At 38.6% G+C, this 72,089-nt stretch overlaps 1 protein-coding gene across 1 annotated transcript; it reads right to left on the reverse strand.

Annotated features, from left to right (window-relative positions):
* Window positions 1–4,919: 4,919 nt before the first annotated feature.
* Vmn2r120 (vomeronasal 2, receptor 120) lies at window positions 4,920–41,451 on the reverse strand. The gene is made up of 7 exons (NM_001104591.1): window positions 41,328–41,451; window positions 32,782–32,855; window positions 21,805–22,116; window positions 20,608–21,414; window positions 18,488–18,715; window positions 18,062–18,185; window positions 4,920–5,821 (listed from the first exon to the last, which is right to left on the reverse strand). The coding sequence occupies exons 1-7, from the start codon at window positions 41,449–41,451 to the stop codon at window positions 4,920–4,922; spliced, it is 2,571 nt and encodes an 856-aa protein (NP_001098061.1).
* Window positions 41,452–72,089: the final 30,638 nt, after the last annotated feature.

A 72,089-nucleotide genomic window follows, 5' to 3' on the forward strand; every position in this document is an offset into this window, starting at 1 on the left:
GTAGTGATAATGTCCATCTTACCAAAAGCAATCTACAGATTCAATGCAATTCCCAGAAAATATCACCACAATTCTTTATAGACATGGAAAGAACATTTTTTAACACCACATGGAAAACCTTCTGGGGAATCATCATCCCTGACCTCAATATGTATTACAACTCAATAGTGATTAAAAACACCATGGCATTTGTACAGAGACAGACAGGTAAATCAATATAATAGAATCAAAGACCAGAAGCAAACCCACACACCTATGGACACTTGATCTTTAACAAACAAAAAACATACAATGGAAAAAAGAAAGCATCTTCAACAAGTGGTGCTGTTCCACTGGCGGTGTGTATGTAGAAGAATGAAAATAGATCCATATTTATCATCTTGCACAAAGCTCAAGTCCAAATGTGTCAAGGACCTCAACACAAAACCAGGTACACTGAATCTAATAGAAGAGAAAGAGGGAAAGAGCCTTGAACGCATTGGCACAGGGGAAATTTCCTGAACAGAACACTAATGGGTCAAACTCTAAGTTCACCAATGGATAAATGGGAACTCATGAAACTAAAAAGCTTCTATAAGGCAAAGAACAAAGTCAATAGGACAAACAACCAATTTACAGATTGGGAAAAAATCCTCACTAACCCTACATCTGACAGAAGGCTAATATCCAAAATATATAAAGAACTGAAGAAGTTAATCTCCAAAAATCCAAATAACCCAATTAAAAAAATGAGGTCCAGAGCTAAACAGAGAATCTACAACAGAAGAATCTTAAATGGCCAAGAAGCCTTTAAAGAAATGTTCAAAGTCCTTAGTCATCAGAGAAATGCAAATCAAAATGACCTTGAGATTCCACCTCACACCAATCCGAATGGCTAAGACAAAAAGCTGAAGTGACAGCACATGCTGGCTAGGATATGGAGAAAGAGTAACACTCATCCATTGCTGGTGGGATTGCAAACCATTACAGACACTCTGAAATCAATCTGGTGATTTCTTAGAAAATTGGAAACAGTTCTACCTGAAGTCCCAGCTATCGTACTCCTGGGCATATACCCAAAGGATGCTCTACCATACCACAAGGACACGTCCACCATCATGTTCATAGCAGCCTTATTTGTAATAGACAGAAGCTGGAAACAACCCAGATATCCTTCAACTGAAGAATGGATTCAGAAAATGTGATTCATTTACACAATGGAATACTATTTAGGTACTAAAAATGAGGACATTATGAATTTTGCAGGCAAATGCATGGAACTGGAAGATATTATTCTCAGCTAGTTAACTCAGACACAAAAGGATATGCATGGTATGTACTCACCCATAATTGGATATTAACTAAAAATACAGAATACCTAGGTTATAATCCACAGATAGTAAGAAGTGTAACATGCAGAAAAGCCCAAGTGAGGATTACTCACTCCCATGTAGAAGGGGAAAATAAATAATCAGGGAAGCAGAGAAACAGGGGTACCTGGGTGAGAGAGGGATGGGGGAGGTGAAAAGAGGAACAGGATCTGGTATGGAGGGGGTCAGGACAGAAGCTCAAGAGGTCCAAGAGAACAAATGGAGATAAGCAACATTGGATAGTGGGAGGTGGGAGAACCCTCTAGAAAGAGGCAGACACTTAGGATGTGAGGACTCAATGGGGGTGACCTTAGCCAATATGCCCATCTTTGTGTTGAGGGAACTTATAAAGTCCACCTCCAGTAGATTAGCAGAGTCTCAGGCAGAGGGACAGGTCTACTAATTCACAGTTAAAATTTCTGACCCATAATTATTCCTGCTTAAAAGCACTGCAGGGACAAAAATGGAGAAGAGATTGTAGGAAAGGTGGTCCAATGATTGGCCTAACTGGGAATTCATCTCATGTGAGGGCACTGATACCTGACACTATTACTAATGCTATCACATGCTTCTAGAAGTGAGCCTGGCATGGCTTTCCTCTAAGAGACCCTACTACCAGCAGCTGATTGAGACAGAAACAGATACTTATACTAACCTTTGGACTGAAGTCAGGGACCCCTATGGTTGATTTAGAGGAAGGATTGAAGAAACTGAAGTGGAGGGTGACCTCATAGGAGGACTAAGAGTTTCAACTAATGCAGATCCCACAGAGCTCCAAGAAATTGACCCACCAACCATGAGCATACACTGACTGGTCTGAGGTCCCTGGCACAAGTATAGCAGAGGTCTGCCTTGTCAGGCTTCAGTGAGAGAAGATGCACTTAATCCTCAAGAGCCTTGAGGCCCCAGTGAAGGGGAAAGTGGGGGGTGGGGTAGGGTAATATCATGTACTTTTACATATCTTGAGTGGTTGAGTTCACACATATACATGTAAGGTTTATTTTGAATTATCAACGGAGAAGATGAATTTGGAGTAATTTTAAGAAAGGAAGTGTTTTACTTTAGAGTGAAGACAAATTTTGGAACTAGATAACATAAATATTTTGAAATTTGGTAATATTGAATAATATTCAGTTCTGTCAATAACTCTATCAGGAACTTAGTGTGTTTCAAAGAGCAAAAAATAGCAAAAGAAATAAATTGATTAAAACGAGTAACTAGTCTTTGAATCAATGCTTTGTATACATGCAAATATAGCACTCTAAAACTAGTTAACAATAATTTATTATTCAGCAATGTTACTGAATGGTGCATTTTGTTCCAGTTGCCAATTAATCTACTCAAGTTGACCCAGTAGTGGCCATGCGTATTCCTCACTGCCTGTCCCAATGTTCTGAGTTCCTGAATGAAACACACACATGTAGACTTTTATTTTAACATGCCTTAAACAGCTCACAGGCTGGGCCAATCCCAAATCTCCACATAGTTAACACCCTCTCTATAATTCCTGAGTTATTATGTATTAAAATCTATATTCCATTTTTACTGTTCTAGACCCAGTTGGGGGAAGGAGCTAAGGTTGCTCTTCCCTGGATCTTACATGATTGCTATGCTCTCTCTTCTGCACCTCTCAAGCCTGTTCCTTACCCCTTTTCTGGCATGGTAACTTCTTTTTCCTTGTGTCTCCAGGTCTCTTGTCTGGGAATCCTAAAGTCCTGCCTTGCCGCAGACCCTCTGGGCCCCTGTGCCTGCGTAGGAAAGAGTCTCTAGAGTAGATGGGCAAGATTAGGATATAGTGACAGACAGACAAACACACAAGAGAGGTGTTAAATCTGAATGTAATTTTCCAGTCGAGCCTCAGACTTTTATAATACAGAATAAATTGCAAATCATAACAGAATAAGGCACATTGAATTTTTCCAGGTGCAAAAGGAGTGATTTCAAAAGGAACCAGATAAATGTTTAACACTAGAGATTAGCACAGATGCAAGGGGAGTGACTACAACGGGAATTTGTAGGGACCAGATAAATGTTTACATTAGAGATTAGCACTTTCTGTCAGGCAAGAGTTTTACACTTAGAGTTAATAGCCCCAGGGTAGTTAACTCTTGACACGCCTCAAGAATAATGTAGTGTCACTGACCCCAAAATTCTCTAGGCCTCGTTAATTCTTATCTATATCTGAAGACTATCCATTTTCAGTATAGTATACTAATTTGCTCTTGGCATGGAATGTAGTCTGTAATACGAATTTCTATCTCAGTGAGAATTTTAGACTCTTTCTGCAAACAACTGAATTAATGGCTAGTGCTTAATTAGTTACTGAATGGGTTAAGCTCCTCGCTGCTATCTGAAATCTAAGAACACTGGGAAAAGGCTTTAGCTATGTTAGAATACAATCTTAAAAGGCATTTACTATAAGGTAATACTTAATAGAGTGTATGTGAATCTATACACTAGACTAATGTGGATTTGGAAAATTAATTTTATGGGTTAGAGGAATAGCCAAAGATCCGGGAGTAAGTTTCCTTGAAACTCTTTCTTCATGAGAAAGCTTTCAGACTTTCATCTGTCAAGCTGACTCCACCGGAGTCCCTGGCACTGCCTCTGTCTTCCTGCCTAGCCATTGGCAGCTATATTTTCCAATCAAAAATCCACCTGGGCCAGGAATCTTTAGAAACTTATATGCGAGTTTGGGGACTCGATTGACACAATACAAATGTTAGATCAAATCCACAACACATTTTGTATTTGTAAAACAAAAATGTGATTGATTAATGAATGGAGAAATTTTAAAGAAAAGGTGTATTTATCCATTGGAGCAAGAGAAACGTAATAGTGGCCACATTCTCAAAGAATGATTTTTACCTTCCTTAGTAGCTATGAGCTATCAATAGCTCCTTAATAATGTGTGGGCCTGTAGGTTATCTTTCTGACCAGTATGAGAATTTTGGCTGCTTGATCATGTGAAGGTATTTTGTAGGTAACTACATTTAGCAGCAAATCATGGGTTCAATAGCCATTTAGGTCCAAAACCACTTACACATATGCAGCACTGATAAAACTTAGTGATTTGTTGGAAACGTATTATAGGAGGGGCTAATTTGTGAAGATGAATGAAAAAAATAGAGGAGAAAAATCAGGATATATGTGATTATAGGTCATGATGTAAATGTATGAAATAGCTAAATAATCTTAAAACTCAATAATATATTAAAATGTAATGCTATAAAACAAGTGTCAAGGGGGCTATCAATAATAACTGCACTTCACATACTACAAAACATTTGAATCCCAGAGTTAGGCAGTAAATGAGCAGAGTGCTCACTCTTCATGTTTTTGTTCTAAAATATCTATAATATTGTTACAGCATTGTATTTATATTCTTAACTAAAAATCTGTTTATGCTTGTAATAATAGGCTAGATGTTTGTACAAAAGCTGAATATTGTGGATAAGATGTAAAATGATTTTAGTTACTGTTTGTTCTCATAACATGATTTTTCTGTGATGGCTCAAAATCCTGAGATTGAAATGCAGACATGTAAGGCAATCTTGCATACTGAATATTTCACTTGCACACTCTTGTGCCTCTCAGTCCTTTAAAAGAACCATTCTTAGGTCTTATAAGAATTATGTAGCATTTGGGGACAAATATGCATCCTAGCAACCCTGCACTGGAGGCCAAGATGGAGAAGACCTCCACAGCCACCATGACCTTTCCCTTGGTGCTATGGTAGACAGGGAGGAAGGTGACCCAGACACTACAGAACACCAGCATGCTAAATGTCAGGAACTTGGCTTCATTGAATATGTCAGGCAGGTTCCTGGCCCAAAATGCCACAGTTAACGTTCCCATAGCTAAAAAGCCTAGGTATCCCAGCACACAGTAAAAGGCAGTAGCGGATCCCTTGTTGCACATGATGGTGATGTGGCCACGTTCATTGTGTGCATTTATGTCAACAAAGGGAGCAGATGCTCCCAACCAGATTGCACAAAGAACCATTTGGATAAGGGTACATATGGGAATGATCAAGTTAGGTGAAACCAGAATCCATCTCATCCTTCTTCCTGGTACAGTGCTTCTGAAAGCCAGAACCACAGTAACAGTTTTGGCCAAGACAGTAGATACAGCTATAGTGAACACAACTCCAAATGACATCTGCTGTAGAATGCAAGTTGCCATGTTGGGAAGCCCAATGAAGGGCAATGAGCAGAGGAAACATAAGATGAGGGAGATGAGCAGGATGTAGCTGAGAGTGCGGTTATTGGCTTTCACAATCGGAGTTTCATGATGCTTTACAAAGACACCAAGAACAAGAGCTGTGAGTGCAGAGAAGCACAGAGCCATGCAAGCCAGAGCCATCCCCAAGGGATCTTCATAGGCCAGAAAAGTCACAGCTTTAGGGATGCAGTGAGTTTGTTCTGTGTTGGCATACTGATCATCTGGACACTTTATACACTGAATACTGTCTGGTGAAAAATGAAATATTATATCAGTCATAGTCCAACAAATGTTATCACATTCCCATAACCCCTGGTGGCATTGGATAAAGTAGTTTGGTTTTTTTGACAGTGGACAGTAGAGTAAACTGTCAGCAATGTTTCAACCCTACATTTCTTCTTTCAATTCAAGTGCACATACCAATGTTCTTTCATCATATGGCATATTCATAATAAAACTCTCCTCAACACACAGCAAATACAAAAGTTATTCTCTTGCAGCATTTTCAATATATTTGAATGTGTATGTCACAAGAACAAAAGAGTTTTTCTAGAGGGCGAGTCATGAGGATCTAAGAGCTGTCTCATTCAGTGTTGGTAAAGACTTTCCCTTTGGTATCTTGATGTAGTTTATTCCAAAGACTATATTCTAAAGATTTGTTCTTATAGTGACAGATACATGCAATTCTAATGTTACATGAGGCAAACATCTGTGTACAGGAGACAGAGACCATTACAGAAGTGTACAACCAATAAAATGATACCCAGTCCTTAGGGTATAACTATATAAACACTTCCATATTGCAAGAGACAGAAGATCAAACAATTTGCTGGGAGACTCTCTCCTAGTAATATACGAAGTGACACTCATGAAATGTCATCAACATAAATCCCTGACCATAAGGTGATCAGACGAAAACAGTGAATAGATCACTTTTGATTACCTTAATATTTCAGCATTAAAATGTTTCAGCCAAGAACTTGTCTTTGTCCTTTCTTTAAAAATATTTCTTATTTTTCTATATGATATCTATCTTGCCAATTTAGAGGTCTTTAAGCATCTCACTGATATTTTTTAGGTATTTGAAATTAATGGAATTCCATATACTTCAAATTGAATTTTATTTCTAAAGTCAGTGGGATTATTCATTTAAAACATGATTTTTTTAAAAGGAAACTGTGAATTCAGGCATGAATGCATGTAATGATTTCATTAATATAAACAACTCTAATCATTTTCTAATAAAGAATTCTTTTTTGTCTGTCTGTCAGACAATCTTTAGGTATAGAATATACTAGGAAGTTGTATTGTGAAGAAAGCCTGGATAACACTTTAATAGTGTTTAGGTGAATTATAATAACCACTCATTAGAAGTAACCTGCCCCAGAAACCTAGTACTACATTCCAAACAGAGATCTCACTAATCTCCTTTTAAGTTAACTGTTTAATAAATAAAAATACCAAGACAACTTTATTATTTAATTTTGGCAGACCTTAAAAGAAGAAACAAAACCTATCTTTTTGAAGATATATTTTTTAATTAGTTATTTTCCTCATTTACATTTTCAATGCTATCCCAAAGGTCCCCCATACCCACCCCCCCCCAATCCCCTACCCACCCACTCCCCCTTTTTGGCCCTGGTGTTCCCCTGTATTGGGGCATATAAAGTTTGCAAGTCCAATGGGCCTCTCTTTGCAGTGATTGCCGACTAGGCCATCTTTTGATACATATGCAGCTAGAGACAAGAGCTCTGGGGTACTGGTTAGTTCATATTGTTGTTCCACCTATAGGGTTGCAGTTCCCTTTAGCTCCTTGGTTAATTTCTCCAGCTCCTCCATTGGGGGCCATGTGACCCATCCAATAGGTGACTGTGATCATCCACTTTGAAGATATCTTTTCATAAAAAAGAAAGAATAGTTTGAAGATCTCTTAATGAAACCAATTTTAGCCTTGTACCAAAACCAAGTAATTGAATAAGAAGGAAAGAAAGTAATGGATCAGTATCCTGATGAATATTGATAAAGATTCAATATATGGAAATTAAAACTGCAGAATACATAACTTAGATGGACTCAAAGGCAGGAGACACATGATTCTCTCAATTAATGGAGAAACACTTTGATATTTCCACTAAACTAGGAATGGTGGCATTATTTCACAATAGTAGTGAAACTGCATGTGAACAATATACAGATAACATTGTGTTTTAAAAAACAAGTAGAAAACATTTCTACTAAGATCAGAAACAAGACAAGTATTTACTTTCTTTACAATTCATAGACTTTGTACTTGCAATATTGAGATAAAGCAAGAGGCAAGAGGAATAAAGTAAAATTTATACAAAGAAGTCAAAGTATCATTATTTTCATGAATGACCCTAATATTCCATCAGAAAACTCACAGATAAGATTAAAACTTATGCCATTTGTGGTGATGTACACCAGTAGGATTTGCTGAAGGAGGCAAAGGCAGGAGGATCACTAGTTCGAAGCCATCCTTGGCTACACATTTGCACAGGAACTGCAGAGCAGTGGAGGACAGGATCCTTCCAGTTTCCATATGCACCCCAGAGATTAGCCTATGCCACAGCTCTCTATACCCAAATCCTGCCTGGAGAGGGCTGGTCTCCCAGGAGTGATGACACACCAAAGATCACAGGATCACAGTCTCACAGAAAGAACAAGCTCCAGTCAGAGACAGCCAGATGAGCTAACACCAGAGATAATCAGATGGTGATATGCAAGCACAAAAAACTAAGCAACAGAAATCAAGGCTACCTGGCATCATCAGAACCCAGTTCTCCCACCACAGAAAGCCAGCAAATTGGAAAACAAGATTCTGATTTAAAATCACATCTCATGATGATGATAGAGGACTTTAAGAAGGATGATGCCCTAGTGTAGGGGAATGCCAGAGAGGGGAAGGTGAGAGTGGGTGGGTAGGGGAGCACCTTAATAGAGGCAGGGAGAGGGGGAATGTGATAGGGGGTTTCCTTAGGAAAGTCCTGGAAACATTTGAAATGTAAATAAAGAAAATATTCAATAAAAAAGAAATACAGGAGAACACAGGTAAACCGGTAGAAGCCCTTAACGGGTAAATACATAAATCCCTTAAAGAAATACAGTATCCTTCTAGTCTGAGCCTGTGCCCTGGGCAAACCTTTGGTGCTGACTCTACACCCAGTCCCACAACACCCAGAGGAAGCTCACCTTCCAGGTGCTCTAACATGCCTAGGATCACAGGTGAGGAGGTCACAACATCTGACCCAACATCTGGAGTAACTGGGTCCCCCAGGATCCAGGGATGCAGGAACCTCCACCCACCAAGTGGCATGGGTTCCTTCCAGTCTGAACCTGCACCTGCATCAGACCTGGGGTGTTGGCTCTGTACCTACTCTTAAAACATCCAGATGGAGCCTGACTCCCAGGCACTCTGAAATGCCTAGGATCACAGGATCACAGAGGAAGCTCTACTCCCAGGAGATTGGACACACCCAGGAGCACCTGAGCTCTGTCACACTCAAGATCACAGCTGAGGCCACAACATCTTTTCCAACACCGAGCCTAAATGGGACCCCCATAGGAACCAGGGAAACACAAACACCCACCTAGTCAGAGGCCTCCAGCTTGCACCTCTGCCCGGAGCTAACCTAGGACTCTGACTCTCCTTCCACTCATGGAACATGCAGAGAAAGCTTGACTCCCAGGAGCTCTGACACAACAGGATCTCAGGAGCTTGGTCACACTAGGATTTCATAATATCAGAGGCAGCTTGACTCCCAGGAGCTCTGACACACTCAGGATCCCAGGATCCCAGGATCCCAAGATCCCAGAATCACAGGGTCACAGAGACAGCTGGACTCTGAGGAGTTCTGACAAAACCAGGATCACAGGAGGGACAGGCTACAGTCAGAGAAATCAAGGGCAGGTAGCATTAGAGATAACCAGATGGCAAGAGACAAGCACAAGAACATAAGCAACAGAAACCAAGGCTACTTGGCATCATCAGAACCCAGTTCTCCCACTACAGCAAGTCCCAGATACCCCAAACACACTGGGAAATCAAGATTCAGATTTAAAATCACATCTTATAATGATGATTGGGGACATTAAGAAGACATAAATAACTCCCTTAAAGAAATACAGGAGAACACAGGTAAATAGTTAGAAGCCCTTAAAGAGGAAACAGAAAAAAAAAAAAAACTGTTAAAGAATGACAGAAAAAAAAAACAACCAAACAGGTGAAAGAATTGAACAAAACTATCTAGGATCTAAAACTGAAAATAGAAACAATAAGGAAATCACAAAGGGAGACCACCCTGGAGTTAGAAAACCTAGGAAAGAGATCAGGAGTCATAGATGCAAGCATCACCAACAGAATACAACAGATAGAAAAGAGAAGAATCTCAGGTGCAGAAGATATCATAGAAGACATTGACACAATAGACAAAGAAAATGCAAAATACAAAAAGATCCTAAACCCAAACATCCAGGAAATTCAGGACACAATGAAAATACCAAACCTGAGGATAATAGATATAGAAGAGAGCAAAGATGCCCAAGTTAAAAGGCTAGTAAATATCTTCAACAAAATTATAGAAGAAAACTTCCCTAACCTAAAGAAAGAGATGCCCATGAACATACAAGAAGCCTACAGAACTCCAAATAGCCTGGACCAAAAAAAAATTTCTCCCATCACATAAAAATCAAAACACCAAATTCACAAAACACAGAAAGAATATTAAAAGTAGTAAGAGGAAAAGGCCAAGTAAAATATAAAGTCAAGCCTATCAGAACTACACCAGACTTCTGGTGCAGATGTCATACAGACTCTAAGAGACTACAAATGCCAGCCCAGGCTTCTATATCCAGCAAAATTCTCAATTACCACAGATGGAGAAACCAAGATATTCCAAGACAAAACCAAATTTACACAATATCTTTCCACAAATCCAGTCCTACTAAGGATAATAGATGTAAAACTCTAACACAAGGAGGGAAACTACACCCTAGAAAAAGCAAGAAAGTATTCTTCGTTCAGCAAACCCAAAAGAAGATAGCCACACAATCAATTTTATCTCTAAGAACAAAAATAACAGGAAGCAACAATAACTGGCCCTTAATATTTATTAATATCAATGGGCTCAATTCCCCAATAAAATTATCTAGATTAACAGACTGGATAAATAAATAGGACCCAGCATTTTGCTAAGTACTGGAAATGCACCTCAGTGACAAAATGAGGCACTACCTCAGAATAAAAGACTGGAAAAGAATTGGTCCTGAGAAACAAGCTGGAGCAACCATTCTAATATACCATAAAATTGACTTCAATGAAAAGATGAGGAAGGATGCTTCAGATTCATCAAAGAAAAATCTACCAAGATGACCTCTCAATTCTGAATATCTATGTTCCAAATGCAAGGGCACCGACATTCACAAAAGAAATTTTACTGTATCTCAAGGCACACATTGCACCTCACACAATAATAGTGGAAAACTTCAACACCAAACTCTTAGCAATGGACAGATCATGGAAACAGAAATTAAACAGAGACACAGTGGAACTAACTATGAACGAGATGGATTTAACAGATATATATAGAACATTTCATCCTAAAGCAAAAGAATATACCTTCTTCTCAGCACCTTGTTGTACCTTCTCCCAAATTGACCATATAGTCAGTCACAAAACAGGCCTCAACTGATATAAGATGTTTGAAATGATCCCATGCATTCTATCAGACCACTACAGACTAAAGCTGCTTTTAAGTACCAACAAAAAAATTGGAAAAAACACATACACATGGAAGCTGAACAACTCTCTACTCAATGATAGCTTGGTCAGGGAAGAAATAAAGAAAGAAATTAGACTTTTTAGAATTTAATGAAAATAAAGGCACAAGATACCCAAACTTATGGGACACAATAAAAGCAGTGCTAAGAGGAAAATTCATAGCTCTGAGTGCCTCCAAACAGAAACTAGAGAGAGCACACACTAGCAGCTTGACAGCACACCTGAAAGCTCTAGAACAAAAAGAAGCAAATATGCCCAAGAAGAGTAGATGGCAGGAAATAATTAAACTCAGGGCCGACATCAACCAAATAGAATCAAAGAGAACAATACAAAGAATCAACAAATATAATGGTGATTCTAGAAAAATACATTAATAATTCATAAATCATGAAAAATATTGTTTAGAAAAATAAAACTATGACAAAACTTTGTTAGGGCTGCATATGTATTATCTATATGATTGACCAAAGTGCTCACAGTGATAATATTGTTACAGGTGGCTTTGTTCTTTCTCCTTTCATACAATTGGCAAGCAGAAATTCATTCTAGTAATGGATACATGTAACTTCATGGAACTAAAAATGCTTCTTTACAGAAAATGAATACAGTGGAGCGAAAAGAAAGCAGCAGAGATTAAAATCACTAGCAAAACATGATGGCGGATTAATATATTTTAAACTATGGATTTCATTATTTAATTAATATGGTGACATTTAATTATTCACTTACTCTTGAATTCTTTTCATAGTGACCATTTACTTGTGAATTTAGGAACTCACTCTTTCTTTCTTTCTTTCTTTCTTTCTTTCTTTCTTTCTTTCTTTCTTTCTTTCTTTCTTTCTTTTGTTCTTTCTTTCTTTCTTTCTTTCTTTCTTTCTTTCTTTCTTTCTTTCTTTCTTTCTTTCTTTCTTTCTTCCTTCCTTCCTTCCTTCCTTCCTTCCTTCCTTCCTTCCTTTCCTTTCTCTCTCTCTCTCTCTCTCTCTCTCTCTCTCTCTCTCTCTCTCTCTTTCTTTCTTTCTTTCTTTCTTTCTTTTTCTTTGAAAACTAAGTGGTCTTGGTAGAAATTCACCCAACACATTAGTGTCAGCATTTTGGTCAATTGTGTAGATAAGCCATGTCTTCCCTGTCATTGTTTTTGTTATGGTTTCCTTAGCAATACTCTTACTGACTTATGAATTATTCCTGTATCATTCTATAATCACACTTAAATTTCTTTATTCTTCATCCTCACCTTCTATTTTCTTTTTTAAACGTTTTATATCAATTTTTTATTGTATATTTTATTTATTTACATTTTAAATGTTATCCTCCTTCCCAGCTTCTCCTCCAAAACCTCCCTATCTCATCCCCTCTCCCCCTGCTCCTTCACCCACCCACCCACTCCCACCTCACTGCTCTGGCATTCCCCTACACTGGGACATCGAGCCTTCACAGGACCAAGGCCCTCTCCTTCCATTGATGCCAGACAAGGCTATCCTCTGCTACATATGTGGCTAGAGCCATGGGTCCTTCCACAGGTACTATCTGGTTGGTGATTTAGTCCCTGGGAGCTCTGGGCAGTCTGGTTAGTTGATATTTTTGTTCTTCCTGTGGTGTTGTAAACCCCTTTCAGCTCCTTCAGTCCTTTCTCTAGCTCCTCCATTGGGGTCCCTGTGCTCAGTCCAATGGTTGGCTGCAAACATCCACCTCTGTATTTGTCAGGCTCTAGCAGAGCCTCTCAGGAGACAGCTATATCAGACTCTTGTTCTATTTTCTTATGTTTTGTGAAATATATAATTTTCTGTTTCCCAGTTACTTTCTTGACAGAAGCCATCTAGGAAAGGCTATGGCAAGCAACTGAGTTTTTGGAAGATGGCCTACCATTTTGCATGGCTGCGATGGTCACACTCTGAGAGGCCTGAACTCCAGAGACTTTGTCCCAGGATTGCTTCTCATTTATAATAAGCCTTTCTTGCTACTATTAAATGGCTTAATGATTTTTAAATTATTTACCTACTCTGTTTTGCAGACTTCTGTTTTGCCGAATATATATGAAGATGTGCTTTCATGTAGTCATGCTGATTAGATGAATTGAGCATCTCATAATTCTTGATAATGATTTAATAAAACTCCTAATTTGATACAAGTAATCTGAAGCCCCTATAGAATAAAAGCTACAAATAGATCTCTGTAAACTGCCATGCCTCATAGACTATTTGCACTAGGAAAAGAAAACAGGCTTAGCACAAATTAGTAATAAAAACACACCAATTCAAAGTGAGGTCCAAGGATCAGGCCACAGTTGTGCACTATGAGAAAGCAAGGCCCTGTGAAACTATTGTTTTGATCTTATAATGAGACTATAGAATGAAGCACTGCTTTGAACTTATAATTTACATTCTGCTGTAACTTTCTTTCTTTTTTTCTTTCGTTCGTTCGTTTGTTCTTCCCTCCCTCCCTCCTTCCTTCCTTCCTTCCTTCCTTCCTTCCTTCCTTCCTTCCTTCCCTCCTTCCTTTCTGTCTTTTCCTTTCTCTCTGGGTCAAGAGGAGCTGATGAACTCTGAGTCTTTCACCTGGCCAGCAAGAGGTCCTGAATCAAAGAATAAAGTTTCCAAGCAAGTAATATTCTTTTCTTAATCTTCTTCTGCTTTTAGCAGGAGTCAATTGAGAGAAGCCATCAGCTTTTAGCTCCGGCAAGAGAGAGTTAAATTTCCAGAAGCCATAAACTTCTGACTTCCAGAACCATAAGAAAGCATTAATTGCCAGAGGTCATAAACCTTTGGTCTTAGACCCACATTGCTTCTTACCTCAGTACCTGAATGTTGGGGGTGGGGCCCAGACACTTTCTCACTCATTTATTCTTCTATACTGAGATATAAAGAACATCACAGAATAGAATTTTACTTTTTACTTGCATTAACATAGAATATGTATACAATATATAATTCAGAATTCTAAATTTGAATAAAAATATAATCCCAACAACTCTATATGGTATAATAACTGGAATCTCCAATTTGATACTACAGTTCTATTATTTTTCTACTGTCCATGCATTTTTAAGAAGTATGTTTCTAATATTGAACCACATAGACTTCAAGTTGATAGGAGGTGTATCAGTTATATATGCCCAGAAGAGTCCCACAGGAAATACTATATACATAATAGGCAACTAGAACACTTATTCAAGAGGCCAAAGTATGTTTTAGAAATGATACATATGAGTTGATTTTATTCTTTGTATACTGCAAAGTTATCTCACAATTAAGAAAAAGTCAGAAAATCACTACAAATCAAATTGTGATAAGACAACCATAAAAATCATAAATATGATGCCTACATGAAAATTACAACACTTGGGCCTTTTGTCTTCTTCCTTAGTGACATCCTAACATCAACATCAGAATCATTGTGTCAAAGCTTTCTTGGAGAGATTTTAAGGTGATACTATTAATAAATGAGAAGTTAATTCACATTTTAGCCATTTAAACACGTTAAATTTATAGTGCATTCATGACAGGAGCCTAGCATGGCTGTCCTCTGAGAGACCCTACCAGCAGCTGTCTGAGACAGATGCAGATACTTATAGACAACCACTGGACTGAGGTCAGGGAACCCTATGAAAGAGTTAGGGGAAGGATTAAAGGAGCTAAAGGGGATGACAACTCCTTAGGAAGATCAACAGTGTCAACTAACCTGGACCCCGGGGATCTCCCAGTGACTATGTCACCAACCAAAGAGCATACACAGGCTGGTCTGAGGTGCTCTTTCCCACACATACATAGCAGAGCATTGACTGCTTTGCCTGGCCCAGTGGGAAAGGATGGACTTAATCCTATAGAGACTTGATGCCCTAGAGAAGTGGGATACCCAGGGAAGGGCATCCTCTCAGAGGTGAAGGGGATTGAGGATGTGGTAAAGAGCTCTGGGAGGAGGGATCTGGATGAGGGGCAACATTTGGGATATGTGATGGTTTGAATATGTTTGGCCTAGGGAGTGGCACTATTAGGAGGTGTGGCCTTGTTGGAGTAGGTGTGGCCTTGTTGAAGGAAGTGTGTCACTGTGGGTGTGGGCTTTAATACCCTCATCTGAGCTGCCTAGAAGCCAGTCTTTCCTGTTTGCCTTCAGAGCAAGTTGTTGATTTCTCAGCTACTCCTTGGCCATGTCTGACTAGGTGCTGTCATGCTCCCACCTTGATGACAATGGACTGAACCTCTGAACCTGTAAGCCAGCCCGAATTAAATATCATCCTTATAAGAATTGCCTTGGTCATGGTATCTGTTCACAGCAGTAAAATCTCAACTAACATATGATGTAAATAAATAAATAAATAAATAAATAAATAAATAAATAAACTATTCTAGTAATATAAGTTGTATTCATATGAGACAGAACTAAGTAAGTTTCTATAGGTCCAATATACCATCATCTTAAAACATGGACACCATCATTTATTTCTGTCTGTCTCCAGGACTGTACACTGCCTTTTGCAGCTCAGCAGCCCTGACCACTTCATGTTACTCTACATCTGGTACTTGCTACACAGATGTGAACTAAGAAGAAACAGAAAATAAAAAATCTCCATTGAGGATGTTCTGTACCAAAGGCTATTGTGAACAGAAATGTATATTTACTGAGTCAAAAAAACCAAACCTCCATCATGGTTTGTAGGCACCAGCTTAGTATCTAGTATAATGCTGGGTACTTGGATGGAGGGCTATGAAAAATTCATGCCTGCAATGTGTTGTTGTGCCATTTCAAGAAGGAGTAAATCTGATGGATTGATGGACAGTTTCACGGCCTCACTGCACTGCACTGTGAAGACATGATCCTGCTTCTGGATCAGAGTCAACTTTAATGTGCAGCTATTTTAACAGTTGTGATTTTAAGCCCCAACTCCCTGTAGACACAGGACAGCAATGCACTAACATGGCCTCTGCTTCCATGTTTGTAACTGTGAAAAGCACACAGTCACTGAACAGTCTATGGTAGCCATGACGTTGTGTTATGACCATGCACATGGCCTAGTGCTTCCAAGTTCAATTGCCTCATACTGAACTGTGTTATATCCAAGAATATCCACTCCACAGGAATCCTAGGAATCTTGGGAATCCCCTTTGTTTCTCATAATTTTCATCTGCTTCAGACCTTGAATTGAGTTTCCATTGTAGAGACTGATATTACTACACAGTATCTATTTATTGAAATAAAATTTGTCTTAGTGTTTGCTTATACCTTCTTTCTCTTTTTCATTAAATAACATCAGGATGTCACTTATTTCTTGTCCTAGGAAAGTATTGAGAGTTATTGGCTTCTAGAGGAGATAAAGTCAGTCTTCTGCAGGGAAGTGGCTCTCTTGTTCCAGTCGTTGGCCCTATCTGTAGTCATATGAAGATTTGCAGCACCAAGTAGATTCACTTGGCTTTACAAAAGAACACATGCCATTGGAAGGGAGTAGTGGAAAATGGGAGAGGTTTTGGTTTGAAGGGAACGGGGGTGAATATAATCAAAAGATATTATATATATGTAAGAAATTTCTCAAAAGTAGTTAGACAGCAGGTACCAGAATCATGAGGCAGTTTGAAATCTTAATGGATTTCCTGGATTATTGCTGTGGTTATACATTTAATAACTATTTTGATTTTTTATAACTGTAGGTGACTATCTAATACACATGCTGTTCCAATTTATCCTGATTCAGGGCTACTGATATCAACCATTGACCCAAGAAGAAACAACTGGTCAAAAAGTGAGGGGAACTTAGCCTCTTATATTTTGCATCCTAATTTATTCAGCAGGCAATGCTTAGATCTGTATTGACACCTTACTCCCTGCGTTTTTCTCTACCCACCCTTTAACCTAAAACACAGACATGAACACACAGACATACACATACACATGTGCACACACACATAAACACACACACACACACACATACACACACACACACACAGAAAGAGAGAGAGAGAGAGAGAACATAGACCTGCTTCTTATATTAAAACATAGACCTGTTTATTTTAGACTATTTTAAAGAAACTAGGCTGTCCAGTAGGTATCTAGCCACACTTCTCTACAGCCACAGGTTGAATTCCTTTGTGGATATAATAGACATGTGCTAAGGAAGCTACCACCCCCATTTTTGCCTCTTGTAGGTAGGTGCATCTGTTTCCTTGTCTAAAGTAGACAAGGCCTTGTGTTATGACAATCCTAATTTGGCCTTCAAATTATAAGTTAAAATTTCTTATTGGCAAGACCATGTCTTGCCTTGCCTATCATTTCAAGAAACTTATAAAGGTAATTAATTCCTGTTGTTCTATTGTCTCTTTGCTTGAGACTTGAGACCAATAGTGTTGGGTTACTTCTTATGTACAATTCTGTCAAAATAAATTGTTTATGTGAAGGAAATCTTAGCACTTGTATGTATCAATCCTACTCTCTGTTCTTTACCTAATCTAATCAATATATATTGAGGAAGGTGAAAATGAGGATCTCTTTGGAATTTCCAAAATATTTTCAAGGGAAACCTAAGTCATTAATGCTTTAGAAGCACAGAGATCATGCTCTTTCAAGTGAGATATCTCATTGGCTATGAAATATGAAAGACTGTTACACTAAGAAACAAAGAATATTGTCTTCCAAATCCTTTCCATTCTATGGCACAGAGGTCATACTGCAAGACAGTGATTGGTATCTCTGAAACGCCTGTGGGTACCTGTCTCATTGGAGATTTCATTCTCTAAGCAGGGGTGGCAATCAAAACAGCATGAAGCCTTGCCCTCCTGAGGGGATTTCATTAATCCAGGAGCACAGCTTGTACTGCACACAGACAGGGGAGTCTGTAGACATATGCAGAGAAGAGATAAAATTATCACAAAGCATATTTTAGAACATCACTGAAGTGTACTTAAGTATTAGGCAAAAAATACATTCCCTTTGTAGAACATGTATGTAAACTAAGCAGATGACTCATACACCCTATATTATTTGTGAGTGGTTACATTTCTTCCTTATCTACTAAACATCATTTAGAAAATTCTGAAAGCTGGAAAGAGACTACTTAAATACCCATATGCTATTTTTCCATTTTATTATATGATAGGAAAACACCACAAAAACCATTATGATAAAATTAACCCACCTGTTTGTCTTTGGTGCCCCACTCGATCATGCCATCTGACAGAGAGAACTGTTTGTTACGTGGAAGAAAAGAAGAAAATGTCCCTACTTTCACCTTAAGACCAAGACCTTGTGGGAAGTTCCAGAAGTTAAAAATGTCATACTTTGTTTCCAGTTTTCCTGTATGGCTCAGATCTACTTTGTCTCCACTAGGATTATTAAACTGGATGTTCTTCAGGAAAGGGTGTAGCTGAAAGAGAGTCAGGATCTAATATTGGCATATGCCCCATATTTAAGACAAAATGAAATTAAGAAGATGTCCTGACTTTCCTAAATATCTCCCTTAAAAACAAAATCTTATTGAATTTGTACAGTAGAATTACACAAATGAAGGAACTGCAGAATTAATATCCCAACCTCTAATGTCAACCAGTCCCACAAAAAAGAAAATAGCAGTAGCAAGGGTTCCACGATTAGTTAGCAACTCAGAAGCTATCAAATGCTGTTTCATCTCAACTTGTTCTTAGAGTACAAAAAGGAAAAGCTGACTTTTGTTTACTTGAACTACACAAATTTATTAAACAATTTCATTTTTAAAAGTATTTACTTTTATCAGTAAGGGTGTTTGCATGTCTGTGCCCTATATTCATGCAGTGTCCATGGGGGAGATAGAATGACTTCAGATCCCCTGGGACTTAAGTTACAGATAGTTGTGAGCCTCCTTGTGGGTGTATGAATTTGAACTCGGGTACCCTGTGAGGGTAGCTATTTCTCTTAAACTCATAACCACCTACAAAGTGGTTCATGAGAATGTATCATAGTTGCCTGTATCATTGTCAGACTTAAAGTGCCTATTCACTCACTCCTCTTCTCATTTGATAAACTCATGGGAAAAAACAGATTTTCCTGATGAAAAAATAAGATTGACAGAATGTTCAGAAACTCGTTAATAAAAATCTCTGATCATAACTGACAACTTTTTACTTTTTTTATGACAACTTTTTTTAATAACTGACAACTTTTTTAATGTAACTAGCATCATTTTTTATATTTCAACTTAGATTTAGATTTAACTACTGTACAATTAAAATGTTCATAAAATCTCGTGTTATAAAAAGTGATTTTAAGCTGCATATATATCAGAAGATGGCCTAGTCGGCCATCAGTGGAAAGAGAGGCCCATTGGTTGTGTAAACTTTATATGCCTCAGTACAGGGGCCAAGAAGGGGGAGTGGGAGGGTGGGGGAGTGGGTGGGGGAGCGTGTGGGGGACTTTTGGGATAGCATTGGAAATGTAATTGAAATAAATACCTAATTTAAAAAAAGTGATTTTAAATGTTTGGTTGGAGAATGTTTCTGAAAACTTTAAGGAATTTTATGAAGTTGTTGGCTCTGAAAACATATAGACAAGTAATAGTATATACAATATATATATAGCATATACATATGTATGAACACATATATACATATGTATATACATTTATATATGGTATACATTACTCTCCTTTAAATTCAGGGCACATATATCATATATCATATATCACATACATATGTAAATAAACACACATATATATTCATATATACACACATATGTATATGATATATATTTCTTCCAAATTTAGGGCATATATATATATATGTATATATATATGTATATATATATATACACACACACACATATAACATGTATATATAATACACATATGTATATATTTGTATAAATGTATGTAATACATCTTTCTTTTTTCTTTACATTCTTTTTAAAATTAAAAAAAATTTATTTACATTTCAAGTGTTATCCCCTTGCCAGGTTTCTCTCCCTCCTGGAAACTCCCTATCCCATCCCCCCTGCTTCTATGAGTGTGTTCCTCCACCCACCCACCCACTCCTGCCTCCCTGCCCTTGATTCCCCTACACTGGGGCATCTATCAAGCTTTCATAGGACCAAGGACCTCTCCTCTCATTGCTGCCTGACAAGGCCGTCCTTTGCCATGTATGCAGCTGGAGCCATGTGGGCCACTTTATATATAACATATTTAATATATAACGGTCTTTTAATATTACTACATGTTATACATATATAATTATATATGTTATATGTATCATTTTGGTGATACAACCCATTGAAAAGAAGTCACATTACCCTACAAGGGGAAAAAACCAGTCTTTTCCTGCTTTTCACTGGTTGTACATCTGCATGTTCTTGGAGCATTTCATGGAGGCTGTGGGCAACTGCATACACTGCGTTATATATGTGATAACTCTCTTCACTCATGTCCATGTCAAATCGGTGCCAAGGTAACAATGCCAAGGATCCATTGGATGAACAAGTTTTCAGTGTTTTACAGTAAACCCGTGAAAATGGACAATTCAAATACATTTTCCATATATGTGAAAGAAAGATATCATCTGGATATTTGGATGGGTTTACAGTCTGTATAAAATCTTTAAAAGCAGAAATTTCAGGATGATGTTGTGAAAAAATGAGGGTTCCATGGAATGAGTCCAGGATGAAATGTCTTACACTGCTAGCAATATCCCACTGTGAGGTTGTGACCCACACCCTCCACGGGTCTACTTGTCCTGATGCTTTAAATATCACAACTAGAGTAGAGTCAATATCAGCAAATACAATGAACACCTTTACCATTTCCCCCATGATTGCAGGATCAGTGCTGAGCAGATCATTCCAGTTGTACCGGTATTTGAGACTGAGCATTTGTACAAAGGCTGCACACACACTGTTTTTCTTCATCTCTCTTTTCAAGTCTGACAGAAATTTAATACCCTTTTCATTCTCTGTGATGATCAGCCCCACCCAGGTCCAGCTAAAATGAACCATCAATGAGACCATGCCCAGGGCCAGAGATGTGTCCTCGGGGGCCATCTGATAGATAAAAGGAAACTTCACATGGTCACTAAGCATTGGATCAAAAGGCCCAAATGTCAACTGATGAGAAAAGAAGATATGGAGTGATGTGAAGAAAACAATCCCATAAATTTCAAATAGCCCTAATGGATTCTAAGCAAGGAAAATAATTAAGAATAAAGATTAAATTTTTTTTTAAAAAAAAGTTGCTGCCAACTTAAACAGAACTTTATAGGAAATAACTAAAACTATTGAGAACTCAACCATAACCCTGTATTTTCTCATTTACCACATATATAGTAAGACAACAGTTATGTGGATATTTCACCATATCTCAGAGTAGTCATTCTTGAATTACATATTTGATACATTCATGGACCGTGCTCTCACCCCATCTTTTCAATCCCCTTCAATCCTGATAGTGTCCCCAAGAGAAAATTGTTGCACTCTTCAGTTTTTACTCAGCCTCACCTGAGGATATTTGTAGAGACCTAGAATGGTGCTGATTCTGGAAGGAAATTCCCATGATGTTCCTGTCACTACTGCTATTAATTTTGATTCTTTTCTGCAGGTGTAGTTAGGGATGGCCTCTTTCAAGCCTGTGAGAAATCTGATGGAGTGCTCTAGTATAGTTGCTTGATACTGAACAATACTGTACATATCATAACCCAGAGATATGTTAGGTAAGAGATGTATATTCTTGTTGATTTCTTCAATGGCAAAATTCAATGCTATCACATATTGATACTTATTTGGATGTATCCTGTATATAAACATAGGAAACTAGTTTAAACTTCCATAATAAGGTAGGCTGCCCATGAACCTTCCCCATGAACCCAATTTGCAGTGTCCCCCATAATATTGCACCATACCACCTGGCTCCAGTTCTCCTTGACCTAGCCTTTTGTGGATTCATCAGACCATTCCTCCCATCTTTTCCTCCCTGCATCACAGTTATGTCCCAGCCCCCAACTCATGGTGACACACCCTATTCAATAATATAGAGGTCATTTCGAACAGATGACTAGTTACCCTGTTTGTGGACATCCTCAACTTTCTCTGTTGCCTCAGTCATAATTATCAGCATTGACCCTAGCACTGAAACAGATCATCTCCATTTGGCGTCTCTTACTCCCATCCTCCAACACCAGCAAGCATTTCCCTTGAACACAGCAGCTGAGCAGACTAGTGAAATTGGCAAAACACAGGCATCATGCTCTTTGAAAATCACAACAGGAAACAAAAAACCATGGAACAAAACACCCATCCAACAAAGACAAACCTAGAAATCATCATCTAAACTTTTAATCACCTCAAAGCCAGATGCCTCAACAATAGCATAAGAACACATTCAATAACATCCAAGACAATAAGTCTCCACTAGAACCTAACTATTCTACTATAGCTGGCCTTGAATATTCCAACATAGCTGAAGTGCAAGATAAAGACTATAAAACTAACTATATGAAGACGATAGAGGAAGGGATAAATCCTTTAAAGACAGACAAGAGAAACCAAATATTTGAAGAAAGTGTATGAAAACGTCAAAGAAAGACAGGAAAACACAGTGAGAAAATTAGAATAAATCCTCTAAAGAAAGTCAAGAAATAAACATTTGAAAGAAACCAATAATACTGTTCAAGACCTGAAAATGAAAATAAAAACAAGGAAAAACCAAACAAAATAAAATGAACTGAGGGAATTCTAGAAATTAAAGTACAGGAATGTAAAACATTACTAAATATAAATAATAAATGCAAGCTTCACCAACAAAACACAAGAGATGGAATAAAGAACCTAAGCGACTGAAGATATGATAGAAGAAATAGATACATCCCTTAAAGAAAATATAAATTATAAAACCTCTGTGACAAAAAACATCCAGGAAATCTGGTTCACTCTAAGAGGGTCAAAACCATGAATAATAAAAACAGAGGAAGGAGAAGAATACTTAGTTTAAAGTCCCAGAAAATATTTTTACAAATTTGATAGAAGAAAAAAATTTTCACCTAAAGGAGATGCCTGTAAAGGTATAAGAAGCATACAGAAGACTAAATAGATTGGAGCAGAAAAGGAAGTCTCCTTGCAACATAATAACAAAACACTAAACATACAGAACAAAGAAAGAATATTAAAATCTTCAAAGGAAGAAAAGACCAAGTAACACATAAAGGCAGACCTATTATAATTATACATGACTTCTTAATGGAGCCTTTAAAAGCCAAAAGGAGTTGAACATATGTTTCAGACTCTAATTTACTATTTCTAGTAAAATTTTCAATCACCATAGACGGAGAAAATAAAATAATCCACGATAAATTAAAATGTAAACAGTATCTGTCTACAAATCTGGCCCTATATAATGTTCTAGAAGAAAATATATGAACCAAGATTAAGAACGCCCATGATGTGCAATGTAAATGTTAGCAATCTTTCTTTTACAAATGTGGGTACCCTTGTGTTTGAGGCAGAGATGTTCAGAATTGACATGTCATCTTGGTGGACTTTTCCTTTGATAAGTATGAAGTGTTCTTCTCTGACTCTTCTGATTAATTTTGGTTAAAAGTCTTTTATTAGATATTAGAATAGTTACTCCAGCTTGTTCCTTGGGTCCTCTTACTTGGAAATTTTTCCCAGGTGTGTACTCTGAGGTAATGTATTTTTATTCTTTATTCTAATGTATTTTTTATTGTTGAGGTATGTTTTTTGTATGCAACAGAATGATGGATCCCATTTTTACTTCCATCCCATTAGCTTGTGTCTTTTTATTGAGAACCTAAGTCCACTGATGTTGAGAGATGTTAATGACCAGTGACTATTAATTCCTGTTACTTTGTTGTTGTTGTTGGTGTGTGTATGCTTTTTTGATTTTGCTGGTATGGAATTACTTATTTCTTGTGTTTTCTTGAATATAGTTAAACTCATTGGGTTGGAGTTTTCCATGCAGTATTTTTTGTAGAGCTGGATTTGTTGATAGATATTTCTTGAATTTTGATTTGCCTTGGAATATCTTGTTTTTCCCATCAATGTTGACTGAGAGTTTTGCTGGGTTCAGTAGTATAGGTTGGCATCTGTGGATTTTTAGAGGTTGCAAACATCTGTTCAGGCCCTTCTATCTCCTAGAGTCTCTGTTGAGAAGTCAGATGTAATTCTGATAGATCTGCCTTTGTATGTTACCTGGCCTTTTTTTCCTTGATGCTTTTTAATATTCTATCTTTCTTCTGTAGATTTTTGTGTTTTGATTACCATGTGGTGGGATGCTCTTTTTTCTCATCTTATGAAAAAATAGGAGGAAAGATTGTGACCCCAAAGGGGATGGGAACTTCACACTAAGACCAACAGAGGGCTTTCTATCCAGGCTAGATCAGTAGTTAGATACCTGCCCACATTTTCAGTCTGCATGCCTCCCAGGAGACACAAAGTGAGAATCTCACCCAAATGGTTTTGCTGGTATGGGATTACTTATTTCTTGTGTTTTCTTGATTGGGTTGGAATTTTCCATGTAGTATTTTCTGGAGGGCTGGATTTGTAGATAGATATTGCTTGAATTTGGATTTGTCTTGAAATATCTTGTTTCCTCCAGCTGGTATCTTGCCAACTGAGACAACCATAGGGACCAGCAGATGCAAGACCCATCTCCACATCCCCAATCCCTGAGCTCTACAGTTCTTCCAGCCTGCTTCCTACCCAGGCTAGATCAGCATCCAGATACTCACACACACACCAGAGCTTGCTTACCTCATAGGAGGTCAACAGTAACCAAAGGTACAGAGCTCAACTGACACAGGAGGCCCACCTGCCCTGTAGAGCTCAGCTTTCCTACAGGCCTGCTTTTGCACCCAGGCCAGATCAGTGGGCCCAAATACTCTACCATACTCCATAGGCTATCTCCCTTCCAGGAGGCCAAAATAACCAGAGACAGAGCCTGCCTGTCCCCCATGAGGTTTGCAAACCTCAGGACACAGGAGACCTGCTCTAACCAGAAACACAAGAGGCCCACCCTAACTAGAGACAGCCTGTCTGCCTCCATGGAGACTGACTCTATCTGCTTCCAAGGAGGCCAGTAGTAGTCAGAGACACCCAGTCAGTTAACATCAGAGACAACTAGATGGCCAGAAGCAAGTGCAGGATTATAAGTGACAGAACCCAATGCAATCTGGCACCATAAGAACCCAGTTCTCTCACCATAGCAAGCCCTGGATACTCCAAAGTACCTGAAAAACAAGATAATGACCCCAAATCCCATCTCATGAAGATGACAGGCCTTTAAGGAAGATATAAAGAACTCTCTTAAAGCAATACAGGAAAACACAGGTAAATGGGTAGAAGCACTTAAAGAAGAAACACATAAATCCCTTAAAGAAATACAGGAAAATACAATCAAGCAGGAGAAAGAAATGAAAAAAAAAAACAGTCTAAGAACTAAAAATTGAAATATAAACAATAAAGAAAACACAAAGGGAGGCAACACTGGAGATGAAAAGAAATCAGTAGCTACAGACGCATCGCCATCAGAATAAAAGAGGTAGAAGAGAGAATCTCAGGCATAGAAGATACTATAAAGAATATTGACACATTGGTCAAAAAAATATAAAATGTAAAAACTCCTAACCCAAAATATCCAGAAAATTTAAGACACAATAAGAGGATCAAACTTAAAAATAACAGAAATAGAAGAAGATGAAGAATCCCAGCTCAAAGGGCCAGAAAACATCTTCAACACAATCATAGAAGAAAATGTCCCCAACCCAAAGAAAGAGATGGCCATAAATGTACAGGAAGCCTACCGAACACCAAATAGATTAGACCAGAAAAAATATCCTCTCATCACATAATAATCAAAACATTGTCTGTGCCCCAGAGCTAAGGCTGTCCCACAGCTCTCCAGACCCAAATTCTGCCCGGAGATAGCTCCCAGGCGTGCTGTCACGCCTAAGCTCACAGGTGAGACCACCATGTTTGCTCTAATAACTATTCAAAGAGGGACCAGAAAGGAGCCCGCAGGGCACAGGAACTGAGGAAACAGCTAGGGACAGGTTCTTCCAGGTTTCCCTCAGTACCCCAGAGCTAACCCTGTAACACAGTACTCCACACCCAAATCCTGCCCAGAAAGAACTGGTCTCCCAGGAGTGCCGACACACCTAAGATCACAGCTCTCTGCTGCCCATTTCCACACAGAGATTGCTGGTCTCCCAGGAGTGCTGACACACCCAACATCACAGCTCACAGGCCCACAGGAGGGACAAGCTTCAGTCAGAGACAACAAGACCAACTAACACCAGAGATAACCAGATGGTGAGAGGCAAGTGCAAGAACCTAAGCAACAGAAACCAAGGCTACTTGGCATCATCAGAACTCAGTTCTCCCAACAGAGTGAACCCTGGTTACCCCAACATACCAGAAAAGCAAGACTCTGATTTAAAATCACATCTTAGGTAAACAATGAAAATCCCAAAGGAATTACAGGAAAACACAACCAAACAGGTGAAAGAATTGAACAAAACCATCCTGGATCTAAAAATGGAAATAGAAACAATAAAGAAATCACAAAGGCAGACAACCCCAGAGATAGAAAACCTGGGAAAGAGATCAAGAGTCATAGATGCAAGCATCATCTACAGAATATAAGAGATGGAAGAGAGAATCTCAGGTGCAGAATATATCATAGAAAACATTGACACAACAGTTAAAATGCAAAATGCAAAGAGATCCTAACCCAAAACATCCAGGAAAATCAGGACACACTGAGAAGACCAAACCTAAGGAAAATAGGTATAGAAAAGAGTGAGGATTTTCAACTTGAAGGGCCAGAAAATATTTTCAACAAAATTATAGAAGAAAAATTTCCTAACCTAAAGAAAGGGATGCCCATAAACATACAAGGAGCCTTCAGAACTCCAAATAGACTGGACCAGAAAAGAAATTCCTCTCATCCCATAATAATCAAAATTCCAAATGCACAAAACAAAAAAAGTATATTAAAAGCAGTAAGGAAAAAGTCAAGTAACACATAAAGGCAGACTTATCAGAATTACACCAGACTTCTCACCAGATAATATAAAAGCCAGAAGATCCTGAGCAGATGTAATACAGACCCTTAGAGAACACAAATGCCAATTCAGACTACTATACCAAGCAAAACTCTCAATTATTATAGGTGGAGAAACCAAGATATTCCATGACAAAACCAAATTTACACAATATCTTTCCTCAAATCCAGCCCTAAAATGGATAATAAATGGAAAACACCAACACAAGGAGGGAAACTACACCCTAGAAAGAAGCAAGAAAGTAATCTTCTTTCAACAAACCCAAAAGAAGATAGCCATACAAATGTAATTGCAACTCTAAGAACAAAAATAATAGGAAGCAACAATCACAGGTCCTTAATATCTCTTAACATCAATGGACTCAATTCCTCAATAAAAAGACATAGACTAACAGATTGGACACGTAAAGAGGACCCAGCATTTTGCTGCACATAGCAAATGCACCTCTGTGACAAAGACAGACACCTTCTTCTTAGTACCTTATGGCACTTTTTCCGAAATTGATCATATAATCAGACATAAAACAAGCCTCAACGGATAGAAGAAGATTGAAATAATCCCATGCATTATATCAGATCTTCACAGAATAAAACTAGACTTCAATTACATAAAAAACAACAGAAAGCCCACAAACTCATGGAAACTAAACAACTCTCTATTCAATGGTAACTTGGTCAGGGAAGGAAGAAAAAGAAAGAAAGAAAGAAAGAAAGAAAGAAAGAAAGAAAGAAAGAAAGAAAGAAGGAAGGAAGGAAGGAAGGAAGGAGAGGAAGGAAGGAATAAATAAATAAATAAATAAATAAATAAATAAATTACGAACATCTTAGAATTCACTGAAAATGAAGACACATCATATCCAAACTGATGAGAAAGCTATGGTAATGAAAAACTATGGTAAGAGGAAAATCCATAACACTAGCTGCCACCATAAAGAAACTGGAGGTATCCCATATAAGCAACTTAGCACACCTGAAAGCTCTAGAACAGAAAGAAGTAAATATACTTAAAATGAGTAGAAAAAGCTGAAGCCAACTAGGTAGAAACAAAGAAAATGATACAAAGAATCAACAAAGCCAAGACATGGTTCTTTGAAAAAAATCAACAAGATAAATTAACCTTTAGCCAAACTAGTTAAAGGGCACAGGGACCATATTCAAATTTAAAAAAATCAGAAATGAAAAGGGAGACACATCAACACAAACTGAGGAAATTAAAAAATCATCAGAACCTACTACAAAAGCCTATACTATATAAAACTGTAAAATCTAGATTAAATGGATGATTTTCTAGACAGATACCATGTACTAAGTTTCAATCAACATCAATTCTATCTAAACATTCCCATAAATTCTAAGTAAAGGGAAAGAGTCATAAAAAACATCTCAACAACAACAACAAAAACAAAAACACCCCTAAAAGGTCCAGGTGCAGGATGTTTTAGTTCAGAGTTCTACCATACCTTCAAAGAAGAGATAATACCAATACTCCTCAAACTATTTCCTAAAATAGAAACAGAAAGAACACTACCTAATTCATTCTCTGACATCACAGTTACCCTGATATCTAAACCACATAAAGACCCAACAAAGAGAACTTCAGACCAATCTGGCCTATGAATATTGATGCAAAAATACTCAATAAAATTCTCACACAGCAAATCCAAGAACACATCAAAACCATTATTCACCAAGATCAAGTAGGCTTCATCCCAGAGATGCAGGGATGGTTCAATATATGAATATCCATCAATGTAATACACTAGATTAACAAACTCAAGGAAAAAAAACCACATGATTATCTCATTAGATGGTGAAAAAGAACTTTGACAAAATACAGGAGTCATGTTAAAAGTTTGGTAGAGAGTAGTAATTCATGGCATATACCGAAAAACAATAAAAGAAATATATAGCAAACCAACAGCCAACATCAAATTAATTGGATAGAAACTAGAAGCAATCCCACTAAAATCTGGGACAAGACAAGGTTGCCCACTCTCTCCCTATGCATTCAATATAGTACTAGACAATCTAACTAGAGCATTAGGCTGCTACCAGTTCTAGTTGCCCCTAGACCTTAAATGGCATTTGTCTCCTCTTCCCAAAGCCTGGCCAAAAAAGGCCCCTCTACCTCTTCCCCTCCTCTTCCTCCTGGGATCTGGAAGTCTCAACTTTTTTCCTTTGCCTATCAATTAGCTTCTGCCATCTTTATTGACACAATCAATCTCCTGGGCATATATCCAGAAGATGTTCCAACTGGTAAGAAGGATACATGCTCCACTATGTTCATAGCAGCCTTATTTATAATAGCCAGAAGCTGGAAAGAACCCAGATGCCCCTCAACAGAGGAATGGATACAGAAAATGGGGTACATTTACACAATGGAGTACTACTCAGCTATTAAAAAGAATGAATTTATGAAATTCCTAGGCAAATGGATGGACCTGGAGGGCATCATCCTGAGTGAGGTAACCCAATCACAAAAGAACTCAAATGATATGTACTCACTGATAAGTGGATATTAGCCCAGAAACTTAGAATACCTAAGATATAAGATACAATTTGCTAAACACATGAAACTCAAGAAGAACGAAGACCAAAGTGTGGACACTTTGCCCCTTCTTAGAATTGGGAACAAAACACCCATGGAAGGAGTTACAGAGACAAAGTTTGGAGCTGAGACGAAAGGATGGACCATCTAGAGACTGCCATATCTGGGGATCCATCCCATAATCAGCTTCCAAACGCTGACACTGTTGCATACACTAACAAGATTTTGCTGAAAGGACCCTGATATAGCTGTCTCTTGTGAGACTATGCCGGGGCCTAGCAAACACATAAGTGGATGCTCACAGTCAGCTATTGGATGGATCACAGGGGCCCCAGTGGAGGAGCTAGAGAAAGTACCCAAGGAGCTAAAGGGGTCTGCAACCCTATAGGTGGAACAACAATATGAACTAACCAGTATCTCCTGGAGCTTGTGACTCTAGCTGCATATGTATCAAAAGATGGCCTAGTCGGCCATCACTGGAAAGAGAGGCCCATTGGACACGCAAACTTTATATGCCCCAGTACAGGGGAACTCCAGGGCCAAAAAGGGGGAGTGGGTGGGTAGGGGAGTGGGGGTGGGTGGGTATGGGGGACTTTTGGTATAGCATTGGAAATGTAAATGAGCTAAATACCTAATAAAAAATGAAAAAAAAAAAAAAAGATGGCCTAGTCGGCCATCAATGGAAAGAGAGGCTCATTGGTCGTGCAAACTTTATATGCGTCAGTACAGGGGAATGCCAGGGCCAAGAAGTAGGAGTGGGTGGGTGGGGGAGTGGGTCGGGGAGCGTGTGGGGGACTTTTGGGATAGCATTGGAAATGTAAATGAAATAAATACCTAAAAAAAAACCGAGAACTAATTAGGGAAACAACACCTCTTCTTATATCTCACTTTTTCTGTCCAATAAAAAACTCTTCTCTCTGATATAAATTGAACAAAAATCACAAGAATTAAATAAATTACACAATATGTGACACAAATGGCATCCAGTCCAACAATTTGTTAATTTAGATAAAGTATTGTATTCCCTAAATGAAGGGATTATGATTCTATCCCTGGATTATGTTTAGAATTTCAGCCTGTGACATTACTAGAAAACCATGTCATTCACTCTCGAAACTCTATGTTCAACTTTCATTTGATTATGAGACTAAAACCAGTCTTCAACCCCATCAGAAATCTGAGAATGACTAAATATTACCTGAAACCATAGGAAGCACAAAACACAGCTTCCAAACTTAACCCAATGTAGAGACAGCTCACTATCTGGACAGTCCTCCATTTTTCAGAATCCAAGACCATCCATCTCTGGCCTTCTGGCCAAAGATCATCTATCTGATAGACTTATTATGCAGAAAATCGAAGGGCCACTGTCCCTGTCTCAACAAAGCCAGTAGTCGACTATTCTACAAAATATGTCCTTCTCTGAATTGTCTATAGACGACATGGGCAACTACTGCCCAGTGGCTGCCTTGCCACAAAGTCTCTCCAGCTGGAAGTCATGATGCTCAAGTTCTCTGAGCTGTGACGGGGGTCGTGCCAGGAGTAGACATGGCTCTAGTCACATGATCTTAATAATTAAATATTTTGACTGTCGTAGTGTGTGGACTTCTGGTGCTTTTTAAGACTATTTTTGTCTATGCTAAGTATATCTGAACTGCTACCCTTAACTACTCTCAGCTATTTCTAATTGAAATATCTAAAAACACCCTTTTATAATTAATTCAGAGTGATAGTTTGTTATTTGGCCCTTAACTTGTATTGCTCAATAAACTAAACACAGTTTGTAATAGCAGTTAGAAGGACTGGGTCTAAGCCTTGTATTCTTAGGTGAGAACCAAATTTATGCAGTATATATCTACCAATCCTGCCATACAGATGATTCTAGAAGGAAAACTCCAACACAAGGAGGGTGCCTACCCCAAAGTAAAAACAAGAAATTAATTATCTCACAACAAACTAAAAGGAGAGAAACACATACACATAATGCCATCAACAAACATAGCAGAAACTAACAACCATGCTGGACATAAAATTAACTCAAACAAATCAGTAGCCTTCCTCTACACAAAGAATAAATGGGCTGAGAATGATTTTAGAGAAACCACATCCTTCACAGTAGTAACACATAATATTATATATATTGGTGTGATTCTAACCAAGGAAGTGAAAGATCTGTATGACAAACTTCAAATTTCTGAAGAAAGAAATCTAAGACCTCATAAGATGGAAAGATATCCTATGCTCATGGATTAGCAGGATTGACATAATTAAATGGCCATCTTACCAAAAGTAATCCACACATTCAATGCAGTCTCCATCAAAACTGCAACTTGATATTTCCCAGAGATTGTAAGAGAAATTCTCAAATTCATCTGAAATAACAAAAACCACAGGATAGTGAAAACTGTTCTCAACAGTAAAAGAACTTCTGAGGTAATCAGCATCCCTGACCTCAAGTTGTACTATAGAGCAATAGTGATAAAAACTACATGTATGGGTACAGAGATAGACAGGGAGATAACTGGAGTAGAATTGAAGACCCAGAAATAAATCTACCCACATATGGTCACTTGATCTTTGACAAAGAAGCCAAAACCATCCAGTGGAAAAAGGAGAACATTTTCAACACATGGTGCTGGTTTAAATGGCGATTGGCACATAGAAGAATGCAAATTGATCCATTCTTACCTCCTTGTACAAAGCTCAAGTCGATGTGGATCAAAAGCCTCCACATAAAACCAGATATGGTTAATCTAATAGAAGAGAAAGTGGGAAAGAACCTTGAACACATCAGCACAGGGGAGAATTTCCTGAACAGAACACCAGTGGCTCAGGCTCTAAGATCAACAACTGACAAATGGAACCTCAAAAAATGAAAAATCTTCTGTAAGGCAATGGACACTGTCAATAGGACAAAATGGCAATCTACAGATTGGGAAAAGATCTTTCCCAACCCTCCATCCAGTAGAGGAATAATTACTAAAACATGTAAAGAGCTCAAGATGTTATTTAGACTCCAGTGAGCCAAATGACCCTATTAAAAATGGGGTACAGATCTAAACAAAGAATTGTCAACTGAGGAATCATGGAGAGTCTAGAAGCACCTAAAGAAATAGTCAACATTTTTAATCATCAAGGAAATGCAAATCAGAAAGACTTGAGATTCCACCTCACACCAATCAGAATGGCTAAGATTAAAAACTCAGGTGACAGCAGATGCTGGAGAGGATGTAGAAAAAGGGGAACACTCCTCCATTGCTGGTGGGATTGTAAGCTGGTAAAAAACACTTTGGGAAACAATCTGGTGGTTCCTTAGAAAACTGGAAATAGTTCTATCTTAAGACCCAGCAATACCACTTCTGGGCATATACCCAAAAGTTGCTTCAACATATTACATGGACACATGCTCCACTATGTTCATAGCAGCCTTATTTATCATAACCAGAAGCTGGAAACAACCCAGATGTCCCTCAATGGAAGAATGGATACAGAAAATGTGGTACAGTTACACAATGGAGTACTACTCAGCTGGGTAAAATCAATGACTTCCTGAAAATTTCAGGCAAATGGATGGAATGAGAAAATATCATCCTGAGTGAGGTAACTCAGACACAAAAGGCCATGCATGGCATGTACTCACTAATAAGTGGGTATTCACCTAAAATGTACAGAATATCTAGGATAAAATCCACAGAACTCAAGAAGGTTAACAAGCAGAAGGTCCCAAGTGAGGATGCTTCAATCCCACTTGAGATTGAGAAGAAAATAATCATAAGAGGCAGAGGGAGAAAGGGACCTGGATGAAAGAGGGGAGGGGTAAAGAGGAACCTGATTAGGAATGGGGGAGGGAGACAGGAGAGAAGTTCTGAGGGGCAGAATGAATGGAAATATGAAACCTCAGGGAGTGGGAAGTGGGGAACCCTCTGGAAAGTTCCAGAGACCTGACAGTTGAGAGACTGTCGGAACTCAAAGAGAAGGACCTCATATGAAAAGCCCAACAGTGGAGAGTTGGACTAGTAGACTAATGGACTAGTGGGACTAGTGAGTCCATCTCCAATAAAAAGACAGGGCATCAAGTGGGAAGAGAGTGTTGCCACCCCATAGTCAAAAATTCTGACTCAGAATTGTTCCTGCCTAAAAGATCAGCAGGCACAAGATATTTTATATTATTTGTGACTATTGTGAAGGGTGTCATTTCCCTAATTTCTTTTTCAGCCTGTTTATTATTTGAGTAGAGGACAGATACTGATTTGTTTGAGTTAATTTTATATCCAGCCACTTTGCTGAAGTTGTATATCAGCTTTAGGAATTCTCTGGTGCAATTTTTTTGGGGGGGGGGTCAATTAAGTATACTATCATATCATCTGCAAATAGTGACATTTTGATTTCTTCCTTTCCAATTTGTATCCCTTTGACCTCTTTTTGTTGTCTGATTGCCATGGCTAGGAATACAAGTATTATATTGAATAGAAAGGGAGAGAGTAGGCAGTCTTGTCTAGTCACTTATTTTCGTGGGATTGCTTCAAGTTCCTCTCCTAAACTAAATGTTTAATGTTGGCTACTGTTGCATATTGCTATTCCTGTTTATTGCTTTTACTATGTTTAGGTATTGGTCTTGAATTCCTGATCTTTTTAAGACTTTTAACATGAAGAGGGGTTGAATTTTATTTTACTTTATTAAATATAACATTTATTGCTTAAGTGGTTTGATGCAAAACAGCTTTCTTTTCATTCTGAATTTGGAAGTTCTACACAACTGAGTACAAAGGGGGAAAAAAGTACCAAAACAAAACTTGTGATTCTGTTCATGTGGCATAATCCATTTTTGTACATACATGTAGCAGCTGTCTTTAAGTTCTCTTTAGAAAATATGAATTCTACAGTTATTATAGTTTCCTGTTTAATTCCTGGACTGAAGTCATTAGGATCAACTTTTTTCTTGAAGAAAGAGAAGAGAAGAAAGAGACAGATGATCAGTCTGAAACTGGTATCCGACTCATGGAGCTTCCACAGAGCTGCTTGGAATACAGCCTCATGAGATCTTTCTGGTTTGTTTCACAGCCATGTATTTTATATCAGCAATGTGTCCATTAAACAAGACAAAACAACAACAAGAGAAAATATTATATATATATATATATATATATATATATATATATATATATATATATAGCCCCGAGGAAAAGAGAATCAAATATAATGTACACAAACAAATTAGCTGGACATAAAAACTAACACTATGATTCACCCAGCATTTGAACAAATCACAAACTTCAAAGTTTAGTATTGGGGGAGGAAGGAGGGTAGGACAACAAACAAATAATTCACCTTCCAGTCTCACTAATACAATGTGGCAAGACCTTATTAACTATGAAGGAACAGATGAGACTAAATAAAGCTTTAAATCGATAGTGATTATTGCCAGTTGCAGCCCTGGCTATGGCCGCTGCTGGGAGCAATCCCTGCTACATCTTACTGCAGCATAGAGTTCAGTCATGGCCTCTCCCCACTGTATCATGAGTTTAGTGTGGAGAGTTGTAAAGAAAATCAAAACACAAGAAACCCTAAATAATAACAATGAAATAACAACAACAATTGTAGTGATAATAATTTTAAAGATTAAGGAATGTAGGAGCTGTGTTTAAGTTAGAAGACCATGAAATCAATGGTTCTGATTTCTCTCTCTACAGTTAAATAAAATCTCAATTTTAAACTGGTTCATGCATCTCTAATACAGTTAAAAATAATATATACCTCAGTATTTTTCATACATATATCACTTTCATTGAAGTCAGGGTGATTGGGTTTTAGCCATTAGAAACTGGACAAAAGGGTGCGCACATCTCGGGGCACATATCTTAGCAGAGGAGCATATAGAGCCACAGTGTAAGAGGAAGAAGAGGAGCAGAGACAGGCCTCTCCTAGGGAAGTGTTGAGGCTCTGCAGGTAAGGGACAAACACAGAGTTCTAGTCGCAGTGTGGCTCAGGCATCCTTGGGTCTCGGCTAAAGGACAGGGTGCTGAACAGAGCTCAGCTACAGTAGGAACAGTTTCTTTTTGCTGATGAGGGAAGTCTACTGTTAGTACAGAACACTCAGGAACTAAATGAACCCTGTCTATGTACACAAGAGGCTTGGGCCAGTTAGTGATTCCAAAGCACTCCTCTCTCCAAGAAGCAACCTAACACTGCAGGAAGGTGAATGCAACCCTCTCATCTAAACCTTGCACACATGCTTCACTCAGTTCATCACTGGCAGTAGTATCTCATTGCTTCTCAAATAACAGTAGTAACATAGATGGGGGAAGGCTTTGATCCAGCTTTGCAGGAAGACTGGGATGCCTTGCAAAGTGACTCTGAGGTGCCTCAGGTATTGCCTGGTGTCTCAGAAGCCTGCTCACCACAACTTGTGCATCCTTGCTCTCCCCTCTGGACCATTCCATGGTCACATTTGAAGGACCACTCCTGGCCCCTGCTGGATTCTACAGTCATGGAAGAAGGACTTGTCTGAGTACAGTAGAAGAGCCATCACTGGTGTGCCACCAGGAGTTTCAGTCACACAGTAAGCAGGGACCAGGAAGCAGTACACGTCACCCAGGACAAATATTGCCCATTTGTTCCTGCTGAATACAGAGCCCAGTGAACTGATGAAATAATAATAATTAATAATAATATCAATATTAATAACATACACCAGATGGAAAGAAGGGAAAATTGATATATGACCTCCAGGCATGTCCTCCATAGGCTACGGTGCTTGGGAGGTCACTTTCCCCTGTAAATTAAAAATTTGAACACTAACTATTTCTAATATAGAGAGAGTTGAAACACACATGAGGTTAACGATAGACTCTTTCCTGACTTTGGCTCACACCACACAGGAACCCTATATCAATCATATCCATTAATAACAAAGGCCAGGTCATGGCTCCACTACTACATAAACCAGAGAATACAGGCATAGCTTGGAAATCAGCTTCACACTTTCTTCCCTCCTCATTTATATGAAATTCACATAATTTTCTTCCAGGCATTGGTTTCAGAATACAAGGGAAAGGTTTTTTGCTTTCAGCTCACAGAACAAACAGTACTATCACAGATTCATAAAAACAAACAAATATAAAAGGTAATGTTAATGCTTAAATGGAAAGAGCCTCTGAAAAATTGATTAAAATATGTTTTGTTAAAATGTCATGTGTTTTTGGAGGGGGACACCCACGATGACATGGAAAGACCCATATGTAGTTAAGGCACCGAAGTTGGCTGTACTGGGGCCTGGTACTGGGTAAGGCAATGGCATGAGCTGGTTGGCCACAGGCTTATTTCTCCTTCTTCCTCTCCCCCTCCCCCTCTTCCTCTCCCCCTCCCCCTCCTCCTCTCTCTCCATACAGCTGATGGATGCTGAGAAAACCTTGTGAAATTTACATTTGGGATGCTCTGCTAGCTTTGTCTGTGTGTTGATGGAGACAGGGCAGGCTGTTATTCCATGCCCAGGAGCTTTGAGGCACCAGGCCACCAGGATTGGGGCAGGCCTCTTGCCACACAGCTCCAGCAAATCTTGCACCATGGCTGCTGGGCTCTGGGGGTCTGTTTCACCTGGAGATGCCTGCTCTTTGGGGCACTGGGCTCAGCTGTTTGCTCTGCTGCAACTTTCTCCTCCTGGCTATATTTCTTCCCAGAATTGGCCAAGCTCTCTTTCTGCCTCCTGGTGATAGCCACATGGTTGCTGTGCTAGGAGATGATTAGACCTCATTCTTTAAGTCAGGGTTGTTAGCACTGTGGGTGGATTCATCCTGAGAAGTGGGGCATGGTTTTACACATCCACTTTCCACCATGGCAATAAATTCTTAAAATGTCTCTTTTCATTGGGATCCACTGTGGGAAGCCATGGAGATGGCCTTTGCCTACAGAGACACTATTCAATATCCCATAAAAGGCCTCCCTGTACTCCCTGCCATGACCACCAAGCCAAGCCCAAACATGCATTCAATAATACCAGGAATCTCCTAGAGGGACCAGCAGGGGTTCCCCCTCACCCTCAGCCCTGGGCTAGATCCAGCACACAGGCCCTCACTCGGTTCTCAGCTCTTCCATGGCATCCAGAGGTGCCTGGATGTCCAAGAGCCTGAGAACCAGATGGCCTAGCCTTTTTGTAGGATGTCCCCAAGCCAGCTCCAGCTGTCTCATGCTTCAGACTATGCTTTTCAACCTCCAGAGCGGTGGCCCATGGTTATCTATGTCCCAACACCTACCTGGTGACAGCATCATCCCAGCATCCTGTGCCTACCTCCCCAAATGACTGTGCCCTGTGGTGAAACAGACACAGGATCCATAACCCTACAGTGCATGGTATGTACTTAAAATGGATATTAGCCAAAATGTTCAACATATCTACTCTACATTCCACAGATCCAAAAAAGTTAAATGAGAAGGAAGGCACAAGTTAGGATGCTTGAATCTTCTGTAGAAAGGGGAGAAATATAGTCCCAGGAGGCAGAAGAAGGGAGGGAACTGGGTGGGAGAGGGGATATGAATTGGGCATGGTTAGTATCAAATATGAGGGGAGACAAGAGAGAGGGCCAGAGGGCCAGGAGAATGAATAGAAATTGGTGAATGGATGGGATGGGGACATTGTGACATCTTTAGGATGTGCCAGGGACCTAGGATGGGAGAGACCTGAAAAGTGTTAGACACTTAGCTCTGCTCATTGCCTACAGAGGAAGACAGGGCAATCAATGGATGTATTTTAAATATAATAGTTTTTAGAGTGAATTGCAGACTGGTAATCCTAAATTTTTGGATTTTAAACATTTTAGATTCTAAAAAAATATAACTAGGGTGTTAGATATCCACTTTATCTTTAAATATGAAAAACACAATGGTCCACACAAACTAGTTGTGTTCCCTTTTCACCTTAGTATTTGCTTTATTTACATTTACATTTTTTTTTATGAGAGAAGGAGGAATTTTCATTGTATCTTTTGACAGAAGATTTACTTTTGGAATGAATCAGGGTTATAAAATTATGTGAAGTCTGTGGACTTTATAGCAAGATTATTCAGTATCTTGTATTAGTTTTGCAGCCATATATTGCCAGGAATATGACTGTAGCAAATGCAAGGCAAGTATGTCTACAAGCATTCACTTCCCTTATTAGACAAGTAGGTCTTCTCAAAGGAACTGCAAAGTGCAGTTCAAATCAGCTTATACATGAGTGACAATGTGTCAATCTCAAATAGAGTAAAATCCTACTGGGAGTACAAAGAATAAAGAAGCTGAAGGGATCTCTGCACACAATGTACTCACTCGTCCTAGATTCCACTTTGAGGTGCCTGAGTTTTTCACCTAGATTTAAGAGAAATGGACTTTAAAATCACAAGTACATTATTTCTGTCATTGAAACAGTTTATATTTTTGTCTGAGATAATTAATTTTGATGAAGCAGTGATCTCTTAACTCTTAATAAATAACGCATTTACAAGAATAAAGGAATTATATGCAATCATCCCTCCTTCTTTAAAGTTACTTGCATCCAAAATCTGTCAAGTAAAGAGCAGCATCTTGGTCTTTTCCCTTAGGCTTCATGGCTTCACTAGGATTTTTGTTTTCCCATTCTTTATTTTATTCATCCATTAAAAAATTCTATTGTGGTCTGTTGTAATCTGAGGAATAAGACAATTACTCAGAAGCATATAACTGGGTAATATATTATCCGTTTATTGAGAAATGAAAAATTTTCTCATTTAAGAAATCCACTACCCAACCTGCTTTGTTGGATTTATACTGATCATTGTCTACTGAACAACATTAATAATTATTAATATAATTAATAGATTTGTTTATCCAGGGTCAGGACACATTGCAATATTTGTGAGCTCAAATGTTCATTAGTGATTCTTCTTACAGAGAAGTTATAAAATCATATATTGTAATGGTGTTGGCAGAAAGAAAACAATTAAAGAGCATATAATTCTATTTTAATGTTTTTCTTTTCTTTCTGGATATAGAGGAAATTATAACTTTTTCTCTAAAGCCTTCTTCCTAGTAGGCTTCTCTATCTTGGACATGGAAAGCCATTGCAATGTCTGTCTGCAATCTTCAGACTGGGCTTGTAGCACACAGATTTTAAGTCATCTCCAGAGCTTATGCTTGCAGACAAGAGTTAAGAGTCTAGCATTACTGTCCTCTGAGAGGCTTAACCCAGCAGATGAAAATGAGAAAATAAGATGAGAAATTGAGTTTAGCTTTATATCATCTCATATAAAGAGAAATACCCCTTTCATATAAAGAGAAACACAATATCCCTCAAGGGCAGAAGTTATTATAGCAAGCTAAAGTATATAAGACACTCTATCTTTTACTTTATAGACATTTACTGTTTTTAATAAATCTTGATTAGACATCACTAAAATATTTTTCAATGAGGCTTTAACTTTTACTGTCTTCAGTGTTCATTTTATCATGATTCTTGCTGTGTCATTTTAGTGGTCTGAGACAGCTGATTACTTTCAAGAGCTTATTAATTTACCACTCTTACATATATCCAAGGTGTTGTGTGGTCACCTTGACCAGCTTCAACATAAAGCCACTGTCTCTCTGTCTGGAAGCATTTAACTTTATTGCTTTGCATCCACTGATCTTCTTATATTGTTCTGTGTCTGTATACTTTGCATTTACATATTGTACATTCAGAGTGGTGACCAATCTCTCTTGATCACAGGAAAATTCCATCATTTTGGTACCTATGTCTGTGGAGATGCGTTTTGTTTTGGCACAGGTCAGCTACCAACATTAACAAGAGCCATTGATGATTAATTTATTAACACTACTAGGAGTTTTAAGTCAGAAGTTCCTCAACTCAACTATGGGCATTAGAAAGTACATGGCAATAAATTAACTTTTGAGGATACTAAGTTGTATAAAGCACTTTGCTTAAGCCTCTTCTTACTGAAAACACATCAACATTTTGGGCTGTGTTTCTGAGTAACTTGATGTTGCCTGCTTAATCACAGTTGAAGTGGAAACAGAGAAACGGTTTCCACTTTCTCTGTCTTTTGTGTTTTACTGTGTTTGCTGTCTTACTGTGTGTCCCTAAGTATGAAAGCTAAAAGGGCAAAAACCAGAGTAATATTTTCACCACTTTAAGAGTGTGAAATATTCAAAAGGAAATGGCAAAATGAATTTAGAATTTGCCATGGATAATGTCATTGTGAAGAATAAGATGGGAGACATAGAGAGAGATTCTACAGCTGTACATACTTTCTGTGTATTATCCACCATGACATTCAGATATAAAAAGAAATAAGTGCGTTGATGGTACTTACTGTTTCATAGTGGTATCAATATCAGGACCATATAGTTGTGGTGATGTTAGATATGCATGAAGGGGTAAGAATACACCAACCAATACATCTCCATCCTGGAATATAGCATCTGCCATGCCCAGAGAGCATCCTGGGTTTATTGGCTCACAGGAAGCTACAGGAAAATTCAGGAACAACAACACAGAAACAAAAATCAACATTATTCCTTGCAAAATGCTGTGCCTGGCCAGAAATTCAACCCACAAAATCATCACATCATGCACAATTGAATGTGTTCATGTATATGGGCACTTATATGTTATATGTGTTGTAGGCTGGAGAGTCTACTCATATTCCATGAATCCATTCCTTCCTCCTTGCTGCAGTCCCCAAGAGAAATCTCCAAAATTTCTACCCTCAGGTTTCACATCTGAGGTACCCTGCACAGGTAGCACAAACAAGTTGAGAAAATATGCCTGAGGTTCATCCCTGTTAGGGTGATGATAAATCATGTTCAAAAATAGCAAAACCACAGGGATCGACTCAACTTGGATAGATTGGCTCTCATATTATGTATAAACACCATTTGAAATAAAGTAAGTGAGTCATGTCAGTGACTCAAATCAAGTTGGGAGATAAATGATGTAAAAAAAAACCCAATTAAAAGAGAGACATATGGAACTATGTATCTAAATATCCAAGGTCTTTAAGGACTTAACATAAATCTTATATCTGATAGAGTCACATAGTACACTCAGTGTGTGGTCCATGGGTGTCTATATGACATTTCTATGTATAGAATTCTCTGCCAGTGTGTGCATTCTCCATTGCCTAGAAAACCAAGAAATAAATCTAGGATACATAAATCCATCTGCCTGTCATTATCTGTGTATATGTTAAACTGAGTGTTTTTTCTATACATATTAACCTCTTCAGTTCCCATGATTCAAAATCACTAAGTAGTGAATAGTGATTATATCTACAGCATTGGATTTTTCCATAGCTCACTCTGACTTGATGATATAGGGTAATTGCTAGAAATGGTTCTCTGCTCCATGAAGTACGTATTAATCACTGCTCAGTTATTTCAACATTTATCCTACTACTAGAATGTACATATGGGTATGAGGCATGAAGATCCATGTTCATATGGAACATCAGAAAAGGACTTGATTGAATGCTCACAGTCAGCTATTGGATGGATCACAGGGCCCCCAATGGAGGAGCTAGAGAAAGTACCCAAGGAGCTAAAGGGGTCTGCAACCCTATAGGTGGAACAACATTATGAACTAACCAGTACCCTGGAACTCTTAACTCTCCTGCATATGTATCAAAAGATGGCCTAGTCGGCCATCACTGGAAAGAGAGGCCCACTGGACTTGCAAACTTTATATGCCCCAGTACAGGGGAATGCCAGGGCCAAAAAATGGGAGTGGGTGGGTAGGGGAGTGGGGGGGTAGGTATGGGGGACTTTTGGGATAGCATTGGAAATGTAAATGAGGAAAATACCTAATAAAAATTAAAAAAATCAATCCCCCCCAAAAAAGAAAAGGACTTGATGAGCATTTTGTCTAAAAGTCAAGAAATAAGAACATAATGGGGTTACATATCTCTCACCTTAATTTGAATTGAGTTTGACATTTAATAATTAGTGAAGAATATATAACTTTGTGTGCACAAATTCCTGATATGCTAGCATGAAGATGAAAAGAACCCAGTGGCTGGGCTGGAGAGATGGTTTTAAGAATTGACAGCAGTGAGACCCTGACAACAAAGATCAAAGGAGAAAAAGCAACCTGGCCTGCTCAGTTTACAAGAGAAACTGCTCACATTTGTGCTACTTGAGCTACACACAAGCTCCAGCTTCAGAGTGACTCAATCTACTGCTGAAGGATACCCGCATGGCACACAAGGGTTGAATGGCATGGTCGAAAGGACAGTGAGAGGAGCTGAGGGTGCTGCAGGGAAAAGTCAGCAGTCAGTTTCTTGGCCTCCTTCACTCTTCAGTGTTGTCCCCCAGCTTAACTGAAGCGATGATGTCCTGTGCTGTCAACCATGTGTTTCTGATCAGAACTGTCCATCTGATAGTCAGTTGAATTTTGGTGTAAGATGAAGTTTAGGTTCACTTTAGACTGCCCCTTACTCCTGGTCTCAGGCTTCTGAGTAGCTGTGACTATAGGTGCACTGCCGTACCGAGGTTGCTTTTCAAGGGTAAGGAACCATTGATTCAGCCTTAGCAATGGATGTGAATTATTTCCTTCTACCTAAGTCTTGGAATGATTTATTTTCATGGTTTTTGAGCCCCAATTCTTCTGAATGGGTAAGTCCTGGGGCTATTGATATCACAAGTACCTGTTGGTTCCTTTCCTCACTTACATTCTTTTAAGGCTCCCCAGATATTCAGTATTAGTAACACACAGCACAATACAAGAACAGCCAACCTGCAACCCCTTGGTGTTCCTTTTTTGAGCACTAAATATGTTACACTGTGATTTAAAATTAATAACACATCTGAGAAAGAGAATACTTGATTTTGAATGTTAAATTTTTTAAAATTAGATTTGAATGGACACAAAGTATGAATATTTTGTTTCTTTATGTAAGACCTGTGGAAAGGGTTTGAAAATTTGCAATGGGAGAATTATTTTGCAGAGCTATCAATGTCTAAATAATTTTGAAAAAAAACTAATAAAGGTATTTACGCAGAAAAACAAACAAACAAGCAAACAAAAAAAACAACAAAAAATAATTGGCAGTAGTATATCTTGTTAAGAGTCCACAGCATCAGTAGCCAAGGTTAGATAGTTAAATGTACAGAACCAGGCATTATTTCTCTCCTTTTAAATGAGCCTTTAGACTAGTTATAATACTATTGTGTCCCTCTGAGATATGGATGTCGTTATTTCATTTTTAGGGATATCTTAATAAACTGACCATTGTTGAGGTTTATTAGGCTTCACAGATGGTAGGATTATTAATTAGTTTTCTCTTTTTGCAGGTTGCATAACACTTTCTGCTATTTTAAAAGCAAGTCCTCTCAGAAGACATTTTCATGTCAGAATCAGTTCAAAGACTACCTGACAAGTGGCACATCAGAAAATTAAAACACTTTTGTACAGCAAAGGAAAAAAATCAGTCTCATGAAAGAAAGCCCATGGATTAGTCCAGTGAGGATGTGGGAAAAGTGGAACACTCCTTAACAATTAGTGGGGTTGAAAACTGGTGTTGCCACCATGGAAATCAGAGTAGAGTTCCCTTAAAAAAGCTAAAAATAAATCTATGATATGATCAAACTGCACCACTCCTTGTCTTATTCTGAGTAGAATTTATTTCTATTTCACAGATATAAGCTTGATCATGTGGATTGTTGCTCTATTCACAGTATTTAGGAAAGGAATGCTCCAACTGATGAATGGATAAGGAAAATGTGGTACATATACACTAAGGAATACTATGTGACTATAAAGAAAACTGAAATCATGAACTTTGAATGTAAACTAAAGGAACTAGAAAAGATCACTGAGTGAAATGACATAGAAACATAAAGTCAAAATTCACTTTTCTCTCATTTTTGTTTCTTCACTCCAAACCTTCAGATGTTATGACTTTATATAACTTAGAGTAACTGTAAAAATAAAGAAAATACCATAGTGAGTATGAAGGGGCACTAAAAAGTGAGTATCAGAATACAATTGATATTAAAGAGAAATGTGACACATGGGGCTTTTAACTGGAGAGGAGGAATGAAGGAAATACAGGTAGGAAGGGAGGGAGGAGGAACAGATAACACTAAGAATGTTAGAAATATAGGGAATCATATATTTTATATTTAGATAAAGTCACATGTAATATATTTAAGTACTTGTGCATATACATATATAGATATAGATGTATAGATATATAGTTTAAATGAAGTTAGCACTGGATGATAACAGTCCTATTAAGAGTCAGACTATTTTACAAAACCCTCAGTCTAAGACATGAGAAATATCCTCAGAAGATGCTGATCAGGGCATTCCAAGAGGTTAAAAACAATATATAAAGGTAAGTTTCTATTGCTGAAGAACCATGTATTTTGGACATAGGATTGGTAGAATTTAAGCTTCAATTTTTAAAATATTATGAGTTTTCTCATATCTTTCTTTTATTGAAAATAGAATTTTTATACAATATATTCTGATTACGGTTCTTCCCTCTACTTCTTCAAAATTTGGAAGTCATGAAATTCACACACAAATGAGTCAAGGTAGAAGAAAATCAGCTTGAGTGAGGTAACACAAATAAATATGGCACACATTCACTTATATTTGGGTGTTAGCAATTAAGACATTGATAAGAAAGCTATAGTCTATACAACAACATAGGTTTGGTATAGAATAAGGAACCAGGGAGAACCAGGGAGAGGATGGACAAGCTTAGGAAAGGGAAATGGATGGATAGGGATGGAGCACAATAAAAGTAGAGTCAAATACAGAGAAGAAAGGAAGATGGGGTGAAGTATGGAATAATGAAAGGTAGAGATAAAATTCAGGGATATACAGGAGTTGTATTGAAACCTAATACTATAGAATATTCCTACATTTTATACATATATGAATGTGATCTAGATGAAGTTGCCAATTTACAGGGAAATCATATTCCCAAGTGTACATCTCTCATGATCAAATGAAGCTTCTATTACTGGGAATTGGTTACATCTAGTGGAGGTCTTGGTCAAAGGCATGCCATGGAAACTCCCAAATATTCAGACTGTTTCTAAGTATAACCATTGCTCTAAAAAATGACAGCAAGAAATACATTGCTAAATGCATCTACACAGCAAATTGAATATAGAGAAGTTGAGCTGGTGCCTACATCGAGCCTTTATCCCTACATACTAGCATCTTTGGAACGGAAAGCTAGTCTGCATGCTACCAAAAGAGAAAAGTAAGAACAAGCCAGCCACAAAACCTTTGATTTACAATGGTGACATGTCTTCAAAATATACTAGGGCAATGGTGTTACAAAGCTTGTGGGAATAAACAATAAATATCTAATATCAGTTAAGGGCACCTCTGTGAGATTGACCCCATACCCCTTGTTGCATATGTAGCCTATAATCTGGGACTAGATAGCTCAGGGATTTAGGACAATATCAATTTTTTATTTTTTGCTAAATGCATGTAGCTATAAAATGCACCTAATTACATTCTGCAATACTTTTGGATAAATGTCTTGTTCCTCTGAGAAACTTCTTCCTGCAACAAATGAGATCAGTTATAGAGACCCAAAGAGAAACCATGGAATACTCACACTTAAATTGGATCTGTCAATCAATCTATTTGCTTAGGGCTCAGAGAATTCTGGGAAAAAGTAAGCAGAAAGAGTGTAAGAGCCATAGGGTCCTGAGGACACCAAAGAATCAAGTCCTTCTGTGTACAAGAAGATTGAAGCATATATAAACTCATAGATACTGAGGCAGCATGCACAGTGTTTATATATATCGGCACAAGGTAGGTCCTAGAGTAGAAAGGAGAAGTGTATACATGCTTAATCCTTAATGGAAACCAGCTCTAACTGACAGTCACTTGCAAATAAAAAATTGTGTTTCCCCTATGGAGTTTTATTTGGGAAACAAATCACTGTTAAGTGTAGGTCTCGTGTCCAGCAGTAGATGGCCAACACAAAAGAGCTCAATAGCATCATGGGAGGTATTTTTCTCATGATATTGAATCAATGGATTTAAAAAACCATATCTATGCCATTTGTATAGATTATGACTTCTGGTTTTGTATTTTAAAGGATTTTTGTGAATGGGATATCAAATGTATGTGTCTTTGTGTTCTATACATTTCTTGTTCCTTTTCATGGTTTTTTTGTTTTGTTTATTTTGTCACATTCTAATTCGTTTTTTGTATTTTATTTTATTAATATTCTTAAGATGCCTGTTTTGTTTTCTAATGAGGGACAGTAAAGAGGTGGTTCATGATGGAAGTGGAGGTTAGGAGGAACTGGGTAGAGTCAGTAGATGAGAAACCATAATCAGATTATTGTATGAAAAATTTATTTTCAGTAAAAGAAATAAATTAATTAAAAATGAGTAAAAAGTAAAGATTAAATGAATGAATAAATGTATGACACTGCATTAAGAGGCAACAAACCTTCAAACATGAAGCTAAATTTGCATTTGTTGGGCATCCATAGCTGGGCATGAGGCCTGTTATGATTTGTTATCCCATTGAGACTCCTTTGGATAGCACTACATTTTAATTTGCAAGTGCTTATCAATTGGAGATAGTTTCTGTGTTAAGGGTGGTGGTATGCGTCCATTTTTCCTATAAGTAATAGGACTCTATCTGGCACAGACTTGTGAAGGAACTGTGATTATCATCATTGTTACAGTCTCTACGAGTTTGTATGTGTGTTATATTTTAGAAGGCATCATTTCCTTGGTCATTAACATATCTGAACATCTATGCCTAAATTCACCAATAAAAAGACACAGGCCTATAGACTGGATACATAAACAGAATCTATCATTTTTCAACCTCCAAGAAACACACCTCAGAAACAAAGACAGCCAATAACCTTCCAAGCAAATGGACACAAGAAACGAGCTGAGGTAGCTATTCTTATATCCAATAAAATAGATTTTAATCAAAAGTTATCAAAAGAGATGTGGAGGGACACTTCACACTCATCAAATGAAAAATCCATCAAGATGGCATCTCAATTCTGAGCATCTAAGCACCAAATGCAAGGGGACCTACATTATTAAGGAAACTGTACTAAAGCTTAAATTACACATTGAACCCCACAGAGTAATAGTTCAGGACTTTCACTCCCCACTATCACTAATGGACAGGTCATCAAAACAGAAACTAAAGATAGAAACAATGAAATTAACAGATGTTATGACCAAATGGATTCAACAGATATCTACAGATCTTTTTACCCCCACACAAAACAATATACCATCTTTTCAGCACCTCACAGATTATTCTCCAAAACTGACCATTTAATTGGGCACAAAGAAAGCCCCAACATATACAAGAACATTGAAATAATCCCTTACATTGTGTCAGTTCACCACAGATTAAGCTGGACATCAATAACAACAGCAACAGCAGAAAGCCCATATACTCATGGAAACTGAACAATTCCTTACTCAATACCAATACTCAATACCAATATTCAATTCCTTACTTAATACCAACACTCAATACCAATACCCAATTCCGTACTCAATACCCACAATATATCCAAAATTATGGGGCACAAAGAAAGCAGTGCTAAGAGGAAAATACATATCTCTGAGTGCCTTCATAAAGAAATAGGAGAGATCATACACTAGCAGCTTGACAGCACATCTGAAAGCTCTAGGACAAAAAGAAGCAAATTCACCCAATAGGAGCAGACAGCAGGAAATAATCAAACTTGGGGCTGGAAACAACCACGTAGAAACAAAGAGAACTAGACAAAGAATCAACAAATCTAGGAGTTGGTTCTTTGAGAAAATCAACAAGATAGAATCAATGGAAAGAGAGGCCCATTGGTCAGGCAAACTTTATATGCCCCAGTACAGGGGAACGCCAGGGCCAAAAAATGGGAATGGGTGGGTAGGGGAGTGGGGGGGGAGGGTGTGGGAGACTTTTGGGATAGCATTGGAAATATAATTGAGGAAAATACGTAATAATAATTAAAAAAAAGAAAACCCTTAGCCAAAGTAAATAGAGGGTACAGAGGGAGTATCCAAATTAACAAAATCAGAAATGAAAAGGGAGACAGAACAACAGAAACTGAGGAAATTAAAAAAAAAATCATCATTTCCTATTACAAAAGCCTATACTCAGTGAAACTGAAAAAATCTAGATGAAATGGATGATTTTTCTAGAGCGATACCAGGTACCAAAGTTAGATCAGTAACTGATAAACCATCTAAACAGCCCCATAACCCATAAAAAAATAGAAGCAGCCATTAAAACTCTCCCAGCCAAAATAAATAAATAAATAAATAAATAAAATAAAAAAAATTTAAAAAGCCAGGGCCAGATGGTTTTAGTTCAGAATTTTATGAGACCTTCAAAGAACACCTAATACCAATACTTCTCAAACTATTCTACAAATTCTAAACAGAAGGAACTCTCTCTAATTTGTTCTATGAAGCCACAGTTATACTGACAACAAAACAACACAAAGATCCAATAAAGAGAACTTCAGGAAAGAAATTAAAGAAGATCTCAGAAGATGGAAAGATCTCCCATGCTCATGGATTGGCAGGATCAATATAGTAAAAATGGCTATCTTGCCAAAAGCAATCTACAGATTCAATGCAATCCCCATCAAAATTCCAACTCAATTCTTCAACGAATTAGAAAGGGCAATCTGCAAATTCATCTGGAATAACAAAAAACCCAGGATAGCAAAAACTCTTCTCAATGATGAAAGAACCTCTGGGGGAATCACCATGCGCGACCTAAAGCTTTACTACAGAGCACTTGTGATAAAAGCTGCATGGTACTGGTATAGCGAGAGACAAATAGACCAATGGAAAAGAATTGAAGACCCAGAAATGAACCCACACACCTATGGTCACTTGATCTTCGATAAGGGAGCTAAAACCATCCAGTGGAAAAAAAACAGCATTTTCAACAAATGGTGCTGGCACAACTGTCGATTATCATGTAGAAGAATGTGAATTGATCCATTCCTATTTCCTTGTACTAAGGTCAAATCTAAGTGGATTAAGGAACTCCACATAAAACCAGAGACACTGAAACTTATCGAGGAGAAAGTGGGGAAAAGCCTTGAAGATATGCGCACAGGGGAAAAATTCCTGAATAGAACAGCAATGGCTTGTGCTGTAAGATCGAGGATTGACAAATGGGGCCTCATGAAACTGCAAAGCAAGGGAAAAGACACCGTCAATAAGACAAAAAGACCACCAACAGATTGGGAAAGGATCTTTACCTATCCTAAATCAGATAGGGGACTAATATCCAACATATATAAAGAACTCAAGAAGATGGACCCCAGAAAATCAAATAACCCCCTTAAAATGGGGCTCAAAGTTAAACAAAGAATTCTCAACTGAGGAATACTGAATGGCTGAGAAGCACCTGAAAAAAATTTTCAGCATCCTTAATCATCAGGGAAATGCAAATCAAAACAACCCTGAGATTCCATCTCATACCAGTTAGAATGGCTAAGATAAAAAATTCAGGTGACAGCAGATGCTGGCGAGAATGTGGAGAAAGAGGAACACCCCTCCATTGTTGGTTGGATTGCAAGCTTGTACAACCACTCTGGAAATCAGTCTGGCGGTTCCTCAGAAAATTGGATATAGTACTACCGGAGGATCCTGCAATACCTCTCCTGGGCATATATCCAGAAGATGTTCCAACTGGTAAGAAGGACACATGCTCCACTATGTTCATAGCAGCCTTATTTACAATAGCCAGAAGCTGGAAAGAACCCAGATGCCCCTCAACAGAAGAATGGATACAGAAAATGTGGCACATTTACACAATGGAGTTCTACTCAGCTATTAAAAAGAATGAATTTATGAAATTCCTAGCCAAATGGATGGACCTGGAGGGCATCATCCTGAGTGAGGTAACCCAATCACAAAAGAACTCAAATGATATGTACTCACTGATAAGTGGATATTAGCCCAGAAACTTAGAATACCTAAGATATAAGATACAATTTTCAAAACACATGAAACTGAAGAAGAACGAATACCAAAGTGAGGACATTTTGCCCCTTCTTAGAATTGGGAACAAAATCATGGAAGGGGTTACAATGTTTGGAGCTGAGAAGAAAGGATGGACCACCTAGAGACTGCCATACCTGGGTATTCATCCCATAATCAGCCTCCAAATGCTGACACCATTGCATACACTAGCAAGATTTTGCTGAAAGGACCCTGATATAGCTAGCTGTCTCTTGTGAGGCTATGCTGGGCCTAGCAAACACATAAGTGGATCCTCACAGTCAGCTATTGGATGGATCACAAGGCCCCCAATGGAGGAGCTAGAGAAATTACCCAAGGAGCTAAAGGGATCTGCAACCCTATAGGTGGAACACTAATATGAACTAACCAGTACCCCCCAGAGCTTGTGTTTCTAGCTGCATATGTATCAGAAGATGGCCTAGTTGCCCATCATTGGAAAGAGAAGCCCATCGGTCTTGCAAACTTTATATGCCTCAGTACAGGGGAACGCCAGGGCCAAGAAGTGGGAGTGTGTGTGTGTGGGGGAGTGAGAGTGGTGGGTATGGGGGCACTTTTGGGATAGCATTGGAAATGTAAATGAAGAAAATCCTAATTAAAAAAAAAACTTAAAAAAAGAGAACTTTAGATCAATTTCCCTCATTAATATGGACTAATGCCACATTCACAATGAGATATCATTACATGCAGAAAATAGAAAAAAAGCACATATACTTACATTGAATTAACATCATAACTACCTTAATAGTATTTGAACAGAATATTCAGAAAAATCTCAGGTTTGTTAGGATTTTATTGATTTTCAACTCTGATCAGCAAAATTTATGATGGGTAGATTTTTTTTCCTGTTTGAGCCTGACAAAATCTACAATTATCTGAGCTTGAGGTCTCAGTATAGAATAGTCTGGATTAATTTGGACTCTATGAGATATTTGGTAACTTGTGTTAACTGAGAGCTGAAGACCCACCCTAAGTTTAAGCAGGCTCATTTCATGATCCAGGCCTGGACTGAATATTTTGGAGTGAGCCTGTTGAGCAATAGTGTATTCATAGCTCCTTGCTCTTGGCTGTGGAGATTGATGTGGCAAACTTCCTTAAAATTCTGTCTCCCTGAGTTCTTCCTGATGCTCGGCTGTAATGGTGTGTGTTGAGTCCAATAATCCATTTCTCTCCTGTGGACTTTGTCTACATATTTTATGAGAGCAAAAGGAAAAAAAACCTGAGTGTGTCTGTTGTAGATACAATTTCATGGGAAGTTACCAGAGATTTGGGTGGTAGAGACACTTGGGACTCAAAGGGATGGGCCTTAGATGAAATGTCCAACAATGTGGAGAGGGAACTCATAGAGTCCACTTCCAGTAGAAAGACAGGACATCAAGTGGAGGGACGGGCTTGCCATCACACAGTCAAAAACTGACAGAATTGTTCCTGTTTAAAAGAACTGCAGGGACAAAAATGGAGATGAGATTGAGGGAAAGTTGATCCAGTGACCAGCCGAACTTAGGATCTATCTCAAGGGGAGACTCCAAGTCCTGACACTACTACTGATGCTATGTTGTACTTACAGACTGGAGCTTAGCATGGCTGTCCTCTGAGAGGCCCAAAACGCAGCTGACCAAGATAGATGCAGATATTTACACCCAACCATTAGACTGAAGTCAGAAACCTTGTGGTTGTACTAGGGAAGGGTAGAGAGGAGGGTGACCCTTATAGGAAGATCAGAAATCTCAACTAACCTGGACCCCTGAGATCTCTCAAACACTGAGCCACCAACCAGGCAGCATATAGGAGGTGGTCTGAGACTCTTGACATATATACATCAGAGAACTGCCTAGTCCGGCCTTCATGGGAGAAGAAGCACCTAAGCATCAAGAGACTCAAGTCGAGGCCCCAGGGAGTGGGGAGGCCTGACAGAGGGGCTTTCTCTTGAAGACAGAAGTGAGGAGGAATGGGATGAGGAACTGCAGGAGGGAGGACCAGGAGGAGGATAATGATTGGACTGTAAAAATTTAAAAGTAAAAGAAAAGAATACTTGATTTGGTGGTATTGTATAGTCTTTAGGATTTTAAAATTTCATGCTACTCTTTTTACATTATTAAGAACTCCATGAGAAGAGAGCAGAGTTTTCCTGTTGAGAACCTAGAAGGGAAGGATAATGATAGCCTTTTAAACATAAACCTATGCTTTTAGTTATTAAGTGTTTATTTCTACAACATTGGCAAGTTGATTCTGATTTTCATCCAGGTCTAGATTTTTCCTTCTAGTTAGTAAGGCAGTTTATAAAACTTCTGTTTGTAAAAGCATCTCATGGTACTTGTTTAGAGTACCTGTGGGGTCACCTTAAAAGGTTGTCTTGGTGACACTATATAGGATCAAAAGAAAAACCATTATCTTCAAGGGGGCAAATTTCATTTTTCTCAATTTTTCACTCCTTGTGTGGTTACCAGTTTCATAAACATCTTGTGGAGGGTGTGGGTCAAAGCATGCACAGCATTGTGCATTTATGTGGTAACTGCCATCACTCATGGCTGTGTTAAAGTGGTACCGAGGTAACCATTCCAAGGAACCTCTAAGTGAACATTTTTAAAACTATTTACTGGTAGCATTAGAGATTGCACAATCAACATAAACCTCCCACAATTTTTCTAGAAAAAATGTCATCTGGGTATTTGAAAGGGTCTACTGCCTTTATAAACTATTTAAAATCAGCAATCTCACCATGGTTTGTGAAAAGATGTGAACCTCATGGAATGAGTTAAGAATGAAATGTCTTGTAGCAATAATGACTTCCCATTGTGAGGCGGTGAGCCAGATTCTCCATGGAAGTACATGCTTCTAAAGATCACATCTAAAGAAGAGTCAGTGTTACCATAACTGATAACAATGTTTGCTAAGTTATTCACAAATGGGCTATTGTAGACATCATTGTTTCTCATACTGAACATATGTGTTATAGGAATCATTTTTACAAAGGCCACACAGACTGTGTTTCTTTCCATCTCTGGTATAAAGTCTGAGAAAAAATTAACACCATTCTCATGCCACACAATTCCATCTGAAATGGACAATTAATAAGGCCATGCTTAAGGCCAGAGAAGAGTCTTTGGAAGCCATCTGATATAAAAAGGGAAAATTCACAGAGCCATTCATACTTGGTTCAAAAGGTTCAAAGCTCAGCTATAAAAATGACAACAGGGAAAAACATGATGAAGGAATTCAAGAAATCATAGAATCAGTGAATATGAAACAGTAGCTTAAATTTTTAGAAAGTCAACTTTGTATTAAAGTCGTTGGCAAAATTGGGACATGATTCTAGAAAATCAGGTGAAATATTCACTTCTATCATAGATATATGTGTATATTTTATGCCTTATATGCATATATCAAACAGAAGAAATGTTTTTACTAATAAATACTAATAAATATCAGAGTATATAGCCTGAAAGACTATGGATTTTAAAAGAGTGGGTGTTTGGTCAATTGATTGAGTTTGTAAGTATACATAAAAGTGTGTGTGCCCATGTTTGTATGGTGCATACACATATGTGTGCATGTGAAGGCTACAAGAGGGCATCAGGTATCTTCTACTTTCCTCCACATATTTTTCTTGATGGTGGGATTCCCTACAACCATGGATTTTACCTCTTTATTTGCCCAGAAGATAGGAAGCCACAGAGATCATCCTGTGTGTTCCTAGTACTTGATTTTCTGATTGCACAGAAAGCAGTCTTGACTCTTGGGCCATCATCCAGCTGAAAACTATTATTTTGAACCAAATAAAGTCTTCCCCCTTTTCTTGGTACACAAATTTTGGGAGCAAAGGAGAGAATATTTTCCTTTCTTCCCATCTATATAATCTTACCTTGTGGTTATTTTTAAAGACCCAGAAATATGCCAATTAGGGAAGACATTTCCCATGTTGTTCCTGTGACTGCAGCCACAGACTTTTCCTGTTTTGTAGGTAGAGTTTTAGATGAGTCTGTCCTGCCTTGTGAGTCACTAGAGGAAACATTTTGTTGTCCACTGTAGTCTCCCCTCTCCCAGGCCTGAAACCTGCTTGCTCAGGGGTGGAGCTTCCCGCTCAATCTTTCTGCCATGCACACTGCTGGAACCTGCCGCTTTGCTGTTCGGAGCCGTGCACATGGTCACCCTGCTATTGGACTCCAAGATTAATTGGCGGGAATTGGGCCCCCTTCCCCTTTCTTATAATTGCGTGCGGAACAGTAAAATTGAGCTTTGATCAGAATGCCTGTCTTAGCTACATTTCTTTATCTCGCCACCTAGCCCCTCTTCTCTTCCAGGTTTCCGAAATGCCTTTCCAGGCTAGAACCCATGTTGTGATCTGCTGGTCGGACACAACAGTCTACCTTTCAGTAGGTCCAGCGCTGTAAATATTGTATCTTGGAGTAATGTTAGGTAAGAGATAGGGGTTCCTGTTGATCTCCTCTATGGCAAACATTAAGGCCATCCCAAACTGGGAGTTAGTTGTTGGGGATAACCTTGTGTAGAAGACATAGGAATCATTACCAAATAATCTTCAATCACCATTGTCTTATACTGAGTACAGTAACTGTCATGTACTGAATGAATACTTCTTACAGCTTCCTTGTTCAAACTGTACCTTATTTTATCATATTGCAACATGAGATTTTCAACTGTCAGGCCAGTAGAACAGGTTGTCATTTTGTTTAATATCTGATGCAGGGACTAATGTCCTTTCAAATATTTGAGGAAAGAGCAGAAAGTCTATATTTCTTTCATAAAGAAAGCAGTAACTATATGATCATCTTTAACTTGGAACTTTCATAAACCTGAAAAATGTGTTTTGTGTGGTTTGAGGGATGGGAAATATGTATACTGTGGATAGCAAGAGTGTATCAAGTCTTTCTAAGGGGTCTTGATGAAAGGAAAAGAGAAATTTAGTTCTATGTCCAGGTCCAAGGCTGCACTTGGCAAGGCCTGTTTAGGACTTGATCCAGTGATACAACTGAGTCAAAGTTGATGTTTCTACCTTATTGTTCTTGTGTACCTCAACTTTTCTGTTTCCAAGTTTTACAGTTGTATAATAGTTAAGATAGTAATGGTTAGGTTTCTGACTTGTTTTATGGTAAGTTAGTCTTTGGTTCATAATTATGAATGTTCTTGATATTCTGTCTCCCAGATGTGGTTTTTGGTATCTACCATATATTCTTTGATTTTTCCATATATCTTAACAAATCATTTAATCAGGATGCATCCAGACCCTCCATTCCTATGTAACTCTATGCTCTATGGATAAGCAAAGAATTCATTTGCATTCATTTTGAATAAACTTGTTTAGCTTTCATTGATAATACTTTGTTTTTATACTTTCATGCACTAAAATTAATTTTTATAATTACATGTGTGCATATGTAGTATAATGTATGCCCATATATATATATATATATATATAGTGGATCTGCACCTCTGCACATTCATGGGGAGGTTAACAGAGGTTGTGGGGTGTCCTTCTCTCTAATCCTGCTCCTTATTTTCTTGATACATGGTCTGTCACTGAACCTGTAACTCCTCTGTCAGTAAGGAAGACTCAGTGATCCTCCTGTCTTCATGCTTTACAGTGTTGGTGTTGCAGGTGTAGGTCCAACCACACCAAGGTTTCACATGGGTGCTGAAGATCTGAATGCATGTTCCCAGGCTTGATTTATATGTGGAGCTAGATTCCTAAGGCCTTTGTAGTGTAGCTTCATTTTTTACTCAACCATGCACATTAGATCACACTGCTAGTCTGGATAAACTATATCATCTGTTACAGAGTTCATGGTGAATATCAGTTATCTCTCCTCAAATGACTTAGCTTTCCTGTCCCATATATAATTTCATATTTCTCATTCTCTCCTCTTTATGTAGCTTCACTTTAATGTGTTCCTAGATTTAAAGTTCCGAGTTCATTTTCATTTTCTACTAAACTTTAGAAATCTGTATACTATACATCACTGGAATGTTTAAATTATTTCTTTTAAATTTGAACTACAATAAAATGACACAACTACCAATTCTATTCTTCCTTAAACTCTCCTGTATACACCCCTTGCTCTTTCAATTTATTACATCTATCTATCTATCTATCTATCTATCTATCTATCTATCTATCTATCTATCTATCTCCATCCTTATGCCCATATCTAATTATCTCTATCCATTTATATCTATATATCTACATATCTATATTATCTATTTCTATGTACACATACATGTATATGTACATATCTGTATTCTTAAATGCATAAGTACAAGTTTCGCAGTCGTATAATATTTCTTGTATGCATGTATTCAGAGCAAGATTACAAATAGGCACACTAACATGGACAGGAAAAAGCCCTGATGCCTCAGCATTAAAGAACACACATGGTATACACTCATTGATTAATGGATATTAACCCAAAAGCTTGGAATAACCAAGATACAATTCAAAGACCACATGAAGCTCAAGAAGAAGGAAGACTGAAGTGTGGACACTTCAGTCATTCTTAGAAGGGGGAGCAAAATACTAAAGGGAGGAAATATGAGACAAAGTGTGGAGCAGAGGCTGAAGGAAAGGCTATCCAGAGACTGCCCCACCTGGGGATCCATCCCATATACAGACACCAAACCCAGACACTCTTGTAGATGCCAAGAAGTGCTTGCTGACAGAAACCTAATATAGCTGTCTCCTGAGAGGCTCTGCCAGAGCCTGACAAATAGAGAGGCAGATGCTTGCAGCCAACCATTGAACTGAGCATGGGGACCCCAATGGTGGAGTTAAAGAAAGGACTGAAGGAGCTGAAGGGGTTTGCAACTCATAGGAAGAACAACAATACCAACTGACCAGACAGACCCCCAGAGCTCCAGGAATAAAACCACCATCCAAAGAGCATACATGGAGGGACTCATGGCTCCAGGAGCATATGTTTTGAATGTTGTCCATTGCATGAGTGGGGGTTTATGAGCTTAATTCTATTATTTTTCATTCAATGTGTTTTGCTTCATTGTAGTGAAACATTGTATATTTCTCCGTGTGTCTGATTTTCTTTTATTGTGAGTGTTTTCTTGGGTGATTCACTCAATAGGAAACATAAAGACAATTTATTATCGTTTCCTCCACAGGCAAGCAGCATTGGGTTGTGAGTACCTTACCAACTTGAAGATTCTATGTTCAATACTTTCATTTCTTCTTTCCCAGCAAATATGAAAACCCCCAAGTGTTTTGAATTATCATAATCAGATCACAAATCTGTTGGTCCAGTATACTGAATTATGTCTTGGCTTTCACTTGATTTTATTCATTCGGCTGTGCCTTATAGACTTCTCTTTATTCAAATTTATAAATTAATTAAACATGATAAAATATGGAGCAGATCCTGTGCTCCATCTCCCCTCACCTTGCCAACTCTCAGAGGCAGTTTGACCCATAAGAGTTCTGACATTCCCAGGCTCACAGGTGAGTCTCCCATCCAAGAACCAGAACCTGTCCTATCTGGGATCCCCTGGGTGCCTAGAGGATGCAGGACCTCCTGCCCCAACAGAAACACAGCTTCCTTCCATTCGCATCTACAACAGGGGCACAGGATAAGGAAAACCATTCTTTTTTTAAAAAATTGATATTTACTTTATTTACATTTCAAATGTTGTCCCCTTTCCTTGTTTTCCCTCAGAAAACTCCTTATCCCCTCTTCTTTCTCCTCTGCTCACCAACCCACCTACTCTTGCTTCCTGGCCCTGGCATTCCCCTAGACTGGGGCATAGAGCCTTCACAGGACTTAGGGCCTCTCTTCCCACTGATAACCAACTAGGCCATCCTCTGCTACATATGCAGCAGGACCCGTGAGTCCCACCATGTGTACTGATTGGTTGGTGCTTTAGTCCCTGGGAGCTCTGGGGGTACTGGTTAGTTTATATTTTTGTTCCTCCTATGGGGCTGCTAAATCATTCAGCTCCTTGGGCACTTTCTCTAGCTCCTTCACTGGGGACCCTGTGTGCAGTTCAATGGTAGACTGTGAGGAAGTATGCACACTTTGTTCTTCCTTCTTCCTGAGTTTCATGTGGTTTGGGAATTGTATCTTGGGTACTCTGACCTTCTGAGCTAATATTCACTGATCAGTGAGTGCATACCATGTGTGTTCTTTCCTGACGGAGTTACTTCACTCAGGGTGATATTTTCTTTCTTTCTTTTTTTTTCATTGCTTACCTTTAAAAAAATTTATTAGATATTTTCTTCATTTACATTTCAAATGCTATCCACTTTCCTAGTTTCCTCTCCGAAAGTCCTTTATCCCCCCCCCCCTGCCCTGCTCCCCAACCTACACACTTCCTCTTCCTCGCCCTGGAATTCCGATGTACTGGGGCATATAAACTTCACAAGACCAAGAACCTTTCCTCCCATTGATGGCTGACTAGGCCATCCTCTGCTACATAGACAACTAGAGACACAAGCTCTGGGGTTACTAGTTAGTTCATATTGTTGTTCTTCCTATATGGTTGCAGACTCCTTTAGCTCCTTGGGTACATTCTCTAGCTCCTTCATTGGGGGACCTGTGTTCCATCCTATAGATGACTGTGAGCATCCACTTCTGTATTTGCCAGGGACTGGCAGAGCCTCACAAGAGATAGCTATATCAGGTCTTGTCAGCAAAATCTTGCTGGCATATGCAATAGTGTCTGGGTTTGGTGATTGTTTATGGGATGGATCCCTGTGTGGTGAAGTCTCTGGATGGTCCTTCCTTCTGCCTCAGCTCTGAACGTTGTCTCTGAAACTCCTTCAATGGGTATTTTGTTCCCCATTCTAAGAAGGAATGAAGTATCCACACTTTGGTCTTCCTTCTTCTTGAGTTTCTATTTTTCCTAGAAATTTATTTATTTATTTATTTATTTATTTATTTATTTATTTATTTATTTATAAATATTTTTTATTACGTATTTTCCAAAATTCCATTTCCAATGCTATCCCAAAAGTCCCCCAAACCCTCCCCCCAACTTCCCTACCCACCCATCCCCATTTTTTGGCCCTGGCGTTCCCCTGTACTGGGGCATATAAAGTTTGCAAGTTCAATGGGCCTCTCTTTCCAGTGATGGCTGACTAGGCCATCTTTTGATACATATGCAGCTAGGGTCAAGAGCTCCGGGGTACTGGTTAGTTCATAATGTTGCACCTACAGGGTTGCAGATCTCTTTAGATCCTTGGATACTTTCTCTAGCTCCTCCATTGGGGGCCCTGTGATCCATCCAATAGCTGACTGTGAGCATCCACTTATGTGTTTGCTAGGCCCCGGCCTAGTCTCACAGGAGACAGCTATATCTGAGACCTTTCAGCAAGCCCTTGCTAGTGTATGCAATGGTGTCAACGTTTGGAGGCTAATTATGGGATGGATCACTGGATGTGGAAGTCTCTAGATGGTCCATCCTTTTGTCTCAGCTCCAAACTTTGTCTCTGTAACACCTTCCATGGGTGATTGTTTGCAATTCTAAGAAGGGGCAAAGGGTCCACACTTTGGTCTTCGTTCTTCTTCAGTTTCATGTGTTTTGCAAATTGTATCTTATATCTCGGGTATACTAAGTTTCTGGGCTAATATCCACTTATCAGTGAGTACATATCATTTGAGTTCTTTTGTGATTGTGTTACTTCACTCAGGATGATGCCCTCCAGGTCCAACCATTTGCCTAGGAATTTCATAAATTCATTCTTTTTAATAGCTGAGTAGTACTCCATTGTGTAAATATACCACATTTTCTGTATCCATTCCTCTGTTGAGGGGCATTTGGGTTCTTTCCAGCTTCTGGCTATTATAAATAAGGCTGCTATGTGGAGCATGTGTACTTCTTACCAGTTGGGACATCTTCTGGATATATGTGCAGGAGAGGTATTGCTGGATTCTCCGATAGTAATATATCCAGTTTTCTGAGGAACCACCAGACTGATTTCCAGAGTGGTTGTACAAGCTTGTAATCCCACCAACAATGGAAGAGTGTTCCTCTTTCTCCACATACTTGCCAGCATCTGCTGTCACCTGAATTTTTGATCTTACTCATTCTGACTGGTGTGAGGTGGAATCTCAAGGTCGTTTTGATTTGCATTTCTCTGATGATTAAGGATGCTGAACATTTTTTTCAGGTGCTTCTCAGCCATTCGGTATTCCTCAGGCAGGAATTCTTTGTTTAGCTCTGAGCCCCATTTTTTAATGGGGTTATTTGATTTTCTGGAGTCCACCTTCTTGAGTTCTTTATATATATTGGATATTAGTCCCCTATCTGATTTAGGATAGGTAAAGATCCTTTGCCAATCTTTTGGTGGCCTTTTTGTCTTATTGACTGTGTCTTTTGCCTTGCAGAAGCTTTGCAGTTTCATGAGGTCCCATTTGTCAATCCTCGATCTCACAGCACAAGCCATTGCTGTTTTATTCAGGAATTTTTCCCCTGTGCGCATATCTTCGAGGGTTTTCCCTACTTTCTCCTCGATAAGTTTCAGTGTCTCTGGTTTTGTGTGGAGTTCCTTAATCCACTTAGATTTTACCTTAGTACAAGGAGATAGGAATGGATCAATTCGAATTCTTCTACATGGTAACCGCCAGTTGTGCCAGCACCATTTGTTGAAGATGCTGTCTTTTTTTTTTTTTTATGTTTTCTTATTTCTGCTTTGATAGTTTTTCTTTTTTTTTAAATTTTCTTTTTAATTTTTTAAAAAATTAGGTATTTTCCTCGTTTACATTTTCAATGCTATCCCAAAGGTCCCCCATACCCACCCCCCCAATCCCCTACCCACCCACTCCCCCTTTTTGGCCCTGGCGTTCCCCTGTACTGGGGCATATAAAGTTTGCAAGTCCAGTGGGCCTCTCTTTGCAGTGATGGCCGACTAGGCCATCTTTTGATGCATATGCAGCTAGAGACAAGAGCTCTGGGGTACTGGTTAGTTCATATTGCTGTTCCACCTATAGGGTTGCAGTTCCCTTTAGCTCCTTGGGTAATTTCTCTAGATGCTGTCTTTTTTCCACTGGATGGTTTTTGCTCCCTTGTCAAAGATCAAGTGATCATAGGTGTATGGATTCATTTCTGGGTCTTCAATTCTACTCCTTTGGTCTACTTGTCTGTCGCTATACCAGTACCATGCAGTTTTTATCACAATTGCTCTGTAGTAAAGCTTTAGGTCAGGCATGGTGAGTCCACCAGAGGTTCTTTTATCCTTGAGAAGAGTTTTTGCTATCCTAGGTTTTTTGTTATTCCAGATGAATTTGCCGATTGCCCTTTCTAGTTCTTTAAAGAATTGAATACTAATTTTGTTAGGGATTGCATTGAATCTGTAGATTGCTTTTGGCAAGATAGCCATTTTTACTATATTGTTCCTGCCAATCCATGAGCATGGGAGATCTTTCCATCTTCTGAGATCTTCTATAATTTCTTTCTTCAGAGACTGCTGCAGACCCTCTGGGTCCCTGTGTCTGCGTGGAACGGGATCTCTTAAGCAGATGGGCAAAGAGTAGGATGGGGTGACAAACAGACGAACATGCAAGAGTGGTCTTGGATCTGAATGTAATTTTCTGGTTGAGACTCAGACTTTTTATAATACAGAGTAACTGAATAGGGCACATTGAAGTTTTCCAGGTGCAAGAGGAGTGACTTCAAAAGGAACCAGATAAATGTTTACTCTAGAGATTATCACCCTGCATCGGATCAGCCCTGTGCCAGGCAAGAGCTTCACACTTTTTTGTTAATAGCTTCTGGGGGGTTTAACTCTTGACAGGCCTCAAGAATAATGTAATGTCACTGACCCTGAAATTCTCTAGGCCTTGTTAATTCTATCTAGTTTGGAAAATTCCCATTATCAGGATAGTATATCAACTTGCTCTGGTGTGGAATGTAGTTTGTATAAATATTTCTATCTCAGTAAGACTTTTAGTCTCTTTCTGCAGACAGCTGAGTTAATGGCTAGTGCTTTATTGCTTTATTGTAGTGCCTAATTAGTTACTGAATGGGTTAAGCTCCTTGCTGTTATCTGGAATTTTGGAACACTGGGAAAGACTTTAGCTATGTTAGAATTCAATCTTAAAAGGCATTGCAATAAGGTAATACTATATAGAGTGCACGTGGATCCATACATTAGACTAACGCGGTGGAAATTTGATTATTATGGGTTAGGGGAAAACGCCAAAACTCCAGGATGGGAATTTCCATGTAACTCTTATCCTCGTGAATAGCTTCCAGGCTTTTCGCCTGTCAAACTGACCCAAACTGGAGAGCTGACTTTCGTCAGACATCCAGGAGGAGAGTCCTAGAAATTCATTTCTCATGAGCAGCTTTTTGGCATTTCTGCCTCACAAGCTGACTCCACCAGAGTGCCCTGGCAAGAGACTTGAAGTTCTTATCATACAGATCTTTCAATTCCTTAGTTAGAGTCATGTCAAGGTATTTTATATTATTTGTGACTATTGAGAAGAGTGTTGTTTCCCTAATTTCTTTCTCAGCCTGTTTATTCTTTGTGTAGAGAAAGGCCATTGACTTGTTTGAGTTAATTTTATATCCAGCTAATTCACCGAAGCTGTTTATCAGGTTTAGGAGTTCTCTGGTGGAATTTTTAGGGTCACTTATATATACTAACATATCATCTGCAAGAAGTGATATTTTGACTTCACCTTTACCAATTTGTATCCCCTTGATCTCCTTTTGTTGTCTAATTGCTCTGGCTAGGACTTCAAGTACTATGTTGAAGAGGTAGGGAGAAAGTGACCATTATGTGGTCAATTTTGGAGAAGGTACCATGAGGTGCTGAGAAGAAGGTATATCCCTTTGTTTTAGGATAAAATGTTCTGTAGATATCTGTTAGATCCATTTGTTTCAAAACTTCTGTTAGTTTCACCGTGTCCCTGTTTAGTTTCTGATTGTCTAGTCCCTGATTTTAGTGAGGTTGCTTCTAGCTTCTCACCATTTACTTTGATGTTGGCTACTGGTTTGCTGTAGATTGCTTTTTATCATGTTTAGGTATGGGCCTTGAATTCCTGATATTTCCAAGACTTTTATCATGAGTGTGTTTTGGATTTTGTCGAATGCTTTTTCTGCATCTAACGAGATGATCATGTGGTTTTTGTCTTTGAGTTTGTTTATATAATGGATTACGTTGATGGATTTCCATATATTGAACCATCCCTGCATCTCTGGGATGAAACCTACTTGGTCAGGATGGATGATTGTTTTGATGTGTTCTTGGATTCAGTTAGGGAGAACTTTATTGAGTATTTTTGCATCGATATTCATAAGGGAATTTGGTCTGAAGTACTCTACCTTTGTTGGGTCTTTTTGTGGTTTAGGTATCAGAGTAATTGTGGCTCCATAGAATCAGTTGGGTAGAGTACCTTCTACTTCTATTTTGTGGAATACTTTGTGAAGAACCGGGATTAAATCTTCTTTGAAGGTCTGATAGAACTCTGCACTACACCCATCTGGTCCTGGGCTTTTTTTGGTTGGGAGACTATTAATGACTGCTTCTATTTCTTTAGGGGATATAGGACTGTTTAGATCATTAACCTGATCTTGATTTAACTTTGGTACCTGGTATCTGTCTAGAAACTTGTCCATTTCATCCAGGTTCTTCAGTTTTGTTGAGTATAGCCTTTTGTAGAAGGATCTGATGGTGTTTTGGATTTCTTCAGGATCTGTTGTTATGTCTCCCTTTTCATTTCTGATTTTGTTAATTACAATGCTTTCCCTGTGCCCTCTAGTGAGTCTGGCTAAGGGTTTGTCTATCTTGTTGATTTTCTCAAAGAACCTGATTGATTCTTTGAATAGTTCTTCTTGTTTCCACTTGGTTGATTTCGCCCCTGGGTTTGATTATTTCCTGCCGTCCACTCCTCTTGGGTGAATTTGTTCCTTTTGTTCTAGAGCTTTTAGGTGTATTGTCAAGATGCTAATGTGTGCTCCCTCTAGTTTATTTTTGGAGGCACCAAGAGCTTTGAGTTTTCCTCTTAGAAATGCTTTCATTGTGTCCCATAAGTTTGGGTATGTTGTGGCTTCATTTTCATTAAACTCCAAAAAGTCCTTAATTTCTTTCTTTATTGCTTCCTTGACCAAGGTATCATTGAGGAGAGTGTTGTTTAGTTTCCACATGAATGTTGACTTTCTATTATTTATTTTGTTATTGAAGATTAGCCTTAGTCCATGGTGATCTTTTAGGATGTATGGGACAATTTCTATATTTTTGTATCTGTTGAGGCTTATTTTGTGTCCATTATGTGGTCAATTTTGGAGAAGGTACCATGAGGTGCTGAGAAGAAGGTATATCCCTTTGTTTTAGGATAAAATGTTCTGTAGATATCTGTTAGATCCATTTGTTTCAAAACTTCTGTTAGTTTCACCGTGTCCCTGTTTAGTTTCTGTTTCCATGATCTGTCCAAGTGGTGTGTTGATGTCCCCCACTGTTATTGTGTGAGGTGCAATGTGTGCTTTGAGCTTTACTAAAGTTTCTTTAATGAATGTGGCTTCCCTTGTATTTGGAGCATAGATATTCAGAATTGAGAGTTCCTCTTGGAAGATTTTACCTTTGATGAGTATGAAGTGCCCCTCCTTGTCTTTTTTGATGACCTTGAGTTGGAAGTCTATTTTATTAGATATTAGAATGGCTACTCCAGCTTGTTTCTTCAGACCATTTGCTTGGAAAATTGTTTTCTAGCCTTTCATTCTGAGGTAGTGTTTATCTTTTTCCCTGAGATGGGTTTCCTGTAAGCAGCAAAATGTTGGGTCCTGTTTGTGTAGCCAGTCTATTAGTCTATGTCTTTTTATTGGGGAGTTGAGTCCATTGATATTAAGAGATATTAAGGAAAAGTAATTGTTGCTTCTATTATTTTTGTTTTTAAAGTTGGCATTCTGTTCTTGTGGCAGTCTTGTTTTAGGTTTGTTGAGGGATTACCTTCTTGCTTTTTCTAGGACGTGGTGTCCATCCTTGTATTGGTTTTTTTCTGCTATTATCCTTTGAAGGGCTGGATTCGTGGAAAGATAATGGGTGAATTTGGTTCTGTCATGGAATACTTTTGTTTCTCCATCTAAGGTTATTGAAAGTTTGGCATTTGTGTTCTCTTAGTGTATGTATAACATCTGTCCAAGCTCTTCTTGCTTTCATAGTCTCTGGTGAAAAATCTGGTGTAATTCTGATAGGCCTGCCTTTATATGTTACTTGACCCTTTTCCCTTACTGCTTTTAATATTCTATCTTTATTTAGTGCATTTGTTGTTCTGATTATTATGTGTCGGGAGGAATTTCTTTTCTGGTCCAGTCTATTTGGGGTTCTGTAGGCTTCTTGTATGTTCATGGGCATCTCTTTCTTTAGGTTTGGGAAGTTTTCTTCTATAATTTTGTTGAAGATATTTGCCGGTCCTTTGAGTTGAAAATCTTCATTCTCATCTACTCCTATTATCCGTAGGTTTGGTCTTCTCATTGTGTCCTGGATTTCCTGGATGTTTTGAGTTAGGATCTTTTTGCATTTTTTATTTTCTTTGATTGTTGTGCCGATGTTCTCTATGGAATCTTCTGCACCTGTGATTCTCTCTTCCATCACTTGTATTCTGTTGCTGATGCTCGCATCTATGGTTCCAGATTTCTTTCCTAGGGTTTCTATCTCCAGCATTGCCTCACTCTGTATTTTCTTTATTGTGTCTACTTCCCTTTTTAGGTCTTGGATGGTTTTATTAAATTCCATCACCTGTTTTGTCGTGTTTTCCTGTAATTCTTTAAGGGATTTTTGTGCTTCCTCTTTAAGATCTTCTACCAGTTTAGCAGTGTTCTCCTGTATTTCTTTGAGTGAGTTATTAAGGTCCTTCTTGATGTCCTCTACCATCATCATGAGATATTCTTTTAGATCCAGGTCTAGCTTTTCGGGTGTGTTTGGGTGCCCTGGACTGGGTGAGGTGGGAGTGCTGGGTTTTGGTAATGGTGAGTGGTCTTTGTTTCTGTTAGTAAGATTGTTACGTTTACCTTTTGCCATCTGATAATCTCTGAAGTTAGTGGATTTAGTTGTCTCTGGTTAGAGCTTGTTCCTCAAGTGATTCTGTTTGCCTCTATCAGCAGACCTGGGAGACTAGCTCTCTCTGAGTTTCAGTGTTCAGAGCACTCTCCGCAGGCAAGCTCTCCTCTTACAGAGAGGGTGCACAGATATCTGGCATTAGGACCTCCCTCCTGGCCGAAGACAAAGGCCCAAAACAGGACCTGTCCTGTGGCTGAGTTGCTTTGCCCTGTCCCAGAAGCTCTTAGCTTTTGTATTTTACACTCTCACCTGTGCAGAATACTCTCGGAGGAGTCCTGGAACCAAGATGTCTGCAGCAGATGCTCAGGCCAAGCGCTCCCGGCCTGGGTGGACCTCTATCCTCTGGCCGGGAAAGTGGCCAAATGTCTGGGGCCCGAAAAGGGGGCTGCTTTAGAAGCTCTGTGGCTCCCGCTTGTCCCAGCAGCTGTTAGCTTCTGTATTCCACACTCTCACCTGTGAAAAATACTCTTGGAGGAGTCCCGGAACCCGGATGTCTGCTGCAGATGGTCAGGCAAAGCGCCCCCGGGCCGGGCGGACCCTTATCCTCTGGCCAGGAAAGTTGCCAGATGTCTGGGGCCTGTGCGGAATACTCTTGGTGGATAGAATTTTATTTTTAAACACTCATTTGTGGATGAAATAATTGTGGGTTTTTTTTTTTTGGCTTATTTTATAAAACTAAACATCTGTGCCCTTTTCTTCCTAACATCATTCACCATACAAGTATATCCCCTTTTGTTTTTAGATGAATAATACTTCATTATGGACACACATATTTAAACAGAGCAGAATATTAGTCTTGGTTTTATTCTTCATAATTTTTCCATTTTAATTTTGTATTTTTATCTTTTACATAATTGAGGTTTTTTTTTTTTTATTGAACAGCAGTCCTCAAGCTCTATCTGGTGTTTGGCTGTGGGTCTCTGCATCTGTGTCAGTCTGCTGCTGAATGTACCCTCTCAGAGGATAGATATGTTAGGCTCCTGTCAGGGATTGGTGGTTGCCCATGGGATGGGTCCCAAGTTGTGCTGGTTATGGTTGGCCATTTCCCCAGTCTCTGCTCCATCTTTGTCCTTTCATTTCTGGAAGAAAGGACAAATTTTTGGTTGAAAGTTTTGTGGGTAGGGTGGTGTCTTTATGCTTCCACTGGGGGTGCCTGGCTACAGGAGGTTGCCTCTACAGTGTTACCTCCTTCCAGCCTAGCAAGGCTGGCTGAGACCATCTGCCACTGAGGCAGAGCCACCTGCTGTGCTGCTTCTCATCACTCTCCTTTGATGTGCCACTATCTGCTACCTGCCTGAGGCTGAACTGGTTCTTCAAGATCTTCCAGAGTTAGCTGCAAACTGTGATTTCTGCAGGTTCCTACTAAAAGGCTGATCTGACAACTTCAAAGGAACTTTTCGTGACTGGGAATGGGCCTCCCCTCTTCTTTATAAAGTGTGTTTGCCGACATTAAAGCTGAGTCTTGATCAGAATACAGTCTTGACTCCATTTCTCTCTTTACCTGCCTAGATTCCCTCTTTTCTTTCAGTTCCAAGATGCATCCCAGGCTCGAACCCAGACACAAGAACTGCAGGCTGGCCCCAACAAATTGGGGTCCCACCTGGGGCCTGGGAAAGGCATAGGACATGGGAAGGAACACTGCTGGTTTGGAGCTCCATGGAAGAAGAAAATAATTAAAGAAAATTCTTACCGGAATACAAGAAGCAACAGGCAAAAGGTTGCCAGGTGTGGTACAGTCTAAGCTGGAACAGCACTAAACCCATGAGCTGGATTCACTTAGGCTCAGCAGTGAGATTATCAAAATCTAGGAATGTAACAGGCAGTTAGCCGCAGCTTCCAGAAGCTGCTTCTTAGGTGAGATAGAAAAAAGGGTTTAGATTTAATAATTAGGCAGATTGGCTGCAGTCAGAAACTGCATCAGGCGGGAAGAAAATGTCCCAGAAGCAGAGAGAAATTTTAGGTGATACCTTGCTTTGTTCTCTCTGGGCCCTACAGCAGAAGTTCTCTGCCCTCCTTGTGTTTTTGTCTAAAGTCTTGTCTAATATCTGGTGCACCAGTCTGTCCACATGTTCAATTCATGTATGTTCGTGTCTAGTTTGAATGAATGAATGTTCTGTGTTTTCATGTTGGAAGATAAAAGATGACTAAAACTTTCTCTGCTGGTATAGCAAAGCAGAGAGTGGCCACAGGATCAAGAACACAGCAGGAGGGCCCCTGCTGGAAAAACTGTTCTTTAAGAGAAAAAAGAGAGTCTGCAGCCTCATGGTATTGGGGCAAAAAAGCTGATAGATGGTTTTGCCCTAAGAAAATTCTCTGCATTCCTGATTATTGCGTTTAGCTAATTACAAAGTGCTTTTTATTTTATAATTATAGATAGAAAAATTAACATTTTCTGATTGGTCTAAGTGTAACTGCTTCATTGGTTTTCTTTTTTACTGGTCATGTGCTCTGCATGTCTTCACAATTAGCTCATAAGTTATTGGTTATGATTAAATAATTGTTACATTGGTAACAGAGTGTTAGCCTTAATTTGGCAACTCAGGAGTATAAATTGGCAGCCAAACTTTGTAATATGATAGTAATGCTTCTAATATTGATTCTAAAAATGATAAATTGTTTTGAAATTGGCCTTTGCTTTCCCAAAGTTATAGTTATGATCTAATATTGCAAAAGAAACTTAAAAGTTCTAAAATCTGTCCTCATGGCAGGAGGAACTAAGCTCGGAGCAGCCTCAGCAAGGTTTGTGTGACTTTCTTTTGTCTTACAAATGGTGCCTAAAGAAGCTCTCCTTGCACCTCTTTGTCTCCAGGGAAATTTTCTTTTAGCTAAAAGAGCACCTTTGCAGATCTAGCCAGATGCTGTTTTAATAAAGTTCAAATTCATAGTTTATAAAGGGTCAATCAGACTGTAGAATTTATAAAGGCATTACAATCTGGCTTGCCTACTTTTTATATAGTTATTATAGATCCAAAAGTTTGTTTTTTTTCCTTTGCATCTTAATAATTGTAAAGGTTTTGCTTCTAGTGAGCTTGTAATAACTGGAAAATTTTGCTTCTAGGAATGGCTAAATATAAATCTACATCATGTGAGAAATTTTTATCATTTCCGCTTCTATACAAGAAGCCAAGAGTTTGAATTTTTCAGTGTATATTGTTTTCTAAGTGGAAAGTGTTTTATTAGCTAATGCCTCTCAAAGGAAGTTTACTTAAAGCCTTAGCTGTCATTAAGCTAACCCTAAGCAAAGCCACTTTATCCTTACTGTAAACATTTATCTGGTTCCTGTTAATCCTTTTGAAGTCATTCCTTTGTCATTTCCTTTGTTTGTCAGGTAACTTCTAAGTATTTTGCCTGCTGTGACTTCCAACTCCCTTTATTATCTGTATTATTTGGCTCCCGGCCAGCCAGTCGCTGGCAGCTTTCCCTGGGCATGGTGACACGAGAAGCCACCAAAAAGTGGGCAACCTTGTAGTGAACTCAGAGGAGGTCCTTGCTTGCCATTGCTTCATGAGACTCCACCTGTTCCCACCAGGGTAGCCGTATTTTTCCCGCTAAGACTCGGGAATGCTCCGCTGCCAGTGCCAGGGCCATGGAGCTGCCACTTGACATCACAGTGGCATACTGTCTATTGCAGCAGTGGGTTAAAATCCAGAGTCCTTTTCAGAGTGGCTCCGCACGCCAGGGTGGCAGGCAGCTGGGGCTGAGGAGTACTTAGGGCAAACAGGCCCCTCGAGTTACCCTGTGGGTGTGGGCCGGAGACTGCGGAGCCGCGATAAGGCAGGTGGGCAGGGCCGAGGTAGAACTCACCTCAAAGCACAGTTTCAAAAATCTATTAAAACTACTGTGGTGCTAATAAAGAATTGTAAGATATATTCGTGTATTTTGGAAAACCTGTAACAAAAATTGTGTCTTAGGAACCTGACAAAATGTCTGTTCCTTGTTCCAAACATCATTTAATTTGGTTATTACAGAATATTAATAATTGATCTATTGCATACCATCATTTTAAATAAGATTGACAATCAATATCCCAAAGATAAGTTAAAATTTGTTTTTATGCATGCCTCTGTATCTTCTATAAATTCATGCATGCATGCATCCCAATTATTGTGTTTAAAAACAACCCCTATGGGAAATAAGTAGATGTGAATTAGATCACAGGCTTATTCTTTTGAGCTTCCCCCTGCTTCAGCACAGATAATTTAGTTGTGTGCTGTGGATGATGTTTTAAAATGCTGAACAATCAAACCTTAATTTGTATATTAATAGTCAATATTATATTTCAGAGCTCACAATTGCTAAAGATTGTTCGTCCTTCAGATACTATTAATTCTCAAATTTGCGATTGCTTATGCATATAAAACTCATAAAAATGCTGTCCTTTTAAGAAGGCGGTTTTTAGACATTTAATAAATTGTTCTAGATTGCCTGGACATCTTAAAGCAATGCCATGCTAGATTTATATCTCAGGCAATCTATAGGTCCTATGTATAAGATAGATTGGATATATAATCTCGTTCTTTATATATTCAAAACAGTTATGGTTTAAGAAAATATTTTAATATTCTTGGAAATTGTGCATGTCAATTTCTTTGCTATTAGCGTCCTCAGTTACTACTTGTTTCCACATAATAGTGTTAATTCTTGAGGACTTATACTTAATAAATTGCTGCAAATAAATGCTCCTATTTCTGATAAATAAATAAATAATGCACATGTGACTACTAATAACTTTTCAAGCTTTCTAGTTACAACTGCTCTCTAAGAGAAACAATTGAAAGTGCAATTAGTTACTGCCCATATTACATGAATACTGACTATAACAGTCAAGTATTTGAGATGTTTTGTCAACAAATTATTAATTCTCAAGGACAAGGTATTGTGGAGCTTTAAAACTTTAACTTCTTAAAAGACAAAAAAGGGGGAAAATATATCCCCGTGCATATTATTTAGTGCATTCCCATGCACATTATTTAAATCATACTTTTATTTTAGAATTTTGAAATTTGGATGTCAAAGAACTTAATAAATGCTTTATAGTATCTTAAAAGAATCTACTTATTGACATATGGCTTGATCCTGAACAGCTACCTTATTAGGGAAGGGAAAAACATAGATTCTCTCCACAGAACGCT

The sequence above is a fragment of the Mus musculus genome, chromosome 17 (assembly GCF_000001635.26).
Source record: "Mus musculus strain C57BL/6J chromosome 17, GRCm38.p6 C57BL/6J".
NCBI lineage: Eukaryota > Metazoa > Chordata > Mammalia > Rodentia > Muridae > Mus > Mus musculus.

Bases quoted from the DNA above. Each gene is read 5' to 3' on its own strand.
- Vmn2r120 (NM_001104591.1), bottom strand. From the start codon at position 41,451: ATGTTGATTTTTGTTTCTGTGTTGTTGTTCCTGAATTTTCCTGTAGCT. The intron at 22,117-32,781 runs GTTGTTGATCTT...AGTTTAAACTAG, and splicing joins TTTTGAGGTTCCATTTGTCA to TTTCCTATGTTTATATACAG. The intron at 18,716-20,607 runs GTAATGTGACTT...ACTCTCTTTCAG, and splicing joins TGGTTTTTTCCCCTTGTAGG to CTACACCCTTTCCTGAAGAA.